Consider the following 71,534-nt stretch of genomic DNA (forward strand, 5'->3'; position numbering starts at 1 on the left):
CGTCACTAACGGTATATTTAGGGGCTTTTTTTTCCTGGTTTGAGTATCAGCATTTGTTTATCCTTAATAATTGTAACATTGTTCCTGAAATACGTATTTGCGATTTATTAGATATATTTTTTTGGCTTTTTGAGTTAAATATTTTTAGCTTCGATGCGAAGCTGAGAAGGTATTGGTTTTACTATGTGTTTTTTTTTTTTTTTTTGTGTCTGTTACCACTTTTTCTCAGCTCTCACCGAACGGTTTCTTTCAACGATATGTCAAAAGATCACAAATCGTATCTAGTAGAAGACATTACCCTTCAAAATTGAAAAAATTTCCNTTCTCAGCTCTCACCGAACGGATTTCTTTTAACGATACGTCAAAAGATCACAAATCGTATCTAGTCGAAGACATTACCCTTCAAAATTGATAAAATTTCCCTCGTTCCCCGTAAATGGGGGAAACCTCCAAAAAAATTACAAATTTAAAAATCGCTAATTTTCGAAATTTTTTCAATTTTTTTTACTAAAAACTGCCGTAACTTTTTCAAAAATGAACATATCAATATAATTTTTTTTTATATAGATGCTTGATGTCTTTACCTATCATTTGGTATATTTTTTTTGTAAATTTGACCTTTTTTCTGCCCACAGGGGGGGATTTAAAATGACAACTTTTTCACAAAAAATTAACTTTTTCAACTTAACTTTTGAAAATGTTCCGGAAGGTCTGACACTTTTATATATATCTTAAATTAAAGCTTATGTAATATACTTTAATTTGAAAAAAAAAAATTTGACCTCTGGACTTGTCTTCGTGGTGAAAGTTGACATCAAAGTTAATAAAAAATTACGATTTTTGTAAAATAATTTTTTTTTATATTTTTAACTTAATAATGCTCTAACTTTTTCAAAAATGAACATATCAATATAATTCTTTTTTATATAGATGTTTGATGTCTTTACTTATCATTTGGTATATTTTTTTTGTAAATCTGACACTTTATCTGCCCACAGGGGGGGATTTAAAATGACAACTTTTTCACAAAAAATTAACTTTTTCAACTTAACTTTTGAAAATGTTCCGGAAGGTCTGACACTTTTATATATATCTTAAATTAAAGCTAATGTAATATACTTTAATTTGAAAAAAAAAAATTTGACCTCTGGACTTGTCTTCACGGCGAAAATGGCTACCGAATGCTATTTTCGTGTGAAAATTCTCGATTTTATTATTTATATTATATTTAACTTTATAATGCTATAACTTATTGAAAAGTTTATGGATCCACACAATTTTTTTATGAGAAATAATATTTTTTAATAAACCCTTTTTCATTCGACATACTTTATCTTAATCGAGATATTAATAAGGAACCAGCAGATCAAGTAGCTTTTGGAATAAAACACCAATTTTTTTTAAATTAAACACTATCTAAAGATTTGCATCGAAGCGTTTATTTTTGATAGTGATTTTAATTACTGTCAGATATCATTATACTTAATCCAACTATGCCACGTCACCACTGTGCCGCGACCCACCTGTGCTGGGTTTTTAGTTTTAAATTAATATTTAAATATAGTTTTAATTTTAAATAATATTAGCCAAGAGTGATTAATTTTTATTATTCATTATAATAAATTATTAATTATTGATATTTTACTAAATAATTCTGGTATAGCCTTTGATGTATGAGTAATAATTAAATACTTTGAAAGTACATACTTTTATTAACAATACAAATTTGTTTTAATTAAGAAATTAAATCACCATGTAATAAATTTTGTTCGGGTAATCTATTCCACCCACCACCCTTTATTATGCCTCGTTTTATTATATAAAAAATTGTATATACAAATTTTTGATCACGTCATAGAAAAATTATGTTTTATAAAAGCTCTGAATTAAATACATAGTTGGATATAAATCATATAGTTACATACAGAATTTTAGAATTTATTTAATTTTATATATGAATTTCTCTTAAAGGGGTACTGAGAAATAATGTTTGATCGGACGGCAACCTTTTTGAATTTTTTATATGAAACTAAATCCAATCTGATGATTTTTAAATGTTATTCGGTATAATAAATATGTTCCAAGAAGGAAGCTGTAGGATTTTAACTCCTTATGTTAAAGTCACCCTCATCTATAGTAATGATTTTCTGATGTGTTAAAAAAAATCACGATACTGAATTCTAGTACTCCAAAATACTACTAGTTTTATTCCTGTCTTGGGAATACTGAAATTTTGTTTATAAAAACTCTCAACAGACATTATTTTTCAACAAGAAATTTTGTTTCTCTGAGGTTTAATACTTTTTTTAAAAGAACCAATGAAAGAATAATCCACACTGAAACATTTAATAAGCAAAAACCAATAGTTATTATTTATGTCATATAAAAGTTTTCAAACAAATGAAGGATCTTATTTGTTCCAATTATAGATTGATGATCATAATAGTAAAAAAATATCAACTTTGATTCATTGTTTATTAAATTTAAAGAAAATTAAAATCATCTAAATATGGAATCTGTTATTCTGTTCAAAATCAGCTATTTATAAAGAAGAATATGTAAAGAAGATAAATTAAAATGTATTTATATACACATACAACAATTTTTAATAACTAGTTTAATTGTTAAATAAATATTATATAATTAAAAAATTCTATTATGCTTATTAATATATTAACCAAGTAATATTTAGTTCTCATGAAAGTAAAAAATCTAAATATTGTTTCAAAGATTTTGAACTAAGCAAAATATTGTTGATTTCGTTTATCTGAAAAAATTAGCAAATAATTTATTAACATATTTTCTGAGAGCAATAAAATTATCTTACTGAAATAATTCTATAATTTAATTTTGATTCTAATCGAAGCTTTAATTTCATCATTCCATGAGGAACTGCAGTGTTATGAAGACAAGTAGTGTTGTCTAATACTTCAAAATAAAAAATAATTCTAGAAAAAATATACTGTTTTTACTAATATAACAATTTTGGACATAATACTCAAAATTAGAAATAACTTAATAAATAAGAACAACCAATTTTTTTTTTAAAGTTGAATTAATTTTATGCATTTTTTTCAAAAATATCTATTAGAAAAGAATTAAAAGAAAAAATATGGGCAAAAATTGTTAAAAGGCCTATTAATTTTATTGTATTACAGCAATAAAATTACTATAAGAATATTTTAGTAGTTTATAAGAAACATATTTAAAAACAAATTGGACGGGGAAAAATTATTTTATGGTAAATGTTTTGATTTAACTTTTCTTTTTTTTTTGTGCAAAATCCAACTAATAGTCCAATCTTCATTGAAAAATAATATCATCACATTAATTTCGAGGGGTTGTGTTTATAATTTATAATAGAGGAGGGCATGAATAAAATGTATCAATTGACAGGCAACTATGACATTTTTTTTTGCTTATTTAAAGTTGTATATGAGCAAAAGAAAAAGTTAAAAGAACATGTTAAATGAACAATGAGCATTTAAATGCTCATTAGCATTTTAATATCAATGGAGAAACCCATCTTTTGTTTCCCTCTAAATTTATATCTATGAATAACTTTTAAGGCAATTATAATGAAATAAAAATTAAAAAAATTGGTATACCTATTGTTATCTACTACTTTTATGTTCAATATTTTGATATTAGGTATGCAAAAATTGTATTCAACACTAAACAAATTGTGTTTTCTAGACAATTCTTTCAAGTTTTTAAAAACTTTTTGTAGAAATGGCCTTTCATCAAGATGGCGGTCAAACTGTGGCATTGTATTTATAGTTTGATTTAATGAATGTTTTTCTATTAATTCTGGCCTCTCAATTGATATACAAGTCAATAAAAGATCAAGTCTATAATTTTGTTTATGTACATCTTGTGCTACAAATTTAATAAAACCAAAATTAATTTTTTTTTACTAAAATTGGTTAATTATACAAAAAAATCTTACATCTTAATGAAGAAATTGGAATTTCCATAGCAATAAGTTTAGTAAGATATATATTTTCCCAATTAAGCATCCATAAAGAGAGATTAATACTAATAAACATTTTTGAATGTTTAATACAATTTTCTTTGGAATTAAATATATAATTTAAAAAATTAGTAATAGTAGTTTTAAGTGAAGTATTATTTACAGAAAGACCCAAATAGCTAATTGAAAATAAAAAAGAAGTTACGTCTTTAATTCGATAGTTTTTGAGATTATCTTGAACCTGAAATTAATGATTTATTAATTATGTTGAAATTGAAAATTTTTATGAATTATGTTGTTTAAATTATTTTTAGATAAACGAATATTTCTTGTTTTGGCTGATATTTCTTTATTATGATCAAGCAAGTTTGGAAAAAAAGCCTTTTTATCAATTTGAAATATATTAAACTCACAACCTTTAGTTTTCATAGTCATTATAGTGGTTATCATCACAAACAATCTTTATGGAGACTTAATCCTCTAAATAAATAATTTTTTGTACAATAATTATCAAGTATAAATCTTCCTGGTCACTCTACTTTCTAGTTTCACTCAAATTATACTAAATATCTGCCAATGGTTGTGGCTCCTAGAATAGATTGATCAATGACTTTGAAACATAAGCCAAAATAAGGATACATCAAAAATAATTTAGATAGTACAATTAACAAATTGATAAATTAAAATAGTTTACCATTATATTTCCAATCAAATCTATTAGTTGTTGTAAATACTGAATATCACCACAGTTAGCATCAGCTAAATAGGAAAGAAAATGAATAGAGCTTGTCACATCTTTTATTACTAAATTGTTATCAAATTTAATAGTTTGAATTAGTTTAGAAATTAAAACAGGATCATGGTACTTTGCTTTTTTAAGAGGTTTAAGTAATGATACAAAAAGTATTGGTGTTTGTATCAAATTATTTAGATTTTTTTCCAATTTAGATACTATTATTCTTAAAAGTTTATCATTTACTTTAGCTCCAGTTTTATAAGTTGTTATTGCTAATATACTCATTTCTTCATCACTAAATTTTTTCAAGTAGTTGAAGTCATTTGCAATTTTTTTTAAACCATAAGTAACAACATTTGTTGCTTTCTTTTTAAAAAAACTAACATAATAAATTAATTGCATTGTTTGATAACAATTTAAATCAGGTTTTCTAAACCATTTTTCATCCATAGTTTCAAGACATTTTTTAAAAGCTCTAGATTTTTTAAATAGTTTGTTTTTTGAAGCTAAACAAGTATCCATTAAAGTTATCATTTGATCAATATTCATGGTATTTACACGACTTTCAAGTTCTCTATCGACTTCATTAATAATTGGTAATGTATTTAAGGAAGAAAAATTAATAAGAAGTTCATTAGTTGAAATAGCTTTAAGACTGATTAAATTTTTGACTAAATGAGTAACATCTACATCACGGTCTAGTAAAAATTTTTTGTAACGTGGTTGTGTTCTGAAGAATTTTAATATCCATTCATGAAATGAACCTTTATAGCTGCTGGATGCTAGAGTATTTACATTAGATATTTTTTCATAGAAATTTACAGATTTAATTATAAATTTAAATAAATTATTTTGTTTAAAAAGCATATTAAACTCACACTAAAATATTTATATGAAGTTATCACTACATAAGCCAAAAAAAATATGTTAATAATGTACATTTATAATTATCTATTAAAATGAAGAAATTAGTTAATTTCATTTCATTGATAAAACAAATATTTAAAATTCTTTAACTAGAATACTATTAAAATCACTAATAAAATAATTATAAAATGATAAGAGTTATGCAAAATATTATAAATAGTTAAGATGAAACTAATTTTGAATTAATGAAAAAAGTTTAATTTGAAGGATATTGCATAAGTTTTAGTTATAACAAGAGTTCAAAACTTTAGAAAATAATGCTTAGTAGATAATTGTATATATATTTAAACTTTTAAAGATAACAATTGAGGTTTTGAATAGTTAATATACAGAATAGATATGATCTTATCTTAGAAAAAGACCATGGTTTATGTTATTATAAAAAAATGAATTGCTGATAACGGGGTCATTAAATATTTGTGCTATTCTGTAAGCATTCGTATTTAATAAAGTTGATGAAAAACCTCTTGAAAAAAATGTCAAAACTCAAACAAAAATTTTAATAAGTTAAGAGTATATTAAAACATTTTATAAACTTAGTTTGTTTTCATACTGTAAATTTTATTTCTTTTTATAATATTGTATGTCTTTATTATGAACAATAAAAATCACCCATTATTTAATTGAAAAAAAGTTAGGTAATGTAAAAATTTGTGTTATAGTTTTTATGAGTATAACTTAATATTTTATCAGTCATTTATGTTTAGTATCATACTTTTAATTGCAGGAATTCAGAGTGAGATATCATTTGCCACTTAATATGCCTGACTCGTGGGGTAGTTTTATGAATCAACCATCCAGAGGATGGTTACATCCGGATAATGTTATTACTAGAAGCAGTGTTTGTTATGAAGTTCGGGTAATGACTTGTTAATTTTTGTATTTAATATATAAAGCTAGACAGTAGTTAATTTGATTAATTATTTTATATGATTATGTATTATAAAAATTAGACTACTAAGTTTAAGATTTATTTTAAATTCTATTTGTACCTTATACTTTCAAAAAGCTATTAAAAATATTATGTTATAATTTTGTTTATATTTATCAATACTGTTATTGTTTTAGTATATTGGATGTCTTGAAGTTTTAACATCCATGAAGAGTTTAGACTTTGATACTAGATTTTTAGTTGCTAAGTAAGTTTTTTCTCAAAATTATCTTAGGTTTGTGATTTTAATGTGACAATATTTTAAATTATTGACCTAAAAATATAATTGTTTACATAGAGAATGCATTAATAAAGTTTGTGAAACAGCTGGTTTGAAAACTGCCGATAAGAAAAGAAAGGTTAGTATTTTTGTGTAATTGTATTTTTATCAAATACATTTAAATCATAAACCTATTTTTTTCAGGTAGACAAAAAAGTGCTAAGACTTATTGGTGATCATCCAATTATGGACCATGCAGGATCAAATGTAACTTTGTCTATATCAAGTACCTGCTTAACATTAAAGCTAAGAGATACTCAAGCTGTAATCTCAACTCATGATATGCCCAGAATATCATTTGCTTCAGGAGGAGATACTGTATGAATTAAATCTTTATTATTCACTTATTTTTTTAAATCGTTATTGGTTTTTAATTTTTTTGTATCTAAGTACTACCTTTATATCTCAAACATTTTTTACATATTTTTTGATAAAATCAAGATGGATATAAGAGTCAAACCCTCATAGCCAAAAAATAGTATTAAAAACACAATTTTCTTATATATAAACACACTTTATGACTTATTTGGAACTTTAAAGTTGAGAAAATATTTAGTTTCACTCCAATATTTATTAAAAAGGAAAATTTTCTCTGTGTATGATTTATTGAAAACACTGATTTATTTAATATTTTATTTGAAAAAATATAAAAAATAAATTTTTTTATTTTAGGATACTATAGACTTTGTTGCATTTGTTGCAAAAGATACAAAAGACTGGCGTGCTTGTTATGTGCTAGAATGTGGTGAAGGAGAATTAGCTCAAGATGTAATCACGACTATAGGACAAGCATTTGATTTGCGTTTTAAACAATTTTTAACAAAACCTGCTCCTGTTTTAAATTTTAATACTCGTGATGAACGCGAGTATTACAATGATCTTCCTGGAAAATCACCTCCAGATTCTGGTCCACCTCCTGTTCCACCTCTTCCTTCAAATCATGAACATCGTAATAGAGGTAGTTGAAAATTTAATACTAATAGGTACATATAATTTATATTTACAAAGTATTATAGAGAGACTTGTATCAAACAATTTAATTGATTTAAACTGTGAAACGCCTCCACCTCCTGTGCCATATCCTGCTCATAATTATGTCAATGATTTTGTTGTGGGCAATAAAAATCAAAATTCACAACCACGAGATGTTTTTGATATGCGTAAGCTTTTTATGAATCTTTTTATTTAAATAAGCTATATGTAAAGCTTTAACTGAAAATTTAATTTCTAATATTAAGTGTTTTTATAAAAAATATTATGAACAATTTATTATCATCTAAAAATGTTGATAAAGTAATTATATTTTTTTTAGAACCTTTTGTAGACAATGAGTCAGTATCAGTTATGATTCCAAAATTGCAAGATGAAATTTGGTTTCATGGAAGTATTACTAGACAACATGCTGAAGCTATATTAAAACATGTGTGTAAAAGAAAATGATCAATTTAATCATTTTATTTTAATCCAAAATAATTACAAATATAATTTGGGATTTAGGATGGCGATTTTTTAGTTAGAGAATCGCAAGGATCTCCAGGTCAATATGTGTTGACAGGTTTACAGGGGGATGTCAAAAAGCATTTACTTTTAATTGATCCAGAAGGAACAGTACGAACAAAAGATCGTATTTTTGAAAGTGTAAGTCATTTAGTAAATTATCATAGTGAAAATAAGTTACCTATTATGTCAGCTGAAAGTGCTCTTATATTAAGAAATCCAGTGCCACACTCTAGATTTTAATAAAATAAAATACCCTTACTGTGGAATATAAAACAAATTTAAATCGTACTACAAGACATATTGGTTAATTTTTATAGTGAAATAGTTATTTGATAGTGTGGAATATTTGTATTTTTGTAAAAAAATTAAAATTTTTATTCTAATGGCTTTATATTTTATGGAAATGTTAATGTGATAGATTAATTTTTATCTTCATTTACATTGGTATTAGTTGACTAGGTACTTTTATTTGATCAACTAAAATTCATGAATTTAGTGTAATTTTAATCTGATATCATTTTGTGTTGATACTAGTCTTGTAAATTAAAGTCCTTATATATTTTCAATGAGATAAATGTGTTAAAATATTTTCTTTTTGGAAAGTTTTATTAAATATACTACTTAGAAAAATTCATATAATGAAAAAATTGTTAACATAATTAAATGTGTAGAAAATTAATTAAATATTCTATACTATGTTATAATATACCTAAGTATTGAGTTATATTTTAATTTGAATAACACTATTAAATATACAGTTTCTAATTGTTTCTGTTTTTTTAAACTTACATTTATTACTGGCATATAATAATAATTTTTTGGTTCCTGTAATGTACCTTCTTTGGTTTTTCTTTAATTTAATAATTAAAAAAAATTATTTAATACTAGTTTAATAATAATGCGTAAAATGTTTTAATAGAAAAATTATTTATTATAACTCAATAAAGCTTTTACTTCAATTGATTCACAGATTTTTGATTAAAAACTCCTTTTTTCTCACTATTAAAATAATTAATCGACACTTGAAGTATTTATTATTTGATTGAAAATGTATATTGGTCATTTTTTTATTTTACACTAACATTTTAATAGTGGTATAATCAATATAACACGGACTTAATGTTTAATAAAAATGTAATAATTTTAAAATAAAAATAATTAATTAACTTTATACTCTTATTAATATTTATTAAACATAATGAGTACCACATTTAACACATAAATTTCTACAAAATGAAATGAAATATATATATATATTGGTAAAGAATTAATATTAGATAAAATAAAATAAATATAAGCTATTTATAACACTGAATTTATTAGAAATAAAAATGCATTTATTATTAATTTTGAGTGGCTTAGGATTTTGTTATAAAGGCAAATATATTATAAGCTCATATTATTTAAAGTAATGTATAACTTATAATAGTTATTAATGACTAAATAAAATTGTGATTAGTTTAGATAATTTATTTTTAGTATCCATTACATAATATTACACTTATTTTGATATATGTATTTTATATGTTTATTTTATACTAATTAATAGTTATTGAATATAATAAAAAATATAAATAAACATTGTTTTGATTTATCATCTACCTCTGAGAAGTGTAAATGAAATAAATTAACACTAAATAATTTATAAAATAATATATTAATATAATTATTAAATAAATATTATAAATATTAAAGGAAATTAATTTTGAAATTATTTAAAAATTATTTTGTACATTTTAAAATTTTAAACAAAAAAGTTGAAATAATACAGCAAAAATAATAAATTACTCTTAAATTTATTAATGATACTTTACAATTAAATAAATATAAATGTATAAAGAAATTTCACAAATTTTAAGTCTACGAGAGGGTTTCTCCCTTGGTAACCTGAAAAAAAAAATTTACTCTAACTTCTTTTTTCTGTGATAAAATTGGATCAGTTTTCAAAATAGGCTTTTAATTAGATTTTTACATTTTAATTTTTTACTTACTCGAGCTTCTAAATATTCAATTCTTCTCTCTAATGTTGTTAATTTTTCATTCAGGATTGCTAATCTGGATCTACAAGACATATCTACCAATATTTTTTTTGAAATTAGTTATTTTCTTTATTTAGAAAATGATATATATCCATTTATTATTTTTAATATATATGTATATTTATATAGAAATATATTTATACCAAATACATAATGACTGAGAACATATTATTTCAGTTTTTACGTTTTGATTTGTCTTTATGATCAAATTTATTTGTTGAATATTTTTCTTTAATAATTAAATCCTCATCAATTAAGAGCTCAAAGTTACCCATAGCTTCTAAAGAAGGGCATTTATCCCAATGTATATCAGGAATCCCATTAGGGGGTAAAACTACACTTAATGTGTTATCAATTAATTTATATTTTAAAATTCTATCATTTACTGTGGTTGATGTTAATGAAGGTGAAGCATTTACTTCAATTAGCCAAGGTTTTAAATTATTATCTATTATAATATCATAACCATAACACTCAAAGCAATGACGATCATTTGCCATAACAGAACTAACTGATTTTAATGAATGTACAATAAGCCATACAATATTATCAAAAAGGGCTTCTGTAATGGTTTTACCTCTGGTACTTTCTAAGAATAGTCTTAAATTTTGAATACTTAATTTACCACCATGTATACTATTGTACTCTTCTCCTTGCTTCTGAACTGAAACATTTGTTAAATGAATAAATAAATTTTCAATTTCTCCAACACTTGTATTATATTTTACTGTACAAAAACGGCAAAATCCAGATTTAAACAAATATGCTTTTAAAGGTCTAAAAGAAGTTACCAAAACATACAAACGCAGATCAAATTTTTTACCACCTATCAATAGAGGATTATCAATGTATTTTGAAATGACATAAGATTCTTTAATCGTTGATGCATTGAAATTGTTGTTTTTTCCTTCTCTGGACCACTTTTTTAATTTGGATAATTTATTTATAAGAAAAATACCAGTTCCTTGAGATTTTCCAACAGGTTTCATTATCCAAGTACTTGGCCCTGATTTACGGTATTCTTCAACAAATAAGTTATAATCAGCAGGTAATACAAAAGTTACTGGAATAAAATCTAGATATAGATATTTTCCATCTAATTTTTGAGCTAAAAGATTTCCTTCTCGTTCTAGTTCTCTTCTATAGCGTTTAATATTTTTAACGAGCATATCTTTACGGCTTAATTCATAATGATTAGGAAAATGATTGATCAGTTGATTGTCATGCATACGATAACCACTATCAATACTAAATAAGCTACGACATGTTTGTATACCAGCCCAATAAAAATTCCAATCATCATCTGGGCCAACATGTAACCAACCTCTCTTTTCAAAATTACTCAACACAACAGATCTATCTACATCAGTACAATATGTAACTTTCATACTATTAAAATAGGTACAAAATTCTAAAAGAATGTTAGACAAAGAACTAAATAAAACTATAATAACTAAATATAATCATAAATATTGATTTAATAATTAAATAATTTTGGTTGCCATGGTTAGCATTCATAGTAACATAAACTGACTAAATACATTTTAAATATTGTTAAATAAATAATCTACTTCACCCAAACATTATAAAATCAATTTAATTAATTAAAATTAGATTCTAGATGCAATGGAAAAAATTAATTAAAAATAATTGTAATAATTATAATTTTTTTTAAATATACACATTTTATAATCAATGAGGAAAGTTATTCTTTAATATTTTTTGGAAATAAATTGTAAATAAAATTATACATTTATATTTTTAATTTTAAAACAATATATAAGATATCAAAGCAAAGATAAAAATAATATTTTTTATTATGAATTACAATAACAAAACATAGCCATTTACATCTTTATGAAAAATAATTTCTTTTAAAAATGACTTTAAGTTCAAAAGGGATATACTTTATTATTTTCAAATTACAAATATTAATTGTGTTTAAATTTATTATATTGTGCATACATANCTTTATTATTTTCAAATTACAAATATTAATTGTGTTTAAATTTATTATATTGTGCATACATAATTAAGGCACTACACACGGGAAAGTACTATGATTTGATTTATTTTTTTGAACTTAGTACCTTATTTATATTCAATTATTTAGATTTAGTTCAATATAAGCAAATATCAGTCAACATAATAATTTCAAATATTTCAAAACTAGTATTAAATTATAAAATGTTATATTATTTTTGTAAAAATAGACTAAGAATAGTAAAATTAAGAATGTTTTCTTAGCACAACTATTCGTATAATTAATATAATATAACAAACGTACCAAATGAGTTGAGAAAGTCTGTAATTTTTTTTATGCTACCAGTAATAACTTCTATGTACTCTCGATTAGCCCAATCTTGCTGAATTTGTTTTTGCACACCTTCTTTTGGCCCACCCATTTTTAAGGCTTAAATAAAAATTCAAATATCAATTTTAATAGAATTATAAAATATCACAACTTTTAACTTGTATGGCTCATAATCATTTGAAAAATATATTTAAAATATTATCATATAAATTAAATATATTAAAAATTATGAAGAATATATTTTGGTATACTTGAAAAGATAAAATCAATTTAAATATGATTAAATAGTTATTATTATGAGGTTAATAGTAATAGACTAACATACATAAAAAAATTATTTATTAAATTTGATATATCATATCATATATATTAGGGAATTTTAATTATCGCCTTGAGTTGACTAATATCTTTATAGAGAGAAAAAAAGTTGAAAATTATCATTACTTAGTTAACCATTTGGACAGTGTTGCACGTAGTACTATGAATTGATAGTAAAACTAATTGATAGAAACCCCTACATTAGTAATTTGGCAGATAAAAGCAAAAGTTCTTAAATCTATCATTTTTTTTAAAATATTTTCCTAAACACATCAATTTTAGATTAAATATATTGTAGTGGTTTATTTCCATTCTGTTAATATTAATGTCTATTAAAATGGTGGTATGCTTTTGATAATACGGCAGGGTAAGTAGATGGTTACATATTGTAATTGTTACAGACAGTTGGTCAGGCTGCATGCGCCGTACAAAAGATGGCTGTGCTGTAAACAAAAAATAAATAAATAAATGTCACGCCCCTTTTAGAGAATAATAAAAAAAGAAAAGAAAAAGAAGAAAAAAATTTAAGCTCTTTTTTATTGTACATGTATGTATCTTTATATTATTTTATTGGTTTTTGATAATTGTGTAGCTTTACGACATACGTCGGTGTGTGTAAAAAAGACGTGATTCGCTAGTGTTAGCAGTACGATTTCGATTTCTAGTCCGTTACCGATTAAACGTATAATCTAACCGGTATAACATTGCGCCCTTTGTTTTGTGCTGACGAAACTCAACAGACGTCGTAAACGACGCTGATATATTTAAAATGACTGAATACAAACTGGTCGTCGTCGGTGGTAAGTACATATGATATGACACTCTTGACTTTATTTCAATTTATTAGATTACCTCATCTAATATGAGCGTTCGCCCTTATTAAGTAATTCATAGTAATATTTTCTTTTCTTAAGCATCTAAATTGTAGTTTATGAGATCATAGCTTTTTGATTAATTTAATTAATCTAAAAATAAGAATAATATGAATAATTTTTTTATTGTTTTTTGTAGTTCTATGTTTTTCTCAATTTATCAATTGTGAAGAAATTTTTGTGTGTCATCCTTTTGTTTAATGAGGGTATTAATTTTAATTTTTCCAATAGCAAAGTATGTAATTAACATTATTTTTATTAGATAATGATCTTATAAAGAAAATTACTTTTGGACCAGTATTTTGGAAGTTATAAACTTTTTTATATCTATTTAGGAGAAAAACAGAAATCTCCTTAAAACTATACCTGTGTAACAACACTCAACTAAGTTTTCAGATCAATAATAATTTGTATTAGCTAATGGTGTGTTTGGAATAACTAAATATATTTTATAAGTGTATATAATTCCGTTACCAACTTATAAGGTATAAGGATTAACATAAAAATTGCTTCATGATTGATAAATTGATAATAACATTGAAATAAAAGAAACCAATAAAAAAAATTATCAATATTATTTTTAATTTTTGATTATTAAGTGGTTTATAGTAAATGAATTGCCCTGTAGATGAAGATGTGTGAGTAAAATAAAGACGTCTTATATTTAGTTACAAATTTACACAATTACGTCAGAAGTGATTTTATTAATATTGAATAGTAGTTTTATATAATAATTTATATTTATGTTTACAGCTGGCGGCGTCGGTAAAAGTGCCTTAACAATACAGTTAATTCAAAATCAGTAAGTATAAGTCATCTACTTTCAATAAAATTGAATTTTAATTATTTTAATTTTATTTTGCAGTTTTGTGGATGAATATGATCCCACAATTGGTAAATAATTTCTCATTTGTATTAAAATATATATATATATGTAATTCCAAAGTATAGTTGAATATTTTTTAATTTTTAATGATTTACTATTATTAATAAATCTTTTTTGGTTTTCTTATTTCAATATAAAAATTTTTAACAGTTTAATTATTTATATGGTATAGTTTTAAAGTATTGTACTTCTTGTTTATTTTGTTAAACTTTTCAGTAAATTTATGTTCACTATTTCTCAAATAGAAATAATTGTTTTCATATATTATATTAATAAACAGTTTAATTTGAAGATGATAAATTTCATTAGGTTGTTTTTTATATTTTAGAGGATTCATATCGAAAACAAGTAGTAATTGATGGAGAAACTTGTTTACTAGATATTTTAGATACAGCTGGTCAAGAAGAATATAGGTAATTATTTTTAAATACTAAAAAATTTATATTCATTTAAATTTGTTCTGAATAATTTGAGTCATAATTATGTTGATTAGTGCTATGCGAGATCAGTATATGAGAACTGGTGAAGGTTTTCTTCTAGTATTTGCTATAAATAATACAAAATCATTTGAAGACATTAGTAATTACAGGGAACAGATAAAAAGAGTGAAAGATGCAGAGGATGTCCCCATGGTTTGTAAGTATTAAATGTATTTTGTAAATTAGTTTTTTGTTTAATTATGTTTTTAATCCTTTAAGTTATACACAATATAATTATTTTTACTAATTAATTAATTAATTTTATTGTTTTATCAAAGAAAACTTATAATAAATATTGGTTAAAAATTTATATGGTTTTCAAAAATGGTGTTAGTTATTTGTCTTGAGAACTAAAATACAAATTTATGCTATTTCTAAATTTTTTGGTACAAATCCTAAAATTCTTATGAAACCTTTAATTAAAATATTGTATTAAATTAAGTTTTTTAAAATTTTAATTAATTCATTTTTTTATTCCTCAATAAACTTTTTATTCATATTTAAAAATTAATGAATTATCTTATTTTTTTATTTTTTCTTGCTCTAATCCCAACCACTAGGGGTTGGTCACCCTTATACTTAACTTTCACTTGACTCGATCTCCCACATCATCTATGCTCATAAGAGTAGTCCTTTTTATATTATTAAAAGTAGTTTTTCATTAAAGAAATAAAAATTTATAATAATGTTAAATAAGTTGAAAACACTAACATGTTGTGTTTATTAAATATAAGATTACGTGTTATGGTGCCTGATTTCATTCTGTTAATCTATTTATTCTCTAAAATTCTTGTGAATGTTGTTTATTAAATGTTAAAAAAAATTATATTTGAATTTTAATACAGAACTACAATGTTATTTGGGTCAATTTTTACTAATGAAAGGAGAAACTTTGCATATATTAAAATGATATATGGAAAATGAAATTGTATACATAACACGTATTATGTTATGTGTTATAACAATACACACAATTTGTCAACAAACTAATTTATGATCAGCCTAAGTGCCAGTTGATACTTTTTACCATCTTTGTAACTATTTTAGCATCTACAATTAACTTGTGAAGAATCTATAATGCTTTATACAAATTAACTTGAATGTCATAGTGTATGTGTATCATATTCAACTTTCTATGTAGGTTAACAATATCTCTAGCTATCCAGATAGGTTGTACAGTTATTTATTATCATTAATAAACTGTAATATTGTTATTTTAAACCAAGAGTATTATGTATTAATATAATTCTCTCTTGGTAGTTTTTGTAATGATATAGAAGTTAAATAGGAAAACTTAGTTCTCAAGATAGATATAGTCTTGCCAACTATTCTGTTGGTAGTTTCTTGGATTACTGATAAAACCTATTACATTATAAAAAATTTGATTACTTTTAAATTATTATTATTAACATATGTTAAGAGAAGGAGTTTCTTAATAAAGTTTTACTGTATTTATTAATACTAAAATTATAATCAGGATTAATTTAATAATAAAAACTTACTGAAATATGTTCTTCTATATTTCTTTTTACTTTTTTATTTCTGTTATTAAAATAATGTATTAATACATTTTTTATTATTTATTAATGTGTAATAAATAATAATTTTTTTTAAAAATAAATATTTTTAATTTACTAAAAACTTTTTTTTTTTATGATTATTTAAATAAAAAAATTCTGTTTTTTTTAGTGGTGGGTAATAAATGTGATCTTCAAAGTAGAGCGATAGATGTTAAAGCAGCATCTGATTTAGCAAAACAATATGGTGTGCCATTCATTGAAACGTCTGCAAAAACTAGACAAGGTGTTGATGATGCATTTTATACTCTTGTCAGAGAAATTAGGAAAGATGTAAGTTATAAAAACAAACTTATGATAACTTATTTATTTATAATTGTTATTTTAGAAAGAACAAAGGTTGAGAGAAAAACGCAAAGCTAAACCCAGAAGAAAACGCAAGCATTGTTACCTATTCTAAATAAACTAAAGAGCGGAATTTTTTATTTAAATTTAATTATAATTAATAAAAATCATCAAATGAATATGATATGTTTATTAGTATCATATGAAATATGACAACACACTTGAACAATAAAAAGTGTGTTTTCATAATTTAAAATATCGTTATATGTATTGCATGTATTGATTATATTTCTTTGAATGATAAAAATAAAATAATTTGGAATCTGATCATTAGGATTGACATTCAAAGAATATACTGTGTACCCCTTCAACAAACTGACATCTTGTTTTGAAATCCATTTTCATTATTGCTATTTTTACTATCACATTACTAATAAAATAAAAATATATATATTTATAATGTTATTCAATTATCTAAAACAATTTCCTGCCCCATTTATATTTTTCAAAATCGTGCTTCCAGTATTCATAGGAGCTATTGATTTGTGCATAGGCTTTTACTACAATTTATTATTATTATTATTATATTATTATTATTATTATTATTATTATTATTATAACTATTATTATTATTATTTTTATTTTTTAGTCAATAGGTATTTGCATTTGTTGTTAAACATCAAATAAACAAATTATCGATCATTCTATTTTGATCATAATAATGAGCTGTTTTAGTACATTATTATTTTGTTTTCATTTTTATTAAATTATCATTTGAAGTCACTAAAATGCAATATTTATATATATTTTTTATCTTATTATTAATATTAAATGTTTATATATCTTTTTTTTTAATATTTACAACTACTTTTGACCAAAATAAAAAAATATGTTGTTCATCCTGTTAAACCATTTCACTTACTAATTACAGTACTTCGAAAAGAAATATTTGGATATACACTCATATATTATGGTAAACTTAATTTTTGATTCTATAAATTATGATGAAAATTTTAGCGTTACCTTAAAGTACAACTGAAATTTGGTAATTTTATGAAGTAAAACTGATAGGATAAGAAATAATGTAGAAGGATTATATATTTCAATCAAAAATGATGTGTCAATTCACCAAATTATGAAGTCATGAAAAAATTAATAAAAATTTTGTACTTAAAGTTATTTTTAACAAGTTTGTGTTATACATATTTTTAGTAAGATCTATATGGATTCTAGGGTGGTACTTTGAGATTGAAAATTTCACTGCCATAAAAAAAGTGATAAGCAAAATAAGTGAAAATAACTAGTATACTAGTCAATAATTTAGACTTGGCTAATAAAATTCAAGATGGACCTCGGGGCGATATAGTTGGTTATATATTTTTATAAATTATTAAATCACCTCTCCTGTTAATGAAATTGAGTTTGCCTGGCTCAGATGTAAAGTATTAATGATGTAAATTAATTGTAACAGAGACATTGGCATGTAATTCAGGGCAACAAATTTTCTGTAATATTTGGGTTGGTTAATGCTCACTGCTGATCAGTCCATAGGTCCAACTAGTGGCTATACCTAACTCGGATTCTCAGGGTCCCTAAGCAATTACTAAATCAGTCCTTTTCCGCAGTTTCGTATTTAGAAATTTACTATAGGATAGATATTGACGTTTCTTACAGGAGCTTAACCTATCTAATTTCCTTAACTACCATAATTTTATGTAAATGTGTAAGGGGGTGTCCAGAATCTCTTGCAATTACGCCACTATATTTTTGGTATTATATATTAGATAAAAAAATTTTAATGTATCAATTGAGAAATAGTAATTATTATTTGACATAACAAGATAGTCCCCTAAAATGTTTTGTTTAACAGGCCCATAATTTTTTTTTTTTTTTTAACTGGAACTATATAACTCGGAAAAAAATTTGGTAGTTTTCATTCAGACGTTTCAGAAAATTGCCGTTTATTTTTTAATTAGCAGTTATGCTAATTTTAATTCAGAAAAGCAGTTTATTGTTTTATTAGTTTATTAACCCACATATTATGCTAAATGTTAATCATATCATTCAAAGCAACAGTTTGATGATCAATAATTCAGCAGACGATTGTATAAGACATAAAATAGTACAGTAGTGACCATCACTAGTGAATAATTTATTATTATTCTCAAAATCCTTTGTGGTAATAATTCCAAACCATTATTAATCTTGCTCTAATATTAAGATTAACATCTTTTTAGCTGATTATAAAATGTAAAATTTAAGTCATTTGAAATTGGTAGTTTTTATTAAACTTTTATATTTAATTTAAAATATTGACTTAAAAAATGTTTAATTAATAAATGAGAAAATTCAATGTATTTAATAAATTAACAATGAAATAGTTCTTTTACATATGATAATTTTTTTTTCTATATTACATAACTAGAACTGATACCATTTTCTTGATTTTAAAAATGATCTTCAATATAATACCATTTTTAAAGTTTAGTAATAAAGAACACTTATTATTCACCGAACAAAATATAGTAAACATCATGTTAGACCATGAATAATAAAAATACAATAATATACAAATATTCATTTTTTAAATAAGTAGTTACAATGGATTGGTTCTATAACTCATCATGACCACGCTCAGAAGTAGATGTTTTCTCATTGAATTGAACACAAGCAGCTGGAACAATAAAGTCCATGACATATTCACAACGGTTAGGTTCTGATGCTGATATTAGAGCAGCTTCTAAACCACAGCTCAAACGTACCTGTTGTTAATACTAAAAATTAAAAAACTATTTTTCATCACTGAAATAAGTTTATTTATCTTACATGAGTTGAACGAGGGGGGCCATTCCAGCATGATTGACCTCTATCATATAACATGGTGCGATATTTTGGTTCGCCAATCCAACTATTCCATGTACCCAGTCTTATTTCTGAGCCCCCATTTTTGGATCTCTGAGTAATCTATTAAATATATTAATGTTTTTAAAAATTATTTTTGTTATTTAATATACTATTATTTTTGTGTCTCATTTTGTGATGGATATTATCAAATATATAAATCTATTAAAAAGTATTTAAGAGTTTTAAATAACTATTGAATATATTTTATAAAACCTAATAGTTTATTTTTAGCATAAACTATCAATATTATAAAAACCTTAGAAAGGTTTAAAAACTTAAAAAAATTGTTAAAACTATTCAAATAGTTATTGAATAGTTCTATAGTTACTACTCAATATTTCCCATCACTAGTCTTATTATAGATGGATTTGTACTCAAGAATACAAGGATCACTTTCCATCAGCTGTTGGCAGGGTTCAATAGCCATAACACCGCTGAATGTCACCATTAAGGGCAGTGATTTAGTGGTTTACTATACTATATACTTAATATTAAAAAAAAACATACTTGATCAAACAAACACAATTTATAAACATATTCATGGTCAGAGAGTTCATAACATTCTCCATCCAATGTAGCATATTCATCATCTATTCCATAATCTTTTGATAATGAATCATGCAAGTGAGATATTTTTCGTTCAATATCTCTAAACTTTCTATCAGCTTCTTCAAATGATTCACGAGCTCTTTTGGCTTCTAAAATTTTTTTAAAATCAAACATTTTTAAAATTAAAATTTTGTGAATCCATTATTTAATAATGATTATTTTATTTGGTTAAATAAATAAATTCAACATTTAAAATTAATAAATTGATTTTATTATTTAATTGAGGTAATAGAAAGTGTTATGATAAATTCTGGTGTATACCATTTGCATTTAAAGTACCTCCAATATACAAATTTTAAAATCTTAATTACCTTCAACTATTAACTGAGTTTCTTCATCATATTGAGATTCATCAACCGCATCAGCAGAATCTAAATGCTCAATATCGTCATCTGGGTGGTCATCACTTTGTTCTATTTCCTCAAATTGACCATCCCCATCTTTTTCAATAGTATCTTCTGTTGTTTCAGTTTCAACATTTTCAGTCAAAAGTAATTGTTTAAGACGACTCCAACCATTTAACATAAACTCATCCAAATTCATTTCCTTTTTAGTTTCCATAAAATACTAAAAATAAATTTTATTTCAGTTAAATTATGCAAACAGATAAATATAATGCTAACAATATTTAGTTAATTGAAGCACATGCTGTAACAACAACTTTAGTCTACTTTTTTTTTCTTTTATAACTTATTTATTGATAGTATATTATACAATAAAAACTACTTTATGAAGAGGCACAATAAATAACATGTACAATTGTTTTTCATCGAATTATATAAAAAAGAAACTTTTGCTACATTCAATTTGAAAATACTTTTTTTTGTTTCTATTAAAAATTTTTCCAAAGTGGTCTTATCCTGTTGCAGCAAATCCATAAATTATCAATTTAATTGAGTTAATTATTTTAAATGTTTAATTTTTCTTATTAATGATAAATAATTAAAAATTGAATTATCATATAACACATGGGCTGAAAAGTCCCAGGCCTAACAAAGAAAACACGGTTATTTCATTCAAAATTGACTTTATTCATCAACATAATCTCCACCACGAGCAACACAATCATTCCAGCGCCGTTCTAACATTTGAATGCCGTTCTTGTAGAATGATTTATCTTTTGCCTCAGTTTCACTGATAACCTCTTTATTCGAGTAAAATTTCTAGCCGGCAAGTATTTTTTTTAAATTTACAAATAGCCAGAAATCGCTGGGAGCCAAATCTGGAGATTATGGTGGATGAGGAAGCAATTCAATCTTTAATTCATGTAGTTTTTCCATTGTGTTTTTTGATTTGTGACATGGTGTGTTGTCTTGATGAAACAAATTTTTTTTTTGCTATATACGGTCATTTATTTATATTTTCAGCCTTTAAACGGTCCAATAACGCTATATAATATTGACTGTTAATGGTATTTCCCTTTTCAAGGTAGTCGATGAATATTTTACCTTGCTTATCCTAAAATACAGAGGCCATTACCTTTCCAGCTGACTGTTGTGCTTTTGGGCGCTTTGGACAAGATTCCCCAGCTGCTGTTTACTTAGATGAAGATCGCTTTGATTCTGGAGTGAAATGATGGATCCATGTTTCGTCCATAGTGATGTAACGACACAAAAATTCCGGTTTATTACCTTTGAACATGACCAAACACTGCTTAGAATCATCAACACGTTGTTGTTTTTGCTCAACAGTGAGCAAACGCGGCACCTACTTTGAACAGAGCTTTCTCATGCAATATAAAGCCAACACATTCATTTGATATCTTTATGTCAGCTAACTCACACAACTTCATTTTATGATCATTCAAACACAATTTTGTGGATTTTTTCAATATTTTCTGGGGTTACTGCCTCATTTGAACATCCACTGCGTTCTGCATCATCTGTGTCTCTATGACCACGTTTGAATTCAGCATATCAACGTTTTATTGTTGTATCTGATGGAGCAGAGTCCCCATAACACTTTTCAAGCCATTTCTTTGCTTGAACGGTATTTTTTCCCATCAAGAAGCAATGTAAAATTAACACACGAAATTGTTTTTGATCCATTTTTGAAAATTACAATAGTAGCTTCACTCTTGGCCCATTAGATCACACACTAATGAACAGATTGTCATGAAATTTTAACAGCTGTCTTTTGTAGAATAGTACCAACTAAAAATGAGATTAATTCCAAAAAACTAGCGCCCTTTATGTGTTAGGCCCTGAACTTTTCAGCCCATGTGTTAAATATATCAAAATAATTTTAGACCTACATCTTTTTCATCTTCAGAAACCATACCATCTTTATTTTGGTCAAATGTGCTATAGCCTTCTATTTCATTTTCTTCAATTCTAGGTGAAACAAAAATAATTAAAACATACAAAAGAATACTTTTAATAAAATTTGTCTCATTATTTAAAAAATGAAAATATCAAATTTTCTGAGCAAAAAAAAAAAAAAATAATATTAATAATTTAGTTTAACAATAAAAAAAAACTAAGTATTTAAACAAAAATAAAGTTATGAATGACAAAAGACAATTTTTTTAAAAATAATACACTTTCTCATTTGTTAGCGCTTAGAGAGGTTTGCCATTTCTACTCTTCATTTAATCTAATAATTAAAATATATAATCATACTGACATGTTGTTTTTATTAGTATCAATATCATGAAATGCTTCATATGCTTCATTTTGATCTTTCACCTTTTGTAGTTCTTCTTGTTGTTTCCTTTTTTCATCGGCAATTATCCGATATTTTTCTAAAACAGATTTTTCTAGTTCTTCAGCTTTTTCTTTAACAACCATTGTTTCATTTTTAATACTTTCAGCTTCGATTTTTTGGTTCATAAGTTCAGAAATTCTTTTCTATAAACAAAATTTAAAACCAAGATTATTTAATGTTATGTTATTATAATTGTGAGTTTTTTTTATAATTTTATTAAGTTATAAAATTAGAAGTATTAATGTAACATTAAAATGTTTTTGAAAATTCAATAAGGGGATTGTTGCAGTAAAAAGGTTGAATAATACTGTTCTAAATGATAAAATTAATGTTTAGGTATTTGATATAGTACAGGATCGTGCTAATATATATCAAATAGATATTGTTATGAAATTTCATAAAAGATATAAATTTGAGATCTTTTAATTATTTAAACCAACTTGTTTTTCTGTTTTTTGTTCTTTAGCTTTTAAAATAAACTGTTCACGTATTTCATTTCCAGCAACAATCATTTGTTGAACTCTTTCAGCTTCTTCTCTTGCTGCACGTCCAAGTTCTTCACAAGTATTTATACAAGGACTTATGTTTTTAGTGGTACCCCATTCATCTGAACCATCACAACAGTCTGAAAATTAAGCTTAGATATTTAAAAATTAAATTTTTTATAAGTTACTTATAATCTATTATAAAATAAAATTAATTTTAAAAATCAAAACCAGCTATTATAAGATTCAGGAAAAAGTGTTATTAATATAAATGTTTCTAACAAAAAAAAAAAAAATTCATCTCGTATTTTAAGTTGTATTAAATTTACTAAATGCTGGAATTTGTTAAATTATAGTAGAGAGGTATCAAATCATTATACTTTTACATTATGGAATAATGTGCACACTTATTTTCAATAGATACAAATATATTTCACAGGTGTTTTACATTTAACTTATTATTATTATTATTTTATTAATTAATACTTGAGTTAAATAGATTGATTTGAAATATCAATAATTAGTTTATCTTTGGATTATTTAAAACATATAAATTTTTGACTTGCCACAAATTCCATCATTTACTCTTGATGATGGTATAGTAAGTGACCTATGACCAGCATTAGTACAATGGAATGTGCCATTAGGGCATGCTGATGTGCCTGGTTCATCACTTGCATCCGGACAATCACAGTAATCATCATTTACAAATGAAAATGGTATAACAAAGCTTCCATCTAAGCATGCAAAATCTTTATCAGGAATATACAGAGAAGCTCCTATAAAAAATAAAATAAAATTATTAATAAAACATAACAAATCATAAGTATGTATAATTATACATATATATTTATTAAAATATATTTCATTTGCATAAATTTAACATTTAATCTAAACTCACTATTTAATATAATTAATATAGATACTAAATTTTTATTCATAAATTAAAAAATTATGCCCAGCAAAACTAATTAATTTTAAATAGGAAACGCATATTTAACTCTTGAATAACATGAAAAAATAAAAATATAATATATTACATAAACCAACATTTTTCTTTTTATTTAAAAAAAACAATCTGTAAGAAAGATATGTTTTGAAGATTGGCACAATTTTAATCTTTAATTGAATAAATAATATTACAATTATTTACAGTTATCAGTAAAAATAAAAAGATACATCTTTCTTACTTTCAAATGCAATACCTCTTGGGCGTACAACATTTACGCTTTGGATTTCATAAAACGAATAAGAAATAATAAAAATAAAAATAAATACTTTTTCCATTTTTAAAGTATTTAATATATACACATTAAATTTTTTTTTAACATTCAAAATCAATACTTAATCTCACAGCCACATATTCCATGCCATTAGGTTTTTACGAAAAAAGTTAAGTTAGCTTGTCGGCATTAAAATATTGATAGTGTTTATCGTGATATTGAATTCATAAAATCAACTGGTAGTTATTTGCTACCATGGTTTATTCACAGAATATATTTCTCTTCTCTCTGGTTTAATTATATAAGATTTGTACATACAAGGTTTACTATAATTCACTATAATTTCTTATCAAACTAAAAGTACTGTAAAATTAAATAAGAAATGTTAAAAAAATTTACTAGTCAACTGATAGTCTATTTAAAGATTTCTTTTAACACAATTTAAAAATCATGCACTATAAATTTATAAATTTTGTGATAATATTACATTAAAATTGTACTTAATTTCAAAAAAAAAAAAAATTAATTATAAATTTTATTAAATTAAATTATAAAAATGGTAATTTATTTACACAAAAATTAAGAGTACGTTATTTGCAAGCTAGATCTACGCAGATAAAAATTTGACTTAGAGGTTTGAAATTTTATAATTAATAATATATATTGAAACATAATTGCAAATTAATTACAATTTTTTTCAAAATTATATTTTAACCAGCTAAATAAGCATTTTAAACCCCACACAATGTTTTAAAACGCAGTAGTGCAGTAGTTACTGGGTAGAGTAAAATAGCGTAGAACAGTATGAAACATAGTAGTGCAATTAGCAATTTAATATAACACAGTAAAAAATAAATAAGAAAAAATCTTAACTCCCGTATGTTTTGTGACACTTGCAATTCTTATATCGATGTTCAAATTATTTCTACCTGAGTGCAATTTATTTGAATAGCTTAGATAAAGACATCGAAAAGGTCAATTTTATTAACCCCTGTCATAGATTTTAATTACTTGAAAAGTATTGATCGTTTTAAAATAATAAGCTTATGAGTAGTTGAAATCATTGATATAAATATATTAGTAATTCATTAAATGCTTAGCCCTATCAAAATGAAAGTGTAGAACAGGTGTTCATGGGTGTTAATTTTAACTCTAAAATTACGGTAGAGGAGGAAGAGGAAACTAAACGTAAACTAGAGAACATCAAGGACAGGCACGTCGCCAGAAAATGTTTATTGGAGGGGCCAACAATTTTGGTCCCTTGTATCATTTTCCATAATTTGTTTCCTATGAAAAGCTTGTGGGGGGGGCTCCCTCCACTCATCCTTAGACAGTATCCCATACTATGAATCTTACAAGTTCAAAATTTTACCATTGGTTGGTTAAAAACAAATTGTTTTCGTATAAAGTATACTAATTATTACAGTATTATAAAAGATGGATAGTACCTATAATTAAAAAAAAAAAATACTTTCATCTTCACTATCGGGATGAATTTTTCATACTGTGAAAAATAAAAAATATGCTATTTTTGTGTTAAAATTCTGGGTTTTGTATTTTATTTTATTATTTTAAAATATCTTACAAGGGGAATATACTAACTTTCATGAATATTATATAATTTAATTGACATAGAATAAAGTTCATAAGACATAAGAAATTGAACTGAATTAAATTTTTTTGCTTTTATAAAGTTGAAAAAGTAACTTTTAAATTTGAATTAGCTTAAATTGCTAATTTTATCATACGACGAAAGCGACAGACAGTTGCCGAATCGGTAACACTTGTGTCTTTTACGCTAAGGGTAGAGTTTCACATCCGCCTGTGGCAATTAATATTTTGCATTTTTTTTGAGTTAGAAAAAAATTTTCAAATCATTTGATTTTTAACTCATTTAGATTCAATAACTTCAATAAATATCAAGGATCCCATCATTATAGTCTCCCCTTGCGAGAAGAAATTTCTTATTCATGTTAATATTATTTTACTATATTTTAGGTTATAGCTTCGATGCAAAGCTGAGAAGGATTTTTTTTGTGACTATCAATTATTTTCTCTGCTCTAACTTGACCTACTTTTTTCAACGATACGTCAAATGATTACAATTAGTTGAAGATATTACCCTCAAAAATTGAAAAAAATTCTAATCTATCAATTAAACAGTTACTTGTTAATAAATTATTTCAATAAATGGCATTAGGCGGCCCGCGGTAAGTAATGATTCACAGCTAGATCTCTAAAGTTCTAGATTTAGAAAGTAACAATAAAAATAAAGTATGATAAATTACAAATGATTTTTCACAAATGAATGTCAAAACAACAGTACAATGGCAACTATAATAAGGTAATTTTCAGTGAGACGGACTTAAATTAATGTAAAACATATCAATTCATCATGTCGACATTAAAGCTGTTGTTTTATAATAGTTTTAAGTTATAATTATTTTTAATATGAACTGTAAATTTGAGTTCATACAAATTAAATAATAATTATCTTAAGATTACTAAAGATAGGAACTTAAAACTAAAAAATAATTAACTCAAAATCACAAAAATATCGTGGATACGAATTTCGGATGATACAGATGTTACTTTAATAACATGTAAGAGTAATAATTTAAGATATTTATTAGGTAACCCTAAATATAAAGTAGAAGAAAGGGGGAAATCGGGCATTTATAAAATACAATGTAAAAGTTGTAACAAATGTTACATAGGACAAACAAAAAGAAACATAGAAGTCAGGTTTAAATATTACTAAGGAAACATTAAAAATCAAGAAGGAAAAAATCTGAACGTTTATTGTCATATAATTACTATATTAAAACTAAAAAACTAATTAATTAAAAACGTTAATAATTACAAAGAACTTAATATAAAGGAGAAAATAGAAATGTTTAAAAATAAGAAAAATTAAATAAATTGAGATTTTAGTCTACTAACATTTTTTTTATTGAACTTGTGGTAAACTGCCTTAATGTGACAACCGACTAGGTATTAACATCACATAAAGATAACGTCACTAGGTGATAAGGTTACTAGTGGTATATAAAGGAGTTTTTTATTAGGGTGTCAGTATGTCTTTAGTGTTGGTAGTGGTAATTCTTCCCAAAATGCATATTCGCTATTTCTTAATAAGCTTTTGAGTTAAATATTTTTTTAAATTTTTAGTTTTAAATTAATATTTAAAATGTATTTTTAATTTTAAATATTATTAGTTACAAGTGGACAATTCTTATTATAATATAATAATAGAGGAGGTCAGGTGGGTTCAAAATTTGGTTTTGGGTGTGATATTTTGTGTAATATTTTGGTTATATATTTTTAGACCATTAAAATTAAATCTAATAGTATTTTTTTGATATTTTACTTTTATAGGGAGTTAGAGGGATTCGAAATTGAACAAACATTATATCAAAATTTGGTAAATTATTAGTAGTTGGTATCTAATAAAATATTCGTGTAAAAAATGTATGCATAGTAAATAAATGAACATTTATTTTTGATATATTTATATTTTTTGTTTTAATAATACTGTCCGATTCATTATCAAATTTTGTAGCTAAAAAACATATTCAATTGACTATTATCTATAATCTGTGACTATTTGCCTGCCACTATGAGAGCAGATTTTGTGCTGAATTTTAATTTTAAAAACAAGCTTTTACAATTAGGAGTATTATAGCAAATTTTCTTTTTCTACTATAACGTTAAACTTCAAGTCTTTCAATGTTCTTTTTACGTGTATATTTAATATGTTTACTTTTTAGTTCAAAATTATTTTTTAAGTTTTTTAATTAAACATATTTATATATATTTTTATGTATTAATACTTAATCATGTACTTTTAAAAGTTAATAAATAGGCCAAAAATGTATGAAATTCAATTTTTTTTTTTGACAAGTATAGCTTAACTAAAATAGAATAAAATTGAAAAACAAATTAATTTTAGTTAAGTTTTTTATGATTTGGACTAACTTGTACCCAAACACAATATACGATTAAGTTCATGTCAATATTTTCGTAACTACAAAAATAGAACAATATGTTGACAATTAATTAGTAACAAAGCATATAACTATAAAACCAATCAGTGTTCGTGTGGTAGGTACGATAGTCGATTATTTGTTTGTGGAAAACCATAAGATTTAGGTGAATATAAGTCCATGAATGATAAATTTAGAAACATTGTGATCATTGTAACGTCCTAAGACGTGTAAGAGATCCTATCGTACGATATTTTAAATTAAATTTTAAATAAAAAACTTAAGCGAATTAAAATTTAAGGAATTGAAAAAGTATTTACTAAAATAGTATCGAGTACAAAAAAATAGTATTTAAAATACCGCTAAAATACTTTCAAAATAAACATATTTGTATACTCAAATATTTTACGATACTTATAACTTAAAATTTTTGAATCATTTTGTAATATTATTAATAATAAATATTATAATTTCAATTGCTAAAGTAGTTGATCATATATACGTATTTTTATATTTTTACAATATTTACTGATATTCCGTAAATACTTGCAGATGGTACCATGAAAATATTTTTTATTTACATTTTTCAATATTGATAAAGATATTATTTTAGGTTTTATTCTTATAAATGAAATTTAAACAAGATAATGTACAAATTATTATAATAAATTTAATGACATTTTATTCAATATTGAACTATGATAATAATAATAATAATAATAATAATAATAATAATAATAATAATAATAAAAGGTAACATATATATTTTTTTAAATAAATCGATTAAAAAACAAGGTACAATTGTTAACTTAATGTATCATTTAAATTGTCTAATAAAATCATAAAAAATAACAATAAGTAGTTTAGTAAATAATAACGAAAAAATAATTTACAAGGAATAATGTAACTAACGAAATAAGTAATATCACATTTCAAATTGTGAAATGTATGATAATTAATTTTTATAATTATCTTTAGTTCTGAAAAACAAGTACAAATAATAATTTAAAGATCCAAATGTGAAACTATAGATTATAATTTATTATTAATGAATTATACTAGGAATAAGCCTAAAGGCAGTTTTATTTCAAGGGTAGGAAGTTGGCATAAAAAGAAATATCGATCATATAGTTTAAAATAAGTCTTATTTTATAAAAGATTATTTTTTTTAGAAATTTGGAGGGTAGTTAGAACCCAAATCCTCTTTACTACGACACTGGAACAAGCTTTAGTAAATGGTAATAACACTTGTTCGAATTTATCATTATTCATTCCTTTAAATTACAATAACGTTAAAAAAAAAGTTTTTTATGTTTACAATCAATTTAGGTTTTTTGTTAATGTAATAGGTATAATTGAGTATTTTTCTATAAGTAAAAAAATGTATAGTAAAAATTATTATTCAGTCTATTACTCTGGTATTATCAATGAATTTTTTTTTATTTGAATACAATTACATTTGTTTAAAGAAATAAGTTATGTAGTATTCATTTATTTTGTATATACCTATGTAAAGATAAATATAAGTGATTTATAAGTTGCTATAAAAAATTTTGTGTCGTTTATATTTTAGTAAATTGAGTTAGCAAATTATTAAATTGAAAGGAGCAATATTAATTTATAATACAAGTTAGAACATTGTACAATTTCATATAACTTGTATTATATGTAAATGGTTTAAGTTTACTAATAATAATATATTTATAAATTCAATAAATGTTTTTATTTTATACTTCTAATTAGTTCCTCATTTATTGTTTAACAAAAATGATTTTTTTTAGAAAATTGAACTTCAACAATACAAGAAAAATTTAATGTTTTTAAAGTGATAAAAAGGTAGTACAAGTAATTATTTTGAAGTTAAACTATTTATTTATTAGAAATTTTGTTTCCCTTTGCTTTACATAAGTAATAATTTAACAAAAATAATATACTCTTTTGGTATAATAACAATTTATTATAAAAGTATATCGTAATGAAATGTGAATATAATATACAGATTTTGTTTGGTAATTTTTAACATAAAATTTGTAGATAAAACAAATATAATATAATATTTACAAATTTATTTAAAATACATTTTATTTAATTATTATTCAAAACTTAGTATAATTATATAAGAAAATAGAACAATTTAAAACAAAATTAAAACTGACGAGATGATTAAATCATCTATCATATTTTGCTTTTAGATCAAACAATCAGCTCATGGGTATCAGGTTTTACATTTAATTAGTATAATATATAAAAAGATCATTGAACATTTTTCTCCAAACAAGTTTAGATACATATTTTATTTTAAATAATAAAGCTGTACACAATTATGACAATGTCGATGTAGAAATTAATTAAAGTTAATCAAAATAATTTAAGAAACGTTTTCTTGTAAAATTATAAAATAAAATATTCACATAAAACCGTTTGGTTTTGATGCCACGACTTGTTTACAAAAATTCACCTTCTCCAAATAAAAAAAAGCATTTCCATCACATAATTGAAAGTTTTAAAAGAATATCTCAACTCCAAATTCTTTCAATAATTAAGTTACTGTGATAAATATATTAAAAAAGCAATTGTCTTTGTTTTATTATGATATAAATTTTTTATTTGAATAATCTATTATTAAGAATTACTTGAGATTGTGTAATATTAAATGGTTATAACAATCAATATAATGTTAATAGGTTTAACCAAACTAATGAATCATCTTCTGGGTTTGAATTGTTGTTTTAGTTCTAAAAAATTTAGTATTTAAATAGCATAAAACAAAATAAATCCCCAAAGTTAAACATACAAAAAAATCATTTAATTTTTTGTACATATATTTATATAGTATATACATATATTTCCGATAACTAATAATTACAAATTTGTGTCTAATAATATGAGTATTATTTTGTATATTTTATTTAAAACATTTATGATGCATTAATTTATAAATCACGTACTAATAAATAACACAAGGCAAACGCTAAAAATTGATAGTGACGATTTTAAACTGAGCTTTGATCCTTTTTGCATTGCTGCTGGATGTTCTCCTATAAATAAAATAATGAATTATTCTAAAATGGGAAGAATAATTATAATGAGTATTATAATTCAATCTTGAAATATGTTAAACAAATTTTAAATACTATATAAATTTCTATCTAGTACATACATTTTATTTTTACAACGTCAATCCTTCAATTAAAATAAAAGAATATTTCTATTAAGCAATTTTTTAAATGTGAATTGGGATTGGTCATATGCTCTCTTCTTAAACTCATCTTTGTTTCTGTATTAAGGTGTCTTTAAAAATTTAAATGTATTTAAAATACTTAACTGAAATATTGGGATCTAACTTAATATATTATTTATTATATATACACGTTGATTGATTTATCATTGAAGACTAGATTTCTTTAAAAAAACAGTAATTCTGAAAAATTTTTTTTTTTTGGTTAATCAAGTAGTATTTATTTCTTGATTTATAAGTGGTCAAATACTTTTTAGATCCATCCTTTATCATCTATAAGGATAACAACTTAATTTTTCTTTTTCTCAGTTAGATTATTTTTTAATATTTAATATATTACAGCATCTATCAAAATAAAGTTGATGCCTTTATATAGGATAAGGAATTGAACTAAAAAATATTTAACTATTTATGAATTAAGCAATAAATAATACTAAATAATATCAAAAATAATTTTTTCAAAATTAATATTATTTTATGCTTTGTCGGTTCAAACTTACGAGAGGTCTTGATCAAAATAAATTAAAATTACATATTATATGGGGCTTTACAGTAAAAATTATTTTTAGGAGCTAGAAGACGTTATTGTCTTAAAATATTTTTTATGATCTTTTTTTTTATATTTTTTATTATTTCTCGACTAAAAATTCAAACATTGCTAATTATTTCGGTAGGAGAGGGAATTGTGACCTTCTAACCCTCCCTGGACACTCTGCTGATTCCTTCAACATATTAATATTCAAATACTCAATAATTAATAAAAATACAATAAATATAAGTATAGAATTTTTTGAAATCATTATTCCTATACAAAAGTAATTGCAATTTTGAACTGAATGTTAGCAGTTAATTTGCATATTAGCCGATTTCGGACTTAAGCCGTAACATATACATAATATTGTAATCCGTGTTTTTATATTAGTAAATAAAATAGAGTTCAGTAAAGTTACGATTTCAGAACCATGAGGTCCTGAGCAACTGCCCCCGCGGGTCGTCTCTAATTTTAGGAGAAATTTAGTGATAAATAATAAATCAATCACCCTGTTTATGTATTAGATGGCAACTTAATAATATAATTTTTAATATATGAAATAATATAACTATAATTTTATATTTTAAAATTATGGTTTTTCAAAATTTAATCTTAAAACATTTAAAGAATTCGTATACACGAATTGATGGGAAAATGTATTAATTTTGTTTTAAAATTATGAAAATTTAAATAATTATTTTATTTCAATAGTAAATATATTCGTTATATTTATTATTCAAGCTTATAATTGTTTGATTTAGTTTGCATATTTAAAGAAGTTAGGTCCTTAAATTAAATATTCAGTTTAAAAGAATGTTATAATTTTATTAAGCTATTTAATATTCAGTGATATGACAAACTGTTCGAATTTTGAAGTAAATCGAAGACAAAATATTAGGCTTGGTTTGAAAATAAATATATATTATAAATGTGTGTCTGTATACTATACATATTAATAATAATATAATATGATTTTATATGGTAGAAAATTGGAACTTAGATATACTATTCAATTTACCAGGTTTAATGTAAGGGTATTATAAAGGAGTTCGATTTTAAACAGTTATGATTTGAATTTGTTTTATTTATTTTTAATGTGATAAATTACACATAAGAATTCGAGCTCGATGCATAACATAGTGAAAATAAATTATAATAATATTTTAATTTGTACTAAAATCAATGGTTATCAATAAAGAAACCAATATTGACTATGATAAGTTTCAAGTATATATTGTTTTTAAATTTAGGTGTTTTTGACAAAATTATTCTTACTTAGTATTATTATTGTTATGGATACGTTGAAATGTTTATTAATTTTAAGTTAAATTGATTTATCTATTTTTGTTTTTTATTACTTTATATAATATTTTCAATCAAATTTATTTTAATAATTATTATTTTTAAGTACACACCATTGAGAACATGTACTACGACAGTATGAGGATTCGCATTACTTGGATGACACGTGTATTTTCCAGAATCTGTGTTGGTTGCTCTTTGAACTAACAGATAACTGGTGGTTACTTCACCTTTTTCTGTAATGACACTTACGCCTCCTCTGGCTGAGTCATAGTTTATTTCCTGAAATAAAACCAAGGATTAACAGGAATCATAATAAAAAAAACAAACGTTATGCAATCATGGAAGTTTATTCTTATTGGTTTATGAGTGTAAATGTTAACAAAAGTAAAACATCTGCAAGAATAAAAGTAAAAATATTTTGTCCTACTTTTTGAAATATTTATTTAAGTTTCAAATTTAGAAGTACATTCGGCGGCTTACGATGAACAATAATTCCTCACTTGTATTATTTACATTAAATTATTATTACCATGAATTAAAAAAAAAAAAATTGGGTGTTTTATTTAGTTAAGTTTGATAATTTATTTATTCGTTACTTGGATGAAAGTATATTTTATTAAATATTGTAGTGAATTGTAGTTTTTGTCGCGTAGCACATTTTGTATAATGCTCAAATTTTCATTATATATTAACGACTTTATATCATAAAATCAGTAAAATCTAGTAAATGTCTCTAGGTTCATCTTTTGTATTTTTTTCCGTTTTTAAAATTAGGAATATCCAACTGCGCCGGTACGGTAAATGTTTTACACGAAAAGTATTACTTTAGAATCAATATAAAAAGATATAGTAACCATATAATTATTGAAATGAGTAAAATTAAAAACGAGAAAATCATAGAACAATATTGATAATAATTTGATAAAAAATCAAGACGATTTTTTATGAATTTATTTGTAAAATTTTTTGTAAGTTAGTCTTAATTATTATACTATTGTAATGAATAGTAACACAATAGAGTTCAAGGCAGTCATCAATGTTTGTGAAGTCTATTATAATAAATTATTAACTCTGTTGGATTTGGTTAGATTTATAGTATATTAAGTTGTGTATATGATAAAGTAAAATCTTCTTCTTTTTCCTCACCATTATCTTAACAACTTGGGGTCAGGAACCCTTATCCTAAATTTCTACTTGACACGAATCTGATAAAGTAAATTGTATTCAATTATTTTGCTTGGATATATAATAACTTTTAAACAATGGCGATTTTTCAACAATTTTCTGGAGTAGTGGGAGGTGCCTTAAGAATAAAATTTACTTAAAATATTTATCAGTAGGGCTCGGATTTTGTTAAGTTTTGAGTCATTAAAGGTTGACAACCAGTCAGCATTATCCTTTAAAAAATCTAACATTTATAAACTCTCACGTAGTGTTAAAAAAAACAAATTTATATATTAATAGGGGCTCAAAAACTTGTATCATAGTCGAGTCAGTTCAGACTATAGTTCCGTATGTGTGTAAGGAACACCAATATAGATATTACTACACTATAAGAAATAATCCGAAAGTTCCCATACGAAAGTATGATATTTTTAATACACACACTAATTTTACATTTGTGATATTTTAACATAAGAGTGCCAAAATTTTAATACAAATTTAAAACTTTTGTCACTAATATCAAAGATTTCTGATACATCTATTTGTTAAAAATTTTCACTACATTTACAGTCAAATTTTCACAATTATTGTAAGATCGTATGTATACTCAAAATTAATACTTTTGCATATTTATATAAACATTGAGTATAAACTAATTTTATAATTTATACATTTTTAATGTATTAGCAGTTTTTCAAGAAATTATAACCAGTTTTCCTCCTCATTTTCTTCTTCTTCTTCGCCTTAATCCCAACTACTTGGGGTCGGCCACCCTTATCTTAAACTTCCACTTGATACGATCCCACACATCCTCAACGTTCACATCAGCTGTCCTCATATATCATTCAATAACACCTCTCCATCTCATTTTTGGTCTTTCTCTACCTTTTCTTCCTTCAACTTTCATTTCTATAACTGTTCTTACATATTAATGTATAAATATAATAAAAAAAAATTTAAAATAGATTCATTTTGCCCGATTTTTATGAACGATATTTTCATTTATGTATAATCTATTCACTTTTGAAAATAGCCCATTTCTATCATACTATCATAGTGATATCTAGAATGCTACTTTCATGCTACAGTATTATCAAAGATTATATGAGGTATAATTTGTTATGTTATGTTAAAATCTCAAATAAAATGCGGGCATTTTATTAAAAAATTAAATGTGAACAACAACATAACCTAATATAGAAAATATTGCTGTATTAATTTGTAAGTAATAAATTCTCTTGTGATCTTGGTAGTCTTTTTAATGCTATTCAAATTTCTGTTATTTAGCTTGTTTGTAAAACAAATTAAGTTTAAAATGTTGTATAAAGTTTTATAACTTATTTAAACATTTATTTAAGATAAATTCATTAAATATTATTATTTAATCTGAGTAAATATGAGTAATGTTTCGATATATTTTTGTAACTGCTCATTGATATATTTAGTTTTTAATAATATTTTTATAAATCTTGAACTGATTTACTATGGATGATTTCGGTGCCAAATTATTTGACGAGTCTGAAAAACCATCTGTCAGCTCTATCACACTGATACCACAAAATATTGATGAAATCCAACAAGATGAAACAACTGAAAAGTATGCAATGGTTTTTATTTTTACCCCTAAATCAATTAATCAAGTTCTTGTATTCATTTTAAGTTCTTCTAAAAGAGCATTTCAACTTTCTGATGATGAAGAAGATAATTAAAAAGAAACCAAAAACCCCAGATAATAGGCGAGGATGTGATAGAAGAAGTGAAAAGTTTTAAGTATTTAGGATCATTTGTGCAAAGGAGCGGTGTTATTGACGAGGATGTAAGACACAAAATGAAGTGCAGGTCGTTAAAGTGGGGTGAAGCGTCTGGTGTGTTATGCGATAAAAGAATTCCAATGAGGCTGAAAGATAAATTCTATAAGACTGTAGTGAGACCAGCTATGGTATATGGTTTAGAGTGTTGGGCGGTTTATAAAAAAGTAGAGCAGAGAATGAGTGTAGCAGAGATGAGAATGCTTAGACGGATGAGTAGAGTGACTGGAGAAGATAGGATAAGGAACGAGCATATAAGAGGGAGTATAGGTGTAGTGTCAATCGTAGATAAGATGAGAGAAAATAGACTTATATAGATGGCTATGTTATGAGGAGAGAGGAAACGGAAGCCATAAAAACAGTTTTAGAAATGAATGTTGAAGGAAGAAATGGTAGAAGAAAACCAAAAAAGAGATGGAAAGATGTAATTGAATACAATATGAGGAAGGCTGATGTGAGCGTAAACGATGCGGGAGATCGTGTCGAGTGGAAATTTATGATAAGGGTGGTCGACGCTAAGTATTTAAGATTAAGGTGAGAATAAATAAGAAGAAGAGTAGGGGTGTACTAAAATTTTTTAACGTATACAATGAAAGGGAAAATTTTGATGTATAGTACTAAAAATGTTATATTTGTGTACGAATTTACCGTACTTCATGTAAAAATTACATTAATTATGTGTAAATTAAACGTGTACATTAGAAATATTATACTGAAGAATGGGAATTTTTAGATAATTTCTTACAGTGTGCTGCAAAAACCGGATATGCAAAGAGTACAAGACAAACGGTCTCATACATTGAGACAGGGGCTACAAAATATTATGACGAGATGAAGATGGAGTAATATCCATATAAGTCCCCAGCTTAGTAGTTGCGGCACTATGTTTGAATTATTTAGAAGTTAAGTAGTTTAGGGTAAGTGTGTGAGTTATAAATGAAAATATCTGGTTTCAAAATTATTTAAATATTCAAATGACGCTTTAGACATTATGCATTTAACTTTAATATAATTATATTTTAGTATAATGATACCTTTTAGGGTAGTTGTAGGTTATATTTGAAGGTAAACAAACATTACCATCATACAAAAGGCTAATCGTTGACACGTTTTCAAATCTAGTAATAATCGTTTAACCAGTTTAGTATTAGATCAGGATATTTGTATGGATGTTTTTTATTTTTTTCTCTTATATACTAAGGTAAATATGTACAATTTTATATAGAAGCAAGAGCTAGATCGATGATAATCATATAATTACTTGAACTACGGATATGGCGGTTTTTATCCTTAGCAAAGATGCTGGTAACGGCCTTTACGTGATTTTATAGGAATTGTCGTACAAAAAATGTTCAAAAATCTTGTTGGTAATACCTTTACGGCTAAAATTATGTTCTACATGATTACGCACTCATAAAATTATTCTATTATTCGTATATATAATAAAATAAAATTCTATATACACAAATTACATTATTAAGAGTAGGAGTACAAGTGTGAGTTGTTCTATCAAAATAATTGAAATTTCATATATATAAGATGACATACTAATTACATAAAATGAATCAGGCGCGTGTTTAAAATTTTTTTTAGTGGAGGGGGCTACGTCTGTCGAGCTTTATTGAGTATAAATATAAATTGGCTTGTATATGAATATTAAAAAGTGCAATGAGATGTTGTAATTTATCATGAAAATAACCATAATCATAGTATTACTTACACATCACAATTAATATTTTTTTAATACTTAATATGTTGATTTTCTGTTATCAGATTTAATATTCATTATCATTTAGCGACTTAATTTTTCGAGAAGAAATACAACAAAAATGTTATACTTCTATAAGTAGTACTACTATAAGTAGTTATACTTTTATGTTAGTGCTTAATTTTTTTACTTAGATAATACTCTAAAATAACCAAATAGAGACACAGAATCTACTGTATTACCTAAAATACAATTATAATTGTAAATTACCATAATAATTTTTTTCGAGAATATTTTAGGGAAAGTTCTTAAGAATATATTAAAAAGACGACAATACTCTTTTAATGTGTTTTTATATTATTTTACATTATTGTAAATTATTTTCTTAATAGTATTCAATGAAATATTGATGGTTTATTTTCAAAGTTAGATGATCTTAAGATAATTATCAAAAACAAGTTTGCTTACAGGAGATAAATTTCAAAAATAATCATAATGTTCATTTAATAATAACTATGTCTGTACAAAAATCGCTATAGATCACTTTAGTGGCTAGCAGCGGTGATGCTATACTTATCAATTGATCATACCTTCACGAAGTATTAGATATCAAATTTAATATAAAACTAATAACTTTCATAATTAACTTAAACTTTAAAATCACATTATGTAACATTTTCATTCCAAATTCAGTTGACTTTTTTACTGATAAAATTGACATCAGTAATAAATAACTTCCTACTCCATTATACTACTCGGAGATTTTAATAGTCACAATATGATATGGGGTCATATAAAACAGATAAAAGAGGAATATACTCGAAAAACTGCTAGATATTCATGATAAATTAATATTCAATTCTTACTGACTAACAAGAGTAAATCCTATCAATGGTAATCATTCTGCAATTGATCTTAGGTTTGTGTCTCACCATCTTATACCGAGATTACTATAAGAAATCCTTTTAGAGTTATACAGCAGTGATCACCTCTCTATTATCATTAAAATTGAAACACAGATTTTTAATATGTACTACATAAACCCAAAATGGAATTTAAAAAATCCTAATTGACATACATTTATAAAAGAAATGTAAATTGAAATCAATAAAATAAAAGAATACTAATGACGAAAACATAAAAGATATAGTTAAAAAATTCACTAATGTAAAAATAAAGTAGTGGAAAATACAATAAAGAAAACATTAATACATTCCGGGCATGCCAAAGTTCCCCGATGGAATACAGCCATTAAAGACAGTATTAAAAAACACATCATAGTAAAACCAATACCTTCTCAGCTTCGCATCGAAGCTAAAAAATAAAGCTTATTTATATTTCAAAATACAAATAAACTTGACGAGTTGACGACTTTATTACATTATAATAATATACTAGATTTATAATTATATTATATATTAAAAACCAAATTTTTAAGATAAACGGAGAGTTTATATAATTTTATTTCTTCTGTATGTTTTAAATTTGACCCAATACTTTCGCGAAAAAAAATTAATGTTTACAGGATTTAAATTAATCAGTGGATACTCTAAAATTTTAGAAACAAAAATTACGAGCGAAATTTTTTATTACAAAATGGGTCGTCCAATTCAGCTAAACTCTCGTATCCTGGGAATTATAACAATGTCTTTAAATATCTAATTAATGATTCTACAATTGAAGAATATAATATTGCCTTAAAAAAGTGAAAAATTAAGAGTCTTGACAAGGATAGTTTTCCATATACAGAGTGATTTTTTTATCATAACCCACTCAATTATTTGCAGAATAAATATAATTAAAAAAATTTTTTTTTTGGTTTTTTTTAGTTACACATTATTTTTGAATTATTAACTATTTAAAACTTTTTATGTTCATCCCTTATGCCTTGTAAGGGTGTCATCTTTGTTTTTTTAAATGGGAACACATATTTTGAATTTAATAAAATGTTTGGATTTTTAATTTAATAGTAAATGGCATTTGAATTTTTAGTATAACTTTATTTGTTTATTAGATGTAAACATTTAAAGTTTCAAATTTTTGAGTTAATATACATGTATAATACACAAGGAATTATAAATACAGGTAACTAATTGGATTTTTATGACATTGTTTATTATCAATAATAACTATCAATAGATATACTTTCTGTATTTTCAGTTAGTATATTTAAAAACTCATAACAATGTGCCTTACTACCATTGATAATAACAATGCTGTGTACCTTTTAATATCGATGTCATAAAAAACCAATTATCTACCTGTATTTGTAATCCCTTGTGCATTATACATGTATATTAACTCAAAAATTTGAAACTTTAAGTGTTCTAATAAACAAATAAAGTTATACTCAAAATTCAAATGCTATTTACTATTAAATTAAAAATTCAAACATTTTATTAAATTCAAAATATATGTTCCCATTTAAAAATACAAAGTTGATACCCTTACCAGGCATAAGGGATGAACTTAAAAAGTATTACATAGTTAATAATTCAAGAATAATGTGTAACTAAAGATAACCAAAAAAAAAAAAATGTTTAAATTATTATTACCCTGTAAGTAATTGAGTGGGTTATGATAAAAAAATCACTCTATATATCTTACTCAAGTGACCTTCTTTAACAACTAATTTTTAACTAAATATATTCAATAAAATATGAATTAAAATGTTTTTCAAACACAGTAGAGGCACAGTATACTGTATAATATAGCAATCTCAATTAACAAACTAAGATATGATAGATTCCAACTTGAAAAATATCGTCCAATCTCACTCTCTTATATAGTAGGTAAACTTCTAGAAAATATAGTTAATGTAAGATTAATATGGTTTTTAGAAAATATTAATTACTTATAGCATAACCAATATGGCTTTAGAAAAAATAAAAGTACTTACAGATGCCTATCATTATAATACAGAAATCCAAAGCCTTTTCATATCCCATTCAAAACTAAGTTTTGAGTACGATATGCTTAGACATATCTAAGGCTTATAATTTGAAATAGATACTTCAAAATTTAATAAAATTAAATCCAAAGTAAACGCAGACAATTATTTAAATTTGTTAATAAATAATAATAAGAATTTAAAATAAAAATAGAAACTTAATACCAGAAATTTTCATCCAAGAAAATGGAGTCCCTAAAGCTCTGCCATTTCAGTCATTCTTTTGGCTTCGATGCGAAGCTGAGAAGGTATTCGTTTTATTATGATTTGTGTTTTTTTTTTATTTTTTTGTGTCTGTTACCACTTTTTTTCAGCTCTCACCGAACTGATTTCTTTCAACGATACGTCAAAAGATCACAAATCGTATGTAGTCAAAGACATTACCCCTAAAAATTGCCATAACTTTCTTAAAAATGAACAAATAAATAAAATTTTGTTTTATAGATGCTTGATGTCTTTACCTTTCATTTGGTATATTTTTTTATAAATCTGACCCTTTATCTACCCACAGGATATAAAAAAGATCATCTAACAGATCATGTAGTTTTAGGAATAATCCACCAATTTTTTAAAATTAAACACTATCTAAAGATTTGATCGAAGCGTTTTTTATGATAGTGATTTTAATCACTGTCAGATATCATTATACTTGATCCAACTATACCACGACCCCCCTGTGCTGGGGGTTTTTTTTATTCAAAGACTAAAAATAATATTCCACCAAAAAATTAATTAGTGTAGATGCAATCGAAAAATTCTTAGTCTAAAAAAATTCTATATAAATGTAAATTGTGATCAATTTGTCCGTCAAGAATAAATTTCGTTACTTCTAATTATAACTTTTATTTTATTAGAACCTGCATCAACTAAGGCTATTGACCTTAGATTAAATTAATGAAAATAATATTTTGAAGTATTATCCTAAAATATACAGTACATTATAATTATGGAAATAATTAAAGACAAATATTTAATTAAAAGTCAATACATTTTTTGTGCGTGATTAAGGTGTTCCTTTTTGACAAATAATTTTATTTCTTTTTCTGTTTCTTCGGAATTAGTTGATAAATAATTGATGTCTAATGTTGATGACAATTGATCATTTATTCTTATTTATTGCCGTATGTGTATTTTCTACATATCTACACCGATTGTAGAATAATATACAGAAGAATATTTCCGTTTCTGAGAAAATTACCTTGAGAGTATTCATTCGTTACCTCATTAATAGTTAGTAATATGCAATAATTAATGTAAGTTTTTATTACACGCGAAAGTGTAAAATTTTACATTAAATTTTAAAGTTTAAATTATTAAAGAATTTGATGAATGATATCTAATTTCAACCATTTTATTCTAAGAGCTTATTGATTTTTAACAGTTATTTGACAGATAGGTCTGACGTCTAATTCGCATTAGCAATATTGTTTCACAATAGTTCTTTAATGGTTTATGTTGATTGTAAGTTTTTTGACAAAATCATTTTAAGTTGAAAGAATGTATCGATAAAACATATAAATGAAGGTTAGTGTTGGACTTATTATCAATTTCTATAGTAATATTTAGTTGCTGTTTTTCTGTAAGATTGGCCATATTGATTTATTGGCAGTTTCAAACAAAACAATATATTTTTGCAGTATATGTAGTCATCACTACCATTTTTTTTTAACTGTAATTGTAAATTATTTTAGGTAAATAATTTAGTTAAGCGAAATATTTTTAATTCAAACTTTCTTATTATTATTATACAACTGCAAGATAATTTAAAATGAGAATCTAAGACGAACCAAAGATTGGACATATACTCAATGTGAAATGTATATTACATGCTATTGTATTATGTTATTAGGTTTTCCACATTATATAAAATTTATGTCAAAGAAAAACTTTTAATATTGAATCAGTAATAACTAGGCTAGTAAATACTGGATTTACCTAATTTTTATTTAATTTTATTATAAGTATTTCATTATTTTTACTTGTTTTAATTAAATAATGTAAGAAATTAAATTTATTAGAGGTCATTATAAAATAAAATGCTTTTTGTAGATTAAAGACCTAAGAATAGTTAGTAATTTATATAATGAAGGTACACGATGAACGTTTATGGTCGTGTTAAAACCTAAAACGTTAAACACAATCGCAGAACGTGATTGGAGTGTAATGTACTGGAATTAGTCTATAAATTATTTCTCTCTTTTCTTTATCTTCACTATTTGTTGTGCAAGATGATAGGACCATCTTCCGATGCAAGTTTACTGTCGGTTTCCGAATATAATAAATTCGTTAATAATGTTATGGTGATAGTAATGACATTAAGATATAAGATTTACTGACAAATAATAGCTAGTTTCAAACATATAATCATACTTCAATAATAATCATCAATAAGAAATTAATTTTTTAATGAATTCACATAATTAGCAAATGGCCAAAGTTAGAAAAAATATTCGTGGAGGCTACATCTTTAAATTCAAAACTATAGCAAATGGTTTATAGACCTTGTGTGAAACTTTGTGGACAATTTTTGGCTTCTACCTTTTTCTCCGAAAACGCAGTTATAGGGATATGAATGTGTCTATAGGATCTTAAATCTCCACAGACTTTAGGCTAATATCTAGGTATATACTATACATGAATAGTTAATTAGATGTATTTTTTAGGATTTAGTTTAATGTTAATAACTTTTAGTCAATAATCGAAGCATTTCTTATGATAGTGATTTTAATAACTGTCAGATATCATCTATACTTGTTCCAACTATGCTACGTTCATTCTGTGCCACGACCTCACTGTGCTACTGTTTTTTTTTAACTAAATTATTTTATATTTTGTAATCATCTTCATTTTCTTAGCCTCTATTCCAACTACTTGGAATCGGGTCTATCTTACAATGATAATTATATTTAAAAAAACATATTTTCGAATTTTTTTTTTGTAAGTAATTGATTATGATGAATGTACGACTCTGTATAAACTACTAGACTATTCACATTAAAAGAAGCGAAGTAAAAAGTTTTTTCAAAATTTATTACTAGTGTATTCTTCTTTAGCACGCAAAATAGACAGTTTGAGGTTATTGCGTAACTGGCCTATGGGGGATTTCACCACATTATGTGCTAAAACTTATGTCAGGGAAAGATAGGAGCTTGTACGAGAAGCGAAGTTTAGGTGAAGAAGCTAAAGAAATATGGTTTTTGCTCAGATCGGAAAGTGGAAAAGTTTAAACAGCTTATGCATCACACAAAATGTTTTGTATTTTTATAACAAACAATTTATAGAAAAACTATTCCAAATATGACACTGTACACTTGAACATTTTAATGAGTTTTCTTTAATATTACACGACTAAAAGCTAATCTAAATAAATAAGAAGTTTTATACCAGACATTCAGACTTTGTTAAAACATTTTTTCATAAAAAGGAGACATAAGTGGTCGAATATTGTTTGTAATGGAAATGATGAATATCATTACATTTAAATTTTTTTTTCCTTTTGTAGTTACAAATGTTTAAGAATACTTAGGTTAAAAGTCCTTTTTCATTTATTTATTTAATTATAAACTACTAGCTACTATATAATGCTAGTAACTATACTACTATAGTTTTTATTACATAAACATGAACGAAACATTTTAGTTACTAGTATAATGAAAAAAACAATTAAAGAAGGGTAGACTAGTCGATCAATAATTTTTTTTTTAGTATTTTTAATTATATAAGTATATTTTCATTTCAATTGTTTTGATGTTTTTAAAAAGAATTATACTTTTTCAGGATGAAATAAGTCGAATACTGTTTTTAATATTTTAAAAATCTTTATTTTAATTAGAAAATATAAATATCAATTCTTTATACATTGACTACAAGGATTAAAATTAGGTATCCGTTCTACTAAAATAAATAGACTTTTTTCAACAAAACTTATATGTAGTATAAGTTCAATAATATAGTTTAGTAATGAAGAACGTAAGAGGAAGAAATTACAAAGCCGATTGGATATTCATAAAAGTTCGATCATTATTTTGAACTAAAATTGTTAAAAATCAGTGTCATATTTTCCAAAAACTTGTAATTCTCTAATTTGACTATAGTTTAACCTTCTAGTACACGCCTAATTGATCATATAGATATAATTAATCGGAGTACTAAATGTTATACCAAATAATTATCAAAGAGAATACTGTTAAATGAGTTAGTAGTTTGATTAATTTAAGTTGGAAAATATGCTGTAACATTTTAAATATAATAAAATTTATCCATTACAAAATCTTGTTATAAAAAATAAAATGGAAATCTTGAGTAAAGAGTCACAAAATTTCATATAAAGTTTTCAGCATTGATTAGTACATTAAACTATGTGAATAAAATATTTATAAGAAAGAAATTAATACATTTTTCTACTCACGGTTATGATATTGTAATCGGTTTAAGGATTAAAACTGAGCAATAAAACATGATATTAAACTCAAGTTTTTTGTTAAAAATAGCTTTATCATAACAGAAAATATAATTGGAACGAGAATAATAAATAAGTTTTATAGCATACACTTGGGTATCAGTTGCTAAGCAAAATCTTACCTATTACGATATTACTTTATCCACGTTAATACTTTTATACAATTACAGTAAGTTTTCTCTCAATCGAAGAAGAACAAATGTACAAGTATATATATATATATATATTTAGTGTTTACACGGATCGGTTTTTACAGTTACGTTTTCTGTATGTATAAAAAAATAGATGCACCTAAAAGGTACAACATTGTATTCATGAATTATTAATTATGTTATTGTTGTCAATGATAGTCGATAAAATATACGCTGTTTACTTTTAATAGTTTATATTAGTTCTTAAAGTTTTCGATCGAAGAAAATTGATGAACCCAAATAACATTCATACGAAAAGATAATATGAAGAAAGGAAAATACTAAAAGGACATTGTCCACATTACAGTGATCTGAATGATTGTATGAAACGATCGTAGGAAAAATTATGATACTATAAAATTACGTAATCGAATTGTTCTGTTCTTTTTGGGTAATCTGCTTTTCAATTTATTTTCCGGCTCACTGCAATGAGGAAACTCAAGGCAATTGGATTGCGATGGTAAAAAAGAAGTACGAAGCATAAAAAAAAAAAAAAATAAATAAATAATGAAAATAAATCCAGTGAATGGGTAGCAGCAAACTAAAACTCGTTAGAGTGTGCAACTAGGCTAAAATGAGCGCAGTCCTTTGCTTTTGTAATCACATTACTACGCAAATAATAATGCGAGAAAAACAATTCTCCCAACATAAAAATTATAGCGAGAAAAAAATATATATATATTTTTTACGAGTATTTGGTTTGGTTTTTATTTTTATTTGTTACATGTCTAGTAAAAGTTTTGGATTGTGATATTTTTGCCTTTAGTTTAAATAATGTAAAGAAGAATGCAAGAGAAGGGCGTTTAAAAACGAAAATGAGAGAATTAAAGTTCATTGTCATCGAAGAGGAGCAAAAAAATTGGTTTTCGCCTGGATATTTATATTTTTATAACATAATGTGTGTAATCTCTCAAACAACTAGTTTTATACTAAAATTTACATAATAAATCCAAAGTTTATTGGAATTATAACAATTTTTATTTTTACTGTTTTTCTAAATTAATGTAATGTAATATTTGACAATTGATTTTGATTAAATTTAAATAAACATATAGAGTATTAGGGATTAAGGATAAAACACTCATTTTCTCGGTAACTGTTGAAACATTTAATTTTTTCTAAAAGAAAATATTGTTTGATTCAGAAAACTCTACAATAATGTGTAGTTAAAGAATATTTTTCTTCGTCTCTTCTGGGGAAAAACCTTAAAATTAATTTTTTTTAAATAAGAACCCCTATTTTTGTCTTGAAATATGATAGAAAAAAAAGTTTACAAACAATTTTGTTTTCATAATTCTTTTTATCCGATCAACTGTTCGTCTTTTTAAATTGTTTAAAGATTTGCATTCAAAATAAAAGTTCATTACTATTTTGGTTTTTGTAATACAAGAGGCAACAATAATCAGATTTAATGGGCCATAAATTATTTTTATAGTAGTTATCAAAAAAATTCTTTACACACTTGTCGTTCTACATAGTAAACTTGTATGGAATATAATATATGTGTCTATTAATAGTCATCAAAGACTTCTGTATACAAAACAGTAGAATAATAATAGAAATTTTGTTTAAAAACGCTTAATTTGACATGCTAAAATATACAAACGTTTGATCGCATAAAAAAAAATATAAGCACAGAATTGTTTGTAAATATTTTTTTTATCATATTATCAAGGTAAAAATAGTGGTCATATTTACCAATAAATTATGTTAAGGTATTTTTAACCCTGAAGAGATGAAAAAAAAAATTATTTAGAGTTTCTATTATTGTAGAAATTTTTGAATAAATCAATATTTTCATTTACAAAACAAATTTCAATAGTTTCCTAGAAATTGAGTGTCTTATCCTCAATGAATCGCCCTGTATGTTTACACATTAGCGGACATACCAGTAGATTTTGTCAAAGTTATGCTTCAATATTTGTTTTATATGTGTTACTATGTTTACGAAAAGGATCCTAAATAGCTTATTTAGAAATTCATTAATATTTATATAATTTCGCTTAATATTGAAACTCGATATAAATATTAAAACGTTTGAACCACGAGCAAATGGATAAATCTGTGAATGTTTTTCGTTATTGACGCCATTGTCAAAAAGGTTTTAGATGGATAAACTTTTAAATTAAAATATTTAAGAAATCCCTAGTACTTACTAATTTACATTTTACTCTGAAGTAATATAAATTCAAGCACTTTGATGAGACTGTCTAATATAAAGTAACATGAAATATTCCGTAAACATTTATTTAAATTTTCATGCATACCAATATTCAGAGTTTTATTAAGCATGATCAACTCAAAGCTCATTTTACTCCACGATTTTATCTTTTAGTAAATATTTTGTCAATAAGAAAACAAATAACATTTTAATTTCAAAGTTTAAAATTAAAATTACAACGAGGGGTATTAAGAAATTAAAATTATTATATTTTACCTTTGAGTCATGTGTCCAATAAATCAATGGCGGCGGTTCAGGGCTATGCTTTATGATACAAGTAAGATTCATAGTGCTACCTTTGTTGATAAACATATCGGGTCCACCAATAATGGTTGTTATAGGCTCTGCAAAAAAATATAAATAAATCAACAATTAAACGGTTTTTATATAAATTTAATCATTAAAAATTTTAATAATTCAATTTTTAAATAGAAAATATTCTTATTTCAATTATTTCCAAAAATAACCTTTTACTTCAAAACATGTTTAGTTTAAAATAAGCCAATTTTTTGTATAGCTTTATTGTTAGCTATGGATGGTGACGAACAACAGAAATTATATAGACTTTTGTTATTTAGTAATTATATTTTTTATAACAATAGCTTTTTTTATTTCAAGTTTTAGTCGAAATAAAATTGTGGTTTTAATCCATGCTGAAAACTTTAAAAACATTTTTTACATTTTCAAAAAAATGAGAAAGTCACAATTGTGTAATGGTAATTAAAAACAATAGATTGTACAAAAAGTTTTAATGTATTCAATATTTATTTATTTTAAACAGGTATATTTATTTTTAGAAAGAAAAATCTCTGATTAAGCATTTTTAGTATTAAAACAGTGTCCACTGAACAAAAAAAAAATAATAATAACTGCGTTCTAAATTGTTTTATTTGAAGAACATTTTTAATTCATTGTTTTTTTTAGTAAAATGAAATAAACAGTCTTTTTTTAGCTAATTATTTTTAGTGATTAATCAATCATTCAATCTATTAAGTTATTCTCGGAATTCAAAAAAACACTTAAAATATTTCCTTTGATTTTACAAGAGAAATGTTTTCATTCACGATTAATAATCGTATTAGAATGAGTTCGAGTGATGTGAGAATTTTTTATGAAATATCTTTGATCTTAAGATTTTAAAATACCGTATTTTATAATGTGGAATATAAATAAATGTTATGTTAAAATTGTTAATCAAAATAACAGTGACTGCAATTCGATCACATTTTATTTGTGATATAAATTTCATCTAACAAAATTTATCAGACAATAATATATTACAAGATAAATGTGATGCAAATTATTTTTATTTTGAGTAATATTAAAAACATCGATTTTTTGTATGTATAATTAATTTAATCGATAGATATTTAACGAAAATTTACAATATTTATATATATTTTTTAATATATATCATAAAATTGAAATATAAAGGCTATACAGAGTGATTTTATGATGAACTATTTAATTTATTGAAAAATAAAAATAATATGAATAATTTTATAATGGTTTTTTTAATTAATTTTTTTCCTTTTTATTAATCATGAAGTATTTTTGTTGTTCATCTCTTATACCTTATAAAATTTCCTGCTTGGATATAAAAATGTTAATAACTTTTAAAATACTGGTCTGAAAGTTGTTACCGAACAGTTATTTTATTAACTAAGTTAGTTAAATGTATGTTATAATGTAAAGGGTGTTCAAATAGAAACAAAACAGATCAAATTGTTACAAATAATGAGAACAATAGAAATGAGTTTCCTTACTAACGCCCTATATAGAATGATTGAATAAACTTCATGATTGATTAATTGAAAAAACACATAAATAATAGAAAAATACTATCAATTTTTTCTTATTTTTTGATTGATTATGTGGTTTAATAGTGTAATATACTTTGTATATTACTAAACTTTTTAGTTACATTAAATAAGAATTATTTTGTTATTTGAAAATCTGATCGTAGTAGTGTTTTTTCTAAGATGGCTTAGCTATTATAACTATTTTTAATGTTTACACAAATTAAAGAAAATCTAATTATCGTTCATTGTGTTTTTAAAGAATTCCAAGTATACTTTTTTACAAAAAAATTGTATAAAGCGACTGAAAAATAATCTAGTCAAGATAATAAAAATATATGACGTATAACATGAATACGAACGAGAGGTGGTGTCATTTGTCATAGGATAGACTGACAGCTATAATATGGTCTCGAGGACCATTAGTGTTGTGATTTTTTTAGTGAAAAATGTAGAAAATAGTTTTGGTAAGGTTAAGTAAAGAGATAGCTCACATTTAGTTATTTATGGATCTTTAAGTGTAGCTTGTGAATAATATCATTTGTTGACCTTTGACTACATCATATTGAAATAAAATATTTTTAATCTAATTAAAGCTTTTAAAGAGAATTCTACTACCGAATACATATTTTATACACTGGAGATTCAAAAAAGTTATTCATAATATTTAACAATAAATTAATAAATTATTGTAAATTAAAACTGTCATGTTTTTAAAGTAGTTATAAAACAATAATGATCACTGTATATAGTGAAATTAGTTTAGACTTGACTATAGTTAATAACTAAAATTGTGATAAAAAAAATATTTTAATTTAAAATATTGTTTTTATTTTTTAAAGTTCTAATTCTTGAATAAGATAAATTTTTCTGTTTAGCTTCAAATATATTACACGATGAAATAGTCTAAAGAACCATTAATAATTTTCTATACCTATATGAATAGCATTAAAGTTTAGTATTGAAAACGAGAACGCTGCCAAATTATTGTCGCCAAATTCAATTGGTCAAACAGTTGCTTATAAGATATAATTCTGTATATTTTTTGGTATGGTATAAAATACTAGAATTATTATGTGCTTATACGTATGGAAATGAAGTTCCACCTCAATCATCTTCTAACAAACCGTCACTATAGTGAAAATCTAAATTACCACACAAACGAATCCTTTCCAGTCCCTCTTTGTTTCTCTCTTTATGTTAAAACTTCACTTCCAAAATCGCCATTCATTATTCATAGGTGATCCGTGTACCGGTGATTTTATTGTTTGATGCTAAAACGACATTCCCAGCATTGAGTAAATTTACATAGTCATCGATTTAAGTTTCAAAAGCCTCGGCATTTGACCTTCTTTACGAATAAAAATATATTAGATAAAAAATTGCGTATTTTCCTTTAATGCGGATCTGTAATACGCGAGTTTCCCTTCAAATTTTTCTAACGATCTATTTTTTTAGAAATTAGTGCAATGTAGAAATTTACTGTTTTCGTAAAAATCCTGTCAGAGATGTTTGGCAAAATTTTAACTAATATATAAGTAACTGCATTTATTAATACAAATATGACATATTTTATTTTACTGAAAAAAGTACTTATAAGAAGATTTTGAATAAAAAAAAGTTTATACAAAAGAATAATAATTATAAAAGAAAATGTTTTATAAATACGCATCTATACAGGTAATATAAAAAATATACAATTGTTCAGTAAGTAAAGAAACAGATCAATTGTTACAAACAATGAAAACAAAGAAACCCGTTTCCTTATTTACTGAACACTCTCTATAACGATTGTTATATATTTTATTATCAATGTATGAAAATATATTTATCATGTTTTAATATAAAATATTAAATTTTAATGTAAATATGTAATTAAAAGAGTAGGTAATTTGATTACCAAAAATGTTACTATTATTAACCCGAATAAGTTAAAAAAAAAATGTTTCTAGGGAAGGGTTATAGAAAATGAAGACTATTCGAAATATTTTTCAGAGTTTTACCCTATAAAATAATGTAAAAATATCGGTGTCTGGGAGGAGTCTAGACTCCCTGGGCTCTTTCGTGTACAAATTGTGTAAGAGAAACAATCAGTATATTTTCCTGCGTTTCTTGTTTATAAAACAAAATTATTTATGCAAATTTATCAGAACTTGTACATTGTTTATTGAAATCTTAAAAGTTGTAACTGCTTTAACAGCGCGACAAAGAAATTCTCAGAATTTTTTTAAACTTTTTAGGTAAGGTTTGTATTCTTATTGTAGAACTTAAGACATTTGTATATCAAACAAAGGTTATTTATAATTGATTATTTGAGACAATTTTTGGTTTGTAAAAAAAATAAATTATTATTTTGAAGTATATAAATGTTTGTTCATGTGTTTAATAAATTAAGTTTGGACGAATTAAAAATAATAAAGGTATAATTAACATATTATAAAAACTTAGCTCCCTCCTCACTTTAAAAGCTCAGTTTATATTTACATTTCTTCAATTTTTAAAACTAAACTTTCTCCTACTTATATTTGACAAAATTGTTAAAATTTTATTTATACTCTAGAAAGTTGTTTAAATATCTACAAAAAATACGGATAAATTATAATTAAAAATATTTGTTCTGATAAAAAAAAAATAAATACCATAAAAATAAATAAAATAAAATACCCATTAAAAACAGCAGGTTACATAAAACAGAAACCAAAACCAAATCATAGCAAGCAAATTTTTTTTAGTTTTTTTCACGATGCTAAAATAACAAATTTTTATTAAAATTATTTTTCTTATTAGAGATAAATAATACAAAATATGCCATTAATGTAGTGTAAACTGTTAAAATAATTTAAAAAAAAACCCAGCACAGTGGGGTCGAGGCACAGTATGGACGTGGCATAGTATGGACGTGGCATAGTTGGGTCAAGTATAATGATATCTGACAGTGATTAAAATCATTATAATAAAAAACGCTTCGTTGCAAATCATTGGATAGTGTTTAATTTTAAAAAAATTGGTGTTTTATTCCAAAAGCTACTTGATCTGCTGGTTCCTTATTAATATCCTGATTAAGGTAAAGTATGTCGAATGAAAAAGGGTTTATTAAAAAATATTATTTGTCATAAAAAACATACAAACAAAAAAATACATCATAGTAAAAATATTAGCTTTATTAGCGGTTTTCATTGGTTTTCAATATTGCTCTGTTATACATAAACAGAACCTAAATTAGTTCCTTTTATAGATATAACCCTCGAAAATTAAAAATAATTAAAAAATTATTTGTATGAAAATTAGATTAGTAAAATAACATATTTTTTCACGTACTTTTTTATTAGGTGTATTATTTTTGTTTCTTCTTATTTTCTGAAAATTTTCTAATATAATCCCACTCTTTAGAGCGATATAAAATAAACTTTTTTCTATCAGTAATTAGTTATATAACAACTTGTAAGTAAAAAATTAAAACGTTTTGCTTCATAAAATATTTTTAATGTTACATTTTTTATTATGTTTGTTTAGTCTATGTATCCTCTTAATGCAATGTTAATAAATTAGCGTCTAATTATATAGTAAGATTTAGGAAAAATTGTACACGAATTAATATATTTAAATATTCTATCAACCGTGAAAATGATTTAAAAATCTATAGTGTGAAAAACGAATAAATTTTTCATTGATTTCAATTTATATGTAAGTTAAACGCTATAGGCTCAACGTTTATTCGAGGTCTAATTTTGATCAAAGCAGTCTCTTCAAGAATTATATAAAGTGGATAGTAGTAAATAAATAAATATAAACTCTTTTGTCCTTGATAGTTGATAACTCTTCAAGGAAAATGATGTTCATCCTTTTGAACGTATAGCCTATAGCCATTTTCACTAGTACAGTGAAATAAAAAACCCAGCACAGTGAGATCGCGGCACAATGAGGATGTGGCATAGTTGTGTCCAGTATAGATGATATCTAACAATGATTAAAATCACTGTCATAAAAGCGCTTCGATGCAAATCTGTAGATAGTGTTTAATTTAAAAAAATTGATGGATTATTCCAAAAGCTACAGGATCTCCTATTTCCTTATATATATTCTGATTACGAGTTTTGTGATTTATAAGTGTAATATATGAATATTTATATATTTATAATATAAAGCAAAATGGTCGTCCGATTTAAAAAAAAAAGTATGTTGCATAAAAGAAGAATATAAATAGTACTTATCCTAAAAAAATTATAATGATCCATACATTTTTCAATGAGTTATAGCATTATAAAGTTAAAAATATTAAAAAAATATTTTTACAAAAATCCTATTTTTTTTTTATTAATTTTGATGTTCATTTTCACCGTGAAGTCAAAATAAAGTCCGACATTTCTTTTTTCATAATAAAGTATAAGATATATATATATAAATGTCAGAAGTTCCGGAACACTTTAAAAAATTAAGTTGAAAAAATTAATTTTTTGTGAAAAAGTTGTAATTTTGAATCCCCCTGTGGGCAGGTAAAGGGTCAAATATATAAAGGAAATACACAACATGATAGGTAAATACCTCATGTACCTATAAAAAATAAAATTATATAGATTTTGTCATTTTTAAAAAAGTTATAACAATTTTAAATAAAAAAACCCAGCACAGGGGGGTCGCGGCACTGTGGTGACGTGGCATAGTTGGATCAAGTAAATGATATCTGACAGTGATTAAAATCACTATCAAAAATAAACGCTTCGATGCAAATCTTTAGATAGTGTTTAATTTTAAAAAAATTGTTGTTTTATTCCAAAAGCTACTTGATCTGCTGGTTCCTGATAAATATCTCGATTAAAATAAAGTATGTCGAATGAAAAAGGGTTTATTAAAAAATATTATTTCTCATAAAAAAAATTGTGTGGATCCATAAACTTTTCAATAAGTTATACCATTATAATGTTAAAAATGTAAAAAATAAAATCGAGAATTTTCACACAATAATAGCTTTTGGTAGCCATTTTCACCGTGAAGATAAAATAAAGTCCGAATTTTTTTTTTTTCCATGATAAATTAAATTACATTAGCTTTAATTTAAGATAAATATAAAAGTGTCAGACCTTCCGGAACATTTTCAAAAGTTAAGTTGAAAAAGTTATACTTTCTATATGCATTTTTTATATTTGAAGCCCCCCCATATATAGGGAAATAGTCTGATTTAAAAAAAAAGTATATCCAATGAAAGATGTATATAAATACTACTTCTCATGAAAAAATTGTATTGATCCATACATTTTTTAAAAAGTTATAGCACTTTAAAGTAAAAAATGTAAATTATAAAATCGAGAATTTTCACACAAAAATAGCATTCGGTAGCCGTTTTCACCATGAAGACAAGTCCAGAGGTCAAATTTTTTTTTTTCAAATTAAAGTACATTACATTAGCTTTAATTTAAGATATACAGGGTGTTCAGGAAGTCAGGAAACGGGTATCTATTGTTCTCATTGTTACAAACAATGATCTATATGCATTTTTTATATTTGAAGCCCCCCCATATATAGGGAAATAGTCTGATTTAAAAAAAAAGTATATCCAATGAAAGATGTATATAAATACTACTTCTCATGAAAAAATTGTATTGATCCATACATTTTTTAAAAAGTTATAGCACTTTAAAGTAAAAAATGTAAATTATAAAATCGAAAATTTTCACACAAAAATAGCATTCGGTAGCCGTTTTCACCATGAAGACAAGTCCAGAGGTCAAATTTTTTTTTTTCAAATTAAAGTACATTACATTAGCTTTAATTTAAGATATACAGGGTGTTCAATAAGTCAGGAAACTGGTATCTATTGTTCTCATTGTTACAAATAATGATAACAATAGAAACCCGTTTCCTGACTTACTGAACACTCTGTATATAAAAGTGTCAGACCTTCCGGAACATTTTCAAAAGTTAAGTTGAAAAAGTTAATTTTTTGTGAAAAAGTTGTCATTTTAAATCCCCCCCTGTGGGCAGGTTAAGTGTCAGATTTACAAAAAAAATATACCAAATGATAAGTAAAGACATCAAGCATCTATATAAAAAAAAATTATATTGATATGTTCATTTTTGAAAAAGTTACGGCAGTTTTTAGTAAAAAAAATTGAAAAAATTTCGAAAATTAGCGATTTTTAAATTTGTAATTTTTTTGGAGGTTTCCCCCATTTACGGGGAACGAGGGAAATTTTTTCAATTTTGAAGGGTAATGTCTTCGACTAGATACGATTTGTGATCTTTTGACGTATCGTTGAAAGAAATCCGTTCAGTGAGAGCTGAGAAAAAGTGGTAACAGACACAAAAAAAACACATCATACTAAAATCAATACCTTTTCAGCTTCGCATCGAAGCTAAAAAATTGAAAAAATTAAATTTTTTAACTTTTTTTGTTATTTCCTTCATTTACAGGGAACGAGGGAAAATTTTTCAATTTTTGAGGGTAATGTCTTCGACTAGATACAATTTGTGATTTTTTGATGTATCGTTGAAAGAAATCGGTTCGGTGAGAGCTGAGAAAAAGTGGCAACAGACACAAAAAAAACACATCATACTAAAATCAATACCTTTTCAGCTTCGCATCAAAGCTAAAATGTCACCACATTTTTTTCTAACCACTAACCTTTGTAACATCTATCTAAACTGTTGACAGGGTAATTTTTTCAGTCACTAAAAAAAAATCTAATTTCTATTCAGGTTGAATTACATTTTACTGTAGGATTCTTGATTAGATCTTTGAATAATGTATCAAAGATACATTATTTTATCAGATCTAACATTGTATACTAAATGTTAAAATAACATTCTAAACCTTTAAATAGAAGAGAACCGAAAAGTTTTTAAAAATGAGTTTTTAGGAGAATATACCTTAATAATTATCTGATTTATGTAAACTTTGAATGTTAGCACTTCATCAGCATACAGAGTTGTCAATTTTTGTCAAGACACTCAGTTTCTCAGATATTGTTGAAAATTTTTAGTTTATAAAGAGAAAAATTACTTGATTCAAAAATCTCTTCAACAATATGTGGTTAAAAAACCTTAAATTTAATTTTCTTAAATAAATATACTTATTTTTGGGGGACCCCAAGTAGTTGTGATTAAGGCAATGAAAAAGAAGAAGGGTATACCTATTTTGAACTTTTTGTTTTTTATGTTTAACGTCCTGTTTAAAAGCTATTGCTTGTACCAGTAAGAATGGGTAAACCTACTTAGGTCAGCGCAACAGAATCCAAAACCAATACCAACGCACCGAGATACGACGCGTTATCGACTGAGCTAGACCACATAATTTATAATTACAATTAGTAAATAATTAATTAAAATACAGTAAAAAATTCAATATCAGCTATAAAAATATATTTTTTTTGATGGATCGCTCATCCTTTACAGCATTTTAATATATAGAGCGGGTATGTGCGCATATAGAGTGCATATATATTATTACCCGCAGGGTTTTTTGAACAAAATAATTTTTCTCTTAAGAAAAATAAAAAATTTTCCAAAGTTTCTGAGAAAAATGAGTGTCTAACCAAAAATTGGTTACTCTGTATAAAGAATGATTTATTGAACGTTATTCATTAAATTTGTCTTAAAATAATAATTATGTTAAGAAAATTAATAGAAAATTTTAGTTTCACAATTTAAAATTAAGAATTACTAAAATTTACTTTACTTCTTTAATTTATTTTTTATATCATATAAAGAAATCAACTTTATTTTTTTTAATGTTAACGTACATATTTAATTAGCTTATAAAATAAAAATTATTTAATTAAGTAAACGACTGATTGATTTTGACCAGTTCTTCAAAAGTTATTTCAGAATGGCTAGCGTTACAAGAGTCATATAATAATAATATGACTTATTATTTTTTTTAATATGTTATTTCTTAATTCAGTTTTGTTGTAATTTCTTGATTTGCAGTTGATTAAATTATGGATTATTTTTACAAAATTAACTTGAAATTTTAAACGAAGCCGTCTATTAGTTCCAGAAATCTTTCCTGTAAACAAGTTCTATTCGTAGAAATAACATTATAAAACTTAATATTTAAAAATATGTTATCATGTATAAATGTGCGATTCATCTAAATTATCGCTTTTAACTATTTGTCACCACTTTTATAATTCAACAATGTATTATTATTATTGAATATAATTTACTTTAAAAGTGATCATTGTATTAAATTTTGTTTTTGTTGATTATTTAAAAAATATTTCTTCATTAATAATTGATTTGAGCTCTAAAATTGTTTAAATAGTTTAAACGGTCGATTTTATTTAAATTGTATGGCCTTTAATAAGTAGTATTAATGCAAGAAAAAAAACTTTCATCGAAAAGGAAATCTTTTGTATATATTTGTTTAATATTGAATGCTGACTATTTTAAGTCGTAGGAATTATTAATGATCCTCAGAATAAAATTGGTTGTCTTCAAAAACGATTTAAATTATATTTTAAACAATTTATAGAGTAAAAGGTACTATCTTACGTTTTTGGTAATTTAGTCTTATTTTATACTAAGAACTATAGTTTTTTAATTATTGTAAAAAGTAATATTGTTCATTTGCATTTTATTCTATATAATAGCAAGTTTAATTTTTTCGAACTAAGAAAAACGGATTTAGATATTTGAAATTAGTTTAATTTTTGTTAAATAATACTTGGTAATTTGTTTGAAACTTTCACGGTAGTTTATACTGAAAAAATCGTTCATTTTTAGTATATAATTTAATATTGTATTATTCTGGTAAAATGATAACATTTTCAGTATTTATGATATGACTATATATTTTTAAATTTTAACAAAAATTGACTTAATTCATATTTCTTATTTACTTTTCAATTTATTGATATAAAGATTTCTTTAAGAATATATTAAGATAAATTATTCATAAGCTTATTGGCTTTACCAGAAGAATAAACAAATCAACTTAACGTAAAAATTTCACGACCAACAAATAGTTGATTGAGTAATGTTTATGTTTATTCCAAACTATATTATTTTTCTTAGTAGAGTTATTTTGAAAAAACATATTTTAATATTTTATATCAGAAAAAAATGCCCAAAATAATGCATACGTATAATATGTAGTGTATCATTAAAAATAGAACTATTAACATGTTTCCGTGAATTTTCATATATATTTTTTATTGTCACTGTTATAACTAGATATGGTTGCTTTCACATTACCTCGGATTAGCGTCGTTTATTTAACAATTAGGTTAGGATAACGATATTGCACGAAGTTATCTTAGATCTAAATATTCATGTTTGTTTATTTATAGTTTAGAGTGCTATACATGTAAACATTTTGAAGTACTTAATCCGAGAATTGTTTACCCTGATATCCTTGTCACTTTAACGCATCGGTAGCAATAAACACATCGTTCAATAATAATATGAAACCTTAATATCATATGAGCTATCTCTTGAATTTCTGATTCTAAAGAATCATAAAACTTACTAATACGCTTATTTAACTTCAATGAGTTCACAGTAACGGATTTGATAACCTTTATTATTATTATTTAAAAATAATATATTTTTTAACGCCCTTTTTAGATTTATTACTGAGTACCTAAAATTTAAAATAGGTGGCTTATCTAAAAGTCGTTGATTGTGTAAATTATTAAAAATTTCGAATTGGTTTATAATTAATTACCGTCAAATAGACCAATTTGGAGCAGTTAAATATTTTACACATTTCATCGCATAATCATTGTGAACAAACATTTCGTATTCCATAACAATACTTATAAACATTTTACTAGTGTTGTATATTGATATCACTAAAATGCTAATAGATATTTAACTGCCTCAAGTTTAACCACCGCCCTAATTTTGACCATTTCGCAATACTTGATAAAATTTAAACTTTTCGGTTAAAAATTTTTTTTAATAAAACTATTATTTCTATATCCTTCAATAAAAAACACTTAAATTTTACCAAAGTGGTTATTTTTTGGGAGAAATTCACGTACTTAAAATAAAATAATATTATCTGTCAACAATAACTGTTTCAATAAATAGAAATCCAAAAAAACAAATAATGAAAACTTCGACGTGAATCGTCATGGCTATTCATATAGTTTTTTATCCAATGAAATTTTTATTAAAAGATTTTTTTTATTTGATAATTTTCTTAAAAATAATGATTCTTTATTTTGCGAAATGAATTTTACACATAAACATGGTTAAAGTGTTATTTTTTTAATGCGTTTTTTTATCCAAATAAATATCTATCAGCAGGTTTTAAAATTTAAATAAGTATCGGTTATCTCATTAGAATTATAGTTTATATATACAGGGTGATTCTTTTATCATAACCCACTCAATTACTTACAGAATAATAATAATTAAAAATTTTTTTTTTATTATTATCTTTAGTTACACATTATTCTTGAATTATTAACTATGTAATACTTTTTAAGTTCATCCCTTATGCCTGGTAAGGGTGTCAACTTTTTTTTTTTAAATGGTAACACGTATTTTTAATTTAATAAAATGTTTGAGTTTTTAATTCAATAGTAAATGGCATTTGAATTTTAAATGAAACTTAATTTGTTTATTAGATATAAACATTTAAAGTTTCAAATTTTTGAGTTAATATATAGGTATAATACACAAGGGATTACAAATACAGGTAGCTAATTGGTTTTTTATGATATTGCTATCACAGTCACGGATTGTTTATTATCAATTGTGACTATCAATAGATATACTTTTTGTATTGTCAGTTAGTGTATTTATAAACTCACAACAATGTACCTTACTATCATTGATAATAATAATGCTGTGTACCTGCTAATATCGATGTCATAAAAAATCAATTAGCTACCTGTATTTGTAATCCCTTGTGTATTATACCTATATATTAACTCAAAAATTTGAAACTTTAAATGTTAATATCTAATAAACAAATTAAGTTTCATTAAAAATTCAAATGCCATTTACTATTGAATTAAAAACTCAAACATTTTATTAAATTAAAAATACGTGTTACCATTTAAAAAAAAAAAGTTGACACCCTTACCAGGCATAAGGGATAAACTTAAAAAGTATTACATAGTTAATAATTCAAGAATAATGTGTAACTCAAGATAGTAATAAAAAAAAAATGTTTAATTATTATTATTCTGTAAGTAATTGAGTGGGTTATGATAAAAAAATCACTCTGTATATATATATATATATATTTGAGTTGTTCGATGTTAAAATAAATCTTTTGTCACATATAAAAGAATGATGGAAAAAGTGATGAAATATTGTTACCAAGACTGGGATAAGTAACGTAATCGAATGGGTATTGAACTAACGAAGAGTTTATTATCATTTTGTCATTTAAGATATATCTAAATGTTGTTTTTATTTTATATTTTGTATAGTTACTTAGACCAAAAAACAGTATTGTCGGAATAAAGTATATTTAAAAATAGTAATGATTGAAATCAATGTAAAATGTATAAATAGATGTTATGAGAATTTATTTTTTAAATATAAGATATGTTAAAGGCTGAAAAAAATGTTTGGAGGCCAATTATTTTTTTTGCGAATTCCTTAATAACGGTAAATGAATGGAAATTGAAGGAATATGAAGGAAATTTTTTCCAAATTGTAATGATGATACTTTAAATATAATGAAAAAATAGAAATAATCATTAAACATTTTTCTCAATTAAGAAAGTTAAGTTAAATTTACTGTTATTTAATTATTTTAGTACGATTGCTCAAAATTTCGTTTACTATATATTCATTATTTTTCTTTTTAAAATTAGAGTTTTTAATTAAAATTATAGAGTTTAATGATGATTGTGAGCAGTAGTATAGTTTGTTTTTTGGTTTAATAATTATTATTTAGCAAGATAAATCTCCAGAAATTGTAAAAATTAGCCTTTAAACTAGTGTAAACATAAAAATGGACGAGTTTTTTCATAAACAGCAATTTAAAATAACGAGAATTGACATTGAAGCTAAATGTTTAAAGCAAATTTGTAATTGCTTTAAGCATTATAGCAAATCCGTAAAAACTGTTTTTAGAAAATAATACTAAAATTAGGATTGAACTGTTTAAATGGTATAAGAAAATAATTAACTAAAGAATTATTATCTTTAAGATCCTTATTTTAAGAATAAAAAAAACTCAGAAGTAAAATTATTGAAATTTGATAATGATATTTTTTTGTGGTAATAATACGAATGCATGAATCATAAAATTTAGTCAAATTATTTTGATTGTTTAAAAATTAATTTGACCTTATTTGTTAAATTATAAACTATACTTTATGACAACTTTTTGTGTTGAAATACCATAGAAGTTGGTTGGTGTTGTTTTTTAATTTAAAACCGACGGGAATAAAAAAGAATTGATTTTTTGATTAGGTTTAAGAGGAGTATTAAAAATACTGAAGGGTTCTTTAAAACTTAATAATACAATTTTTTCATAATTAAGAAAAAATAAGTTAAGCCTATGTTAAATAACTATTACTACTTTTTGTGAAAAACTTTTTTTGCAGATATTTTATGTTTAAAATTTATTAAATTAAAAATAAAATTATTTTGCTTTGAGTGTATTAATTAATACTTTGCTCTCTAATTAAACATATGATTCACAGGATTTGTTATGACAAAATAAATTATAATGCTTTATAATTAAGTTTTACGATGTTATCTTATAAAGTGGTAGTAAAAAAAGTGTAGCTATAACAATGAAAACTAATTATTTTTATTGTTATTAGAATTAATTGAACATTTGTTTGTTATATCTTACACTTAAATATTTTTTATTAACTTTCAACACATTAATGTATGTATGACAGTATACATTTAATAAATTATAAACAAACAGCTAAAAAATTATTATTGATGAGTTATAAAAAGCAAAAATGTTTACGGGAAAAAAAATTGTCAAAATTGTATATTCAAACATGCGTTGTGTAATAAATTATCAAGGAATATTTTATTCAACTTATTTGGCTGCATAAATTATCAAATACCATTATACTCAAAACTTTTTGATTAAAATTAAAATATAAATATAAATATTGGTTAAATTTCACCAAAATAATAATTAATATTTTAGAATAACTAATTTGCTTACCAACAACTGTCAATATCATTGCATGACCTATTGGCGGTGTTGTACCGACTTGACACTCATAATAACCACTATCTCTTATTTGAGGATAACGTATTTGTAATGTCCAGTCTTCTGTTTGTGGCGAGTGAATTGCTTGAAACCTTTGGTCACTAGTGTAGGTGTATCTTCCTACAGTTAATAAATGTATGCCGCGGTGACGAACCCAAGACACCTAAAATATTTTAAATTTATATTGATTGAAATTAAGTATAATAAATCATAAAAAAAAATGGTACACACTTATAATTAATATTAGTACAAGTAATTAATTATTTGTACATTCGTATTTCAACTATATTTCAGTTTAATAATTTAATGTAATATAATATAGTATAACATTTTAGTTTCATATAAAATTAGTCAAGTTACTTCATATATAATAAATGGCTAAATATTTTTAATTTTTAACCTATAGAATATTTTTATTAATCTAAATTAATATAAGCAACAAATTGTTATTCATTGTGTGTTAATAAGTCCTCATGATTCTTTTATTATCTAAGTGAAATTCTTTGATGTCGTTAACATTTTTTCTGTTGTCTTTAACTAAACAAATAATGGTTGTTGCCTCTTTAGTAAAATCCAACAATAAAGGTATCTAATGGTTTTGTTAAAACTATTCGAGCGATAACATTGCTCTTTTGTTATTAAAATGTTAATTAGGGTAAGACTATAATTAAAAATAATCGTTTTGTGGTTACAAAATGAACTCGGTAAAGATCTCAATAAATTTAACAATGGACGGTTGATGGTAAAGTGATATAAAATGCAACTATATAACCATAATACATGACGAGTATGAGGTATTAAGGGGAAAGTTGTAATGTGTTTAATACGACGGCGAGGTTGCTGAATCCGCAACATCAACCGTGTGTATTTATTGGCAACGGGTTTTATAGTGCTTGTAAGCCAATGGGGACGTGGTGGTAGACAAGGGGACCTTCAGTAAATCTTATTCCGCGTGCTATCGCAAGTATGTATGTTGCGCACGTGTTCAAGGTGTCTCCTCGGGCTGCTAGATAAAACGGTCAACGATTTTTTGGCACCTCACTACCGGAAACTGAGCCAAACTTCCGGCCGTACCAGGTCGGGGTGTCTAATGTGCACATTGAGAGATGGCGATGACGACATTGGTGCCATGGCACTAAAATCAAACGATCATTACTATAGTCCTGATCGACCTTTCATATTTTCCTCAAAAAGTGTTTTAGATTGCGTATTTGAGCTATTCTTGGGTAGTTTCAGATATTCTTTTAGACGCTGCTACAATTTGTATTAAGTTAAGACCGCTGGGATATGTTTTAACCTGAAAATGCAATATTGTCAGCTACTTGGATTCCATAAGAGCATATGGTAAAAATTGTAATATTTTATTAGATTTCCTATATCGAGTGGAACGTATCTAACTGACAACTAGTTTTGATACAATTAATAATTCATTGTATTAATTTAATCATTTATGTATTTTTAGACTATATTAAAATTATAAATTTCTTATTTGGTTTTAACAATAAAAATATTTGATGATATTTTCAAAATGATATATATCTGTCTTTTTGAATTTTTCCGTAAAAAACTGTATCGGATCAATAAATGTTTTCGAATGAGTTAGAACAAGCGTTTTAATGTATAAAATGTGTATCTAGACAGACGGGTGCAGCTCGTACAGGTGTATATTTATAATGCATACTATAATTTTAATTTTGTAGTCAATACATTTTAATTAAAATAATATTGCAACAAAAGAAAATCGTTAAATACTTCTCGAAAAAATTTGTGGTTACAAGTATGTATTATAAACAGTCATAGTTGAAAAACTTAAATACTTTTTGAATAAAGCATGCTGTTTATATTATTTTTAGAAGGATTATTTGTTTAGCATGGTCATGGAAATGATGGTTTCTTAAACTCAAGTTCGTCTCAGTATAATTTTTCAAATAATAGATGAAAATTAATTTCAATTTCCAGAGGTTATATTACTTGTGAAGATTACTTTGTTGTAGAGTTTTACCTTGAATATTTAATGAAATCATGTCAAACAATATAGCTAACTTTGTAATTACAGAGTTGTTTTGAGAATATTTTGTCAAATTCTTAATTTTTCCGAACTTCAAGTTAGCAAAGGTTGATTATAAAGTTTTAAAGACAAATAATATAAATTAAAGTTTTAGCTGTAAATTAAAAAAGAAGTTAATCGAATATATAAAATATTTTAATTTTAATCAAAGTTCAAAAATATCCAAACTTATTATCTCATATAAAATTAACGTATTTTATAAACCTATTTACTTTAGACTGATCTAGAACTCGTTAGAGCTGATTTTTTGACTTACATTATTTTTAATCACTATTTATATAATGTATGATTATAAATTCAATCAGATAGTAAATAATTTTCAGAATTGAAGTTTTTTTAAAAGATTCGTTATAGATACACATAAAAATAATAATTACAATTTTTGTATTTGATACAAATAATTCAAGAATAGATGAAAGTTGTAATTTTTGAGTACATTACAACGCATTTTGTGGCAGGGTTTCTGAGTTATTTCATAAACGATACTTAAAAACGTAATAAACAAGTTGGCGCCTTCTATGTGAAAATATGTCTATAATCACACAGTATGGTAAAGGAAATAAACTTTAAGAGAATTACAAGACGCTTTTTTGTGTCATGTACGTTCAAGTAAAATGCGGCGGTCTACAATAAAGAACAGACGACGCGTTGCAATGCACCCTGAAATTATGAGCCTCAGGGGAAATGAACTAAGAAACTAGACAAATTTTCCCGATTTTAGAAATGCGTAAAAAATATACAGCAATAAAAAGAATTGTGTGACAGACACTTGGTTTCTGATGTTTGACCAAAAACGCTGATTTATACTTAAACCGCAGCTGTATTTACAACCGCCGAGAAGACAATTCCGACCGGCAGCTTCGTTAGGTTTATCACAAATGTTGTGATCCACAGGTATCTGTTTCGCACATCTTACTTCCTGTATTACATTAATTTTCCGATGTGGTCCAATACAGTTTTCCAATCTTTGTGTTGGTTCTACTTTTAACCTAGCCAACTTACTGCCAAAAACATGGTTTGCCACGAAAAAGAATATTCGTTTACTAGTGTTTCTTGCCAAAAACGTACAATTTCTTTTTTCCGAGAAAAGATTGGGTGTTATTACAAGACATATAAAACCAAAGCAATAAATAACAGTACTAATTAAATTTAGTTGTTCCGGTTAAACAATTTATTGTTTTATAATGGAAAAAATATTTGCAATACCTATTCTTTAATTTTGTCAAATTGAAAAATATGCGTTTCTATTAACTTTCTTTAATGAACACAATTTTTTTAATCAAAATCTGTTAATGCTAACAGGTTTCATTACTTTAATAGTTTGTTTAATAACGTAAAAATATATATTATAATAATGTATACAGCTTTTGAGTTTTTACTAGAACAATAAATAATCATAAAAATTTTAAACATTAAACATTTTGTAAAACTAAAATTTATTTTTAAAAATAATGCAATAATAAATTTAATAAAATAAATGTAGATAATGCAACATTTTTCAAAATTTAGTAATTATATTCATCTTTAACTTTTTTTAACACTGTTTTGCGCATAAGCTTTTAAATTTAATGTAATATAAGATATTAATTAACTGTAATGTATGAATTTTAATTCGATTTCAGAGGAAATTTTAAAATTTGCTCAATGATAAAAAAGGATTCAAAAAAATTTTTTTAACGAAATAAATTTATATATTAAAAAAAATGCTATACATTAAAAAAAAGTCGCACATTGTTAGAATTAATACGATTTTAAGTTTTGAATTTATCGTCGTTAACCGAAATGTTTTTATTTTTTTAAGAAGTAAATGTATTTTAATCATTATTCTATTTTAAAATCATCCAATAAAAGTATTGGAATAAAAAAAAACCTACAAGATATATTGTCTGAAATCTATTTTATTTTTATTTCTATTTTAGTTTGTATCGAACGAAATCAATCACAGTTCAATTATTGAAATAAAACGTGTAGAAAATCCGATTGAATTTCAAGGGTACACATAAAAATGTGTACCTATGAGTTTACAACGAGTTTCTCTTTTTATTTTTTGGGGTTGTTTTTCTGATATATGCATATGGTATAAAGGACAATGGCTATTTTGTTGGCAAACGTTAAACAGTCGTCAATAAATTTGTAGATCTTTTTGGCTCTAAAAGCCATTTTAACTTAGTCCAACTCTTTAATATATTCGTGTGATAATAAAATTGAAAAAAAAAATCACAGTAGGGTCGCGGTATAGTAGGGACGCAGCATAGTTGGACAAGTATAGATGATATCTGACAGTGAACTGCATCACTATATTAAAAAATGATTAGGTGCAAATTTGTCAATTTTCAAAATTATATGTATATTTATAATTTTACAAATGCTTGGTAAAAAAGGCGTATGGAACCCATTCCAAAATCAAGTTAAAAAAATTTTTTTTATACATGTGTGGGATGTTTCTTTCAAACCCTTTTTGTACTTAAGTTTTTTGTTAAACATTCAAAAAAAGCACACCAGAAGATAACTAATTATCACTAGTAAATTTTATTAAAATTTCATTAGGGCCGATTAGTATTTAAATTAAAGGTTCTAGTAGTTTTTGAATGCAGAAAAATAATTTGAAAATTGCCATGTTTTACAGTATTGTAATTTTGAGAAATTTTTTTAAATTTCTAAAATTGAGGTAGTTTTTACCAACTTTTGGAGAAAATAAGTTTAACTAGGTAAAAATTAGGTTCTCTTGACGTATTAATCGTTGAAATCGGTTCAATGAGAGCTGAGAATTTCCATGGACATACTTAAAAAAACACATTCATAGTAATACCAATACTTTCTTAGCTTCGTCTCAAAGCTAAAATAATTTTTGGAATTTGATACACATTTATTTCTATTAAGAAATTAATTTTAGATTTAGAAATATAAATTTACCTCTTAATAAGTTTATTCTACGTAATTAATATAAAATTCTCATTAATTTACTCGAAATATGATGCTGTATTCGATGAGTAATAATTCTAGAATTTCACAAATTTTCGGTTATCGCTTAATTTCATCATTTTTATTTAAAAAATATCTTTGATATGTACATACAACACTATTCTTATAAATTTATATCTTAATTATAAGGTATAAAAATCTTATAAATATAAATCATTTACAAGATATAAATTTATTTAACTTTAAACGTATTGTTTTTAACATAGATTCATAAATATGAATTCGTCTAAAAAAGACAAATATTTAATTATTTTTTTGGTTTGTGAAGAGTAAAATCGATATGTTTAATATATCTATTATACTCACTCAACACTAATGGAAAAAGGAAAATCTCAATTTACTTTTTTGAAACTTAAGAAAAATAAGTTGGTGAATAATTACATTTCATTATTTTCAATGCAAACTTTGATTAGTCCTTAAATATTTCATTTTAAAGTCATTTTTCATATATAATATTTTACTGTTTTATAATATATAAAAATTAAATAAAAAAATTTATATCTAGACTTTTAAATTTTTTATTTTTAGATTGAATTTCTACTATAAATTCTGAATAAAATTTTTAGATTTAGTTTAATTATTTTATTTTTGTTTTAATACTGTAGAAATAATAACTGTGATAATTAATAATAAATAATAATTACTTTTATTTTGATAATTAATTAACACATTATTGAGTAATTAAAATAAAAAAAATACCACTAATGTTATGACAAAGAATTTAGTCTTGTTGTATTTAAATATTATACAAATAAACTAGTCTAATTAGATTAGTTTATTGGATGTAATTGACTTAAGTTTACTAAATTATTTATAAATAATATATATATATATATTTGAGTTTTTCGATGTTAAAATAAATCTTTTGTCACATATAAAAGAATGATGGAAAAAGTGATGAAATATTGTTACCAAGACTGGGATAAGTAACGTAATCGAATGGGTATTGAACTAACGAAGAGTTTATTATCATTTTGTCATTTAAGATATATCTAAATGTTGTTTTTATTTTATATTTTGTATAGTTACTTAGACCAAAAAACAGTATTGTCGGAATAAAGTATATTTAAAAATAGTAATGATTGAAATCAATGTAAAATGTATAAATAGATGTTATGAGAATTTATTATTTAAATATAAGATATGTTAATGGCTGGAAAAAATATTTGGAGGCCAATTATTTTTTTTGCGAATTCCTTAATAACGGTAAATGAATGGAAATTGAAGGAATATGAAGGAAATTTTTTCCAAATTGTAATGATGATACTTTAAATATAATGAAAGAATAGAAATAATCATTAAACATTTTTCTCAATTAAGAAAGTTAAGTTAAATTTATTGTTATTTAATTATTTTAGTACGATTGATCAAAATTTCGTTTACTATATATTCATTATTTTTCTTTTTAAAATTACAGTTTTTACAACGAGTTTTTTCATAAATAGCAATTTAAAATAACGAGAATTGACATTGAAGCTAAATGTTTAAAGCAAATTTGTAATTGCTTTAAGCATTATAGCAAATCCGTAAAAACTGTTTTTAGAAAATAATACTAAAATTAGGATTGAACTGTTTAAATGGTATAAGAAAATAATTAACTAAAGAATTATTATCTTTAAGATCCTTATTTTAAGAATAAAAAAAACTCAGAAGTAAAATTATTGAAATTTGATAATGATATTTTTTTGTGGTAATAATACGAATGCATGAATCATAAAATTTAGTCAAATTATTTTGATTGTTTAAAAATTAATTTGACCTTATTTGTTAAATTATAAACTATACTTTATGACAACTTTTTGTGTTGAAATACCATAGAAGTTGGTTGGTGTTGTTTTTTAATTTAAAACCGACGGGAATAAAAAAGAATTGAAAAAACCAAGAGGTGTTATTTATTTACAAAACAGATTGCCTCTAGAATGAGCTTAGCTGGTTATACCATGATATCCAAAATAGGATATCATCGTTACAATTGTGATGTGGAGAAAAGTAATTTCCTTTTTAAATGGCCCAATGTAATATTATGCTGGTAAATATGTAAATTCGTATATTTCTACGAACATAAATAAATAAATATTTATGTAGAAAAATAATGTGTAAATGCAATCTTGGTTTTTGATATGATTACAGGTGCAGCTTGGTAGGAAACATCCAACTCCTGTAGGTATGAATGTTAATTTAATTTGTTGTATGTAAATAGTGCTACATTTGCTGAAATACATCCAATACACTTGTACACTCAAAGTGGGGTCCTCTGATAAATATTAGTTGTATAGCATTTATCATAATAATCATGTTAAGAAAACTCTTTTTGATATTTTTTAGTTATATATCTCTTGATCTATCAATTATAAAATATTTCTTTAATTTATCCCTTATAAGGATGTTTACTAAATTTTATTAAATGGCAATATGTATACTTAACAAGCTATTAAAATAAATAAATGATCTTATTAAGAATACGACTGGTCGACAACAACATTTGAACAAGTACTTTGAAGTTATAAACATTATTAAATATAAAATGAAGAAGAGCACTACAGAGTAATACGTAATGATAAAAAATAACCTGTATCACACCTCCTCTATATCTACAAATGTTATTTATTCCCGAAATACTGGATCAATAGATGTTAAATACCAATATTTTTTTCAATTAAATCATTTTATAATAAAAAAGCATGTTGATAATGTATGTTTTCATTCGAAACAAATAAGAGATAAACATAAAAAATATTAATTAATATAATAAAAAATATTTAAAATACCAAAAAGAATTGTTTTTATATAATAATTATATTAAAATAAATAGAGTGATTAAAATCTGTAAAAGTATGTCGAATGAAAGAAGTATATATAAAGCATTTATCATTTAAGAATAAAGTTGATTCATGAATTTTTTAAAAAGTTATAGCAACATAATGTTAAAAAA

At 24.4% G+C, this 71,534-nt stretch overlaps 7 protein-coding genes and 1 long non-coding RNA gene across 10 annotated transcripts in view; 3 read left to right on the forward strand and 5 right to left on the reverse strand.

The window, feature by feature from the left end:
- Positions 1–2,559: 2,559 nt before the first annotated feature.
- On the reverse strand, positions 2,560–5,749 carry LOC126895834 (uncharacterized). Its single transcript, XM_050668100.1, has 5 exons — positions 4,668–5,749; positions 3,950–4,214; positions 3,609–3,879; positions 2,828–2,948; positions 2,560–2,767 (listed from the first exon to the last, which is right to left on the reverse strand). Exons 1-5 carry the CDS (start codon positions 5,574–5,576, stop codon positions 2,696–2,698), a joined length of 1,638 nt encoding a protein of 545 aa, XP_050524057.1. The 5' UTR covers positions 5,577–5,749; the 3' UTR covers positions 2,560–2,695.
- Positions 5,750–6,051: 302 nt separating this feature from the next.
- On the forward strand, positions 6,052–8,924 carry LOC126895842 (SHC-transforming protein 1). Its single transcript, XM_050668113.1, has 9 exons — positions 6,052–6,274; positions 6,364–6,495; positions 6,705–6,775; positions 6,866–6,926; positions 6,992–7,165; positions 7,520–7,805; positions 7,864–8,007; positions 8,160–8,269; positions 8,345–8,924. The coding sequence occupies exons 2-9, from the start codon at positions 6,397–6,399 to the stop codon at positions 8,585–8,587; spliced, it is 1,188 nt and encodes a 395-aa protein (XP_050524070.1). The 5' UTR covers positions 6,052–6,274; positions 6,364–6,396; the 3' UTR covers positions 8,588–8,924.
- An 872-nt stretch (positions 8,925–9,796) lies between these two features.
- Positions 9,797–13,003, reverse strand: LOC126895857 (probable protein BRICK1). Its single transcript, XM_050668135.1, has 3 exons — positions 12,674–13,003; positions 10,339–10,421; positions 9,797–10,234 (listed from the first exon to the last, which is right to left on the reverse strand). The coding sequence occupies exons 1-3, from the start codon at positions 12,789–12,791 to the stop codon at positions 10,208–10,210; spliced, it is 228 nt and encodes a 75-aa protein (XP_050524092.1). The 5' UTR covers positions 12,792–13,003; the 3' UTR covers positions 9,797–10,207.
- Positions 10,428–12,059, reverse strand: LOC126895841 (polyglutamylase complex subunit TTLL1). Its single transcript, XM_050668112.1, has one exon. The coding sequence runs from the start codon at positions 11,772–11,774 to the stop codon at positions 10,560–10,562; it is 1,215 nt and encodes a 404-aa protein (XP_050524069.1). The 5' UTR covers positions 11,775–12,059; the 3' UTR covers positions 10,428–10,559.
- Positions 13,004–13,466: 463 nt separating the features above from the next.
- On the forward strand, positions 13,467–17,854 carry LOC126895853 (GTPase HRas). The gene is made up of 7 exons (XM_050668131.1): positions 13,467–13,818; positions 14,644–14,692; positions 14,756–14,784; positions 15,105–15,189; positions 15,270–15,412; positions 16,945–17,105; positions 17,161–17,854. The coding sequence occupies exons 1-7, from the start codon at positions 13,788–13,790 to the stop codon at positions 17,230–17,232; spliced, it is 570 nt and encodes a 189-aa protein (XP_050524088.1). The 5' UTR covers positions 13,467–13,787; the 3' UTR covers positions 17,233–17,854.
- Positions 17,855–19,444: 1,590 nt separating this feature from the next.
- LOC126895836 (glucosidase 2 subunit beta) lies at positions 19,445–25,226 on the reverse strand. The gene is made up of 9 exons (XM_050668103.1): positions 25,012–25,226; positions 24,388–24,600; positions 23,777–23,961; positions 23,256–23,479; positions 22,885–22,963; positions 20,942–21,197; positions 20,529–20,719; positions 19,944–20,081; positions 19,445–19,879 (listed from the first exon to the last, which is right to left on the reverse strand). The coding sequence occupies exons 1-9, from the start codon at positions 25,106–25,108 to the stop codon at positions 19,730–19,732; spliced, it is 1,533 nt and encodes a 510-aa protein (XP_050524060.1). The 5' UTR covers positions 25,109–25,226; the 3' UTR covers positions 19,445–19,729.
- A 240-nt stretch (positions 25,227–25,466) lies between these two features.
- Positions 25,467–28,776, forward strand: LOC126895859 (uncharacterized). The gene is made up of 3 exons (XR_007701732.1): positions 25,467–25,678; positions 27,043–27,254; positions 28,423–28,776. It is a non-coding gene; the product is annotated as an uncharacterized LOC126895859 (long non-coding RNA).
- Positions 28,777–30,873: 2,097 nt separating this feature from the next.
- The window catches only part of LOC126895848 (zwei Ig domain protein zig-8-like), a 170,892-nt gene continuing 130,231 nt past the window's right edge, over positions 30,874–71,534 (reverse strand). Inside the window, exons 3-6 of one of the 3 annotated variants that reach the window (XM_050668126.1) lie at positions 63,505–63,715; positions 48,823–48,950; positions 34,216–34,384; positions 30,874–32,068 (exon numbers count right to left, since the gene is read on the reverse strand). In XM_050668126.1, coding sequence (XP_050524083.1) covers positions 31,971–32,068; positions 34,216–34,384; positions 48,823–48,950; positions 63,505–63,715 — 606 coding nt within the window. In that variant the 3' untranslated portion in view covers positions 30,874–31,970. The remainder of the gene's footprint in view (positions 32,069–34,215; positions 34,385–48,822; positions 48,951–63,504; positions 63,716–71,534) is intronic. The other 2 variants (XM_050668125.1, XM_050668124.1) reach the window with 2 other exon arrangements.

This window comes from Daktulosphaira vitifoliae, unplaced genomic scaffold, assembly GCF_025091365.1.
Source record: "Daktulosphaira vitifoliae isolate Bord-2020 unplaced genomic scaffold, ASM2509136v1 Scaffold_1, whole genome shotgun sequence".
In the NCBI taxonomy this organism is placed as follows: domain Eukaryota; kingdom Metazoa; phylum Arthropoda; class Insecta; order Hemiptera; family Phylloxeridae; genus Daktulosphaira; species Daktulosphaira vitifoliae.

What these genes read in the sequence shown, in the direction of transcription:
- LOC126895834 (XM_050668100.1), bottom strand. Translation starts at nt 5,576, where the DNA reads ATGCTTTTTAAACAAAATAATTTATTTAAATTTATAATTAAATCTGTA. An exon ending in TCCAATTTCTTCATTAAGAT is followed by an intron (nt 3,880 to 3,949) that starts GTAAGATTTTTT and finishes TTAAATTTGTAG; the next exon opens with CACAAGATGTACATAAACAA. An exon ending in TAAATTATAGAATTATTTCA is followed by an intron (nt 2,768 to 2,827) that starts GTAAGATAATTT and finishes TAATTTTTTCAG; the next exon opens with ATAAACGAAATCAACAATAT.
- LOC126895842 (XM_050668113.1), top strand. Translation starts at nt 6,397, where the DNA reads ATGCCTGACTCGTGGGGTAGTTTTATGAATCAACCATCCAGAGGATGG. An exon ending in CTGCCGATAAGAAAAGAAAG is followed by an intron (nt 6,927 to 6,991) that starts GTTAGTATTTTT and finishes TATTTTTTTCAG; the next exon opens with GTAGACAAAAAAGTGCTAAG. An exon ending in TTGCTTCAGGAGGAGATACT is followed by an intron (nt 7,166 to 7,519) that starts GTATGAATTAAA and finishes TTTTTATTTTAG; the next exon opens with GATACTATAGACTTTGTTGC.
- LOC126895841 (XM_050668112.1), bottom strand. Translation starts at nt 11,774, where the DNA reads ATGAAAGTTACATATTGTACTGATGTAGATAGATCTGTTGTGTTGAGT.
- LOC126895857 (XM_050668135.1), bottom strand. Translation starts at nt 12,791, where the DNA reads ATGGGTGGGCCAAAAGAAGGTGTGCAAAAACAAATTCAGCAAGATTGG. An exon ending in AGACTTTCTCAACTCATTTG is followed by an intron (nt 10,422 to 12,673) that starts GTACGTTTGTTA and finishes AAATATTGGTAG; the next exon opens with ATATGTCTTGTAGATCCAGA. An exon ending in TTGAATATTTAGAAGCTCGA is followed by an intron (nt 10,235 to 10,338) that starts GTAAGTAAAAAA and finishes TTTTTTTTTCAG; the next exon opens with GTTACCAAGGGAGAAACCCT.
- LOC126895853 (XM_050668131.1), top strand. Translation starts at nt 13,788, where the DNA reads ATGACTGAATACAAACTGGTCGTCGTCGGTG. An exon ending in TGAATATGATCCCACAATTG is followed by an intron (nt 14,785 to 15,104) that starts GTAAATAATTTC and finishes TTTATATTTTAG; the next exon opens with AGGATTCATATCGAAAACAA. An exon ending in AGAGGATGTCCCCATGGTTT is followed by an intron (nt 15,413 to 16,944) that starts GTAAGTATTAAA and finishes TGTTTTTTTTAG; the next exon opens with TGGTGGGTAATAAATGTGAT.
- LOC126895836 (XM_050668103.1), bottom strand. Translation starts at nt 25,108, where the DNA reads ATGGAAAAAGTATTTATTTTTATTTTTATTATTTCTTATTCGTTTTAT. An exon ending in AAGAGGTATTGCATTTGAAA is followed by an intron (nt 24,601 to 25,011) that starts GTAAGAAAGATG and finishes TATTTTTTATAG; the next exon opens with GAGCTTCTCTGTATATTCCT. An exon ending in AACAAAAAACAGAAAAACAA is followed by an intron (nt 23,480 to 23,776) that starts GTTGGTTTAAAT and finishes TTTTGTTTATAG; the next exon opens with AAAAGAATTTCTGAACTTAT.